At 43.0% G+C, this 72,089-nt stretch overlaps 2 protein-coding genes and 2 non-coding genes across 4 annotated transcripts in view; all 4 read right to left on the bottom strand.

Annotated features, from left to right (window-relative positions):
• vma22 (vacuolar ATPase assembly factor VMA22) overlaps positions 1–7,662 on the bottom strand; it is a 12,614-nt gene extending 4,952 nt beyond the window's left edge. The window contains 3 exon segments of the mRNA NM_001146671.1: positions 3,858–3,958; positions 6,945–7,048; positions 7,337–7,662. Of these exon segments, the coding sequence (NP_001140143.1) occupies positions 3,858–3,958; positions 6,945–7,048; positions 7,337–7,453 (322 nt within the window). The 5' untranslated portion in view covers positions 7,454–7,662.
• A 5,274-nt stretch (positions 7,663–12,936) lies between these two features.
• On the bottom strand, positions 12,937–13,008 carry trnae-uuc (transfer RNA glutamic acid (anticodon UUC)). Its single transcript has one exon. It is a non-coding gene; the product is annotated as a tRNA-Glu (tRNA).
• A 1,133-nt stretch (positions 13,009–14,141) lies between these two features.
• On the bottom strand, positions 14,142–14,215 carry trnan-guu (transfer RNA asparagine (anticodon GUU)). The gene has a single exon. It is a non-coding gene; the product is annotated as a tRNA-Asn (tRNA).
• Positions 14,216–30,430: 16,215 nt separating this feature from the next.
• On the bottom strand, positions 30,431–46,003 carry fkbpl (FKBP prolyl isomerase like). Its single transcript, XM_014183200.3, has 4 exons — positions 45,902–46,003; positions 39,235–39,626; positions 38,664–39,115; positions 30,431–34,327 (listed from the first exon to the last, which is right to left on the bottom strand). The coding sequence occupies exons 2-4, from the start codon at positions 39,622–39,624 to the stop codon at positions 34,108–34,110; spliced, it is 1,062 nt and encodes a 353-aa protein (XP_014038675.1). The 5' UTR covers positions 39,625–39,626; positions 45,902–46,003; the 3' UTR covers positions 30,431–34,107.
• Positions 46,004–72,089: the final 26,086 nt, after the last annotated feature.

Here is a 72,089-nt window from a genome sequence, read left to right as displayed (position 1 = left end):
ATGGGGTGCAATCATTTCACATATGGTGTCCAGGGCACAGCTGGGAGCTGAGAGGGGTCTATAACAGGCGGCAACGGTGAGAGACTTATTTCTGGAGAGATACATTTTTTAAATTAGAACTCGAACTGTTTGGGCATAGACCTGGAAAGTATGACAGAACTTTGCAGCCTATCTCTGCAGTAGATTGCAACGCCTCCCTCTTTGGCAGTTCTATCTTTACGGAAAATGTTGTAGTTGGGGATGGAAATCTCCAAATTTTTGGTGGCCTTCCTTAGCCAGGATTCAGATACGGCAAGGACATCAGGATTGGCGGAGTGTGCTAAAGCAGTGAGTAAAACAAACTTAGGGAGGAGGCTTCTGATGTTAACATGCATGAAACCAAGGCGTTTACGGTTACAGAAGTCAACAAATGAGAGTGCCTGGGGAAATGCTGGGCCTTTCAAGGGTGATCTGGCAAAGAAGGCAGCAACAATCAATACATTACATAATTAAAACATACCCAATACAACAACATGATCCAGCCTAAAAAAAAGCATTTCCATTCCTCCGTAACAGTCTCCCATCAATATTTTAAATGCATTCAGTGGCACTAACAAGTATCCATAAGTTAACGATTCCAAGACATAACTCCAAATAATTCAATATAAACTGATTTCTCAGTGCCATACTAAGTAATGCTACATTCAGAAAGAATTCAGACCCCTCCACATTTTGTTACGTTACAGCTTAATTAGAAAAACGTATATATTATTTTATCCCCCTCATCAATCTACACACAATACCCCATAATGAAAAAGCAAAGAAATATCAAATTTACATAAGTATTCAGACCCTTTACTCAGTACTTTGTTGAAGCACCTTTGGCAGCGATTACAGCCTCGAGTTTCTTGGGTATGACTCTACAAGCTTGGCACACCTGTATTCGGGGAATTTCTCCCATTCTTCTCTGCAGATCCTCTCAAGCTCTGCCCGATCGAACATCTCTGGAGACCTGAAAATAGATGTTCAGCGACACTCCCCATCCAACCTGACAGAGCTTGAGAGGATCTGCAGAGAACAATGGGAGAAACTCACCAAATACAGGTGTGCTAAGCCTGTAGCATCATACCCAAGAAGACTGGCGCCCGGAGAGGATGGCTGACGTTTTACATGCTCCTATCCAACTGTGCTATTTTGCTAGGTTTTTTTGCGTTGTTTGTAACTTATTTTTTTTACTTGTTTTGTACATAATGTTACTGTCTCTTATGACCGAAAATAACTTCTGGACATCAGAACAGCGATTACTCACCTCAAACTGGAAGAAGCTTTTTCCTTTAACGAGTCAGATGAGAAGGATATACTGCTTTTCCGGGAACAGGCCCAAATCCCTGTCATTTGCGTGAAGAAAAGACGGAGAAAACGGGGGCGGAGGTCAGGCTGCCTTCAGAGAATTTGTAGGCGAGCGAGTAAACTCCCATTGCCTTCCGTTCTATTGGCCAACATGCAATCATTAGGGTCTGTCATTATGATCAAGATTAAACTACCAACGGGACATTATAAACTGTAATATCTTATGTTTCACTGAGACGTGGCTGAACGACGACATGGATAATATAGAGCTATCTACCAAGAGAGTTCTCATCTTATTCGTAGCCGTCTATTTACCACCACAGACCGATGCTGGCACTAAGACCGCACTCAAACAACTCTATGACGCCAATAAGCAAACAAGAAAATGCTCATCCAGAAGCGGCGCTCCTAGTGACCGGGGACTTTAATGCAGGCAAACTTAAATCCGTTTTACCTCATTTCTACCAGCATGTCACATGGGGCGGCAGCGTAGCCTAGTGGTTAGAGCGTTGGACTAGTAACCGAAAGGTTGCAAGATCGAATCCCCGAGCTGACAAGGTACAAATCTGTCGTTCTGCCCCTGAACAAGGCTGTTAACCCACTGTTCCTAGGCCGTCATTGAAAATAAGAATTTGTTCTTAACTGACTTCCCTAGTTAAATAAAGGTTAAATAAATAATAAATCTGACCATAATTCTATCCTCCTGATTCCTGCTTACAAGCAAAAACTAAAAGCAGGAAGTACCAGTGACTCGCTCAATACGGAAGTGGTCAGATGACGCGGATGCTATGCTACAGGACTGTTTTGCTGCACAGACTGGAATATGTTCTGGGATTCATCCAATGGCATTGAGGAGTGTACCACCTCAGTCATCAGCTTCATCAATAAGTGCATTGACGACGTAGTCCCCACAGTGACCGTATGTACATATCCCAACCAGAAGCCATGGATTACAGGCAACATCCGCATCGAGCTAAAGGCTGCCGGAAAACTAATCCGGACATTTATAAGAAATCCCGCTTTGCCTTCAGACGAACCATCAAACAAGAAAAGCGTCAAAACAGGATTAAGATTTAATCATACTACACCGGCTCTGACGCTCGTCGGATGTGGCAGGGCTTGAAAACTATTACAGACTACAAAGGGAAGCACAGCCGCAAGCTGCCCAGTGACACGAGCCTACCAGATGAGCTAAATGCCTTTTATACTCGCTTCGAGGCAAGCAACACTGAAGCATGCACGAGAGCACCAGCTGTTGTGGACGACTGTGCGGTAGCCGATGTGAGCGAGACATTTAAACAGGTCAAAATTCACAAATCCGCGGGACCAGACGGATTACCAGGACGTGTACTCAAAGCATGCGTGGACCCACTGGCAAGTGTCTTCACTGACATTTTCAACCTCTCCCTGACCGAGTGTGTAATACCTACATGTTTCAAGCATGTGAGCAAGACAAAGGAGCTGATCGTGGACTACAGGTAAAGGTGGGCCGAACAGGCCCCCATTAACATTGACGGGGCTGTAGTGGAGCGGGTCGAGAGTTTCAAGTTCCTTGGTGTCCACGTCACCAACGAACTATCATGGTCCAAACACACCAAGACAGTCGTGAAGAGGGCACAACAAAACCTTTTCCCCCTCAGGAGACTGAAAAGATTTGGCATGGGTCCCCAGATCCTCAAAAAGTTCTACAGCTGCACCATCGAGAGCATCCTGACCGGTTGCATCACCGCCTGATATGGCAACTGCTCGGCATCTGACCGTAAGGCGCTACAGAGGGTAGTGCGAACGGCCCAGTACATCACTGGGGCCAAGCTTCCTGCCATCCAGGACCTATATAATAGGCGGTGTCAGAGGAAAGGCCAAAAAATTGTCAGACTCCAGTCACCCAAGTCATAGACTGTTTTCTCTGCTACCACACGGCAAGCAGTACCGGAGCACCAATTCTATGACCAGAAGGCTCCTTAACAGCTTCTACCCCCAAGCCATAAGACTGCTGAATAGTTAATCAAATGGCCACCGAACTATTTACATTGACACCCCTCCTTGACATTTACAGTGACACACTGCTGCTACTCGCTGTTTATTATCTATGGATAGTCACTTCACCCCTACCTACATGTACAAATTACCTCGACTAACCTGTACCCCCCCCCACATTGACTCGGTACCGGTACCCCCTGTATATAGCCTCGTTATTGTTATTTTATTGTGTTACTTTTTATAATTTTTGACATTTGTTTATTTGGTAAATATTTTCTTAACTCTTCAAAAACTGCGCTGTTGGTTAAGGGCTTGTAAGTAAGCATTTCACGGTAAGGTCTACACTTGTTGTATTCGGCGCATGTGACAAATAAAGTTTGATTAGACTCGAGGCTGTAAATCGCTGCCAAAGGTGCTTCAACAAAGTACTGAGGTCTGTTAGAAGGTCTGAATACTTTCCGAATGCAGTCTATTAACCTATCCCTTTTAAAGGCCTGCAGTTGACATATGGAAAAGACAGCCTACACTAGTCAGTGGTGCTCCATTACCCTCCTTGTCTTTAGGTCCAATGTCCTCCACCTGTCTCTCTTCAGGAGACTTCAGCGTCCTTCTCTGTGTCTGGAACTCGGCCTCACCACTCTCCAGAGTCCTATGACACACTAGCATCATTATTATCCCAGATATACCCTCTACCACACAGTACACAGAGTTGATAAACAGACATGCCTTGGAAGTTTGAGTTCACTGAATGGTGAGAACTGACAGCCTAAATAAAGTTGTATTGTATAGATGTAGCTAAGTTATAGTCAGGGATGCAAACTAGTGAGGGCCCAAAAAGGTGGCACTTTTTGTTTTGCATGCGAAAAATCCCTGCTAGGGGGAAATGTAGGTTTCAACTAATTAAACAACAAAGAATATGATCTACATGATCAGTCTCTGTGTAAAATAAAGTGATTCATGTGAATCTAACTCACAGCTAAAAAATGTAAAGAAAGCAATCCAATGTTATTTGTTACCTAAACTTTACTGCAAATGACACTCAAGGCTTGAGAAAAAACAATACCCTAATATTGCAGTTAACCATGACAGCCTTTATAATAGAAGGCTTGTTACCATCACAGCCTTGATAATAGAACGCTTGTTACCATGACAGCCTTGATAATAGAACGCTTGTTACCATGACAGCCTTTATAATAGAACGCTTGTTACCATGACAGCCTTTAGAACGCTTGTGACCACACACATATAAATATTGAATTTAGGGGAAAAAACATCTTAAGGTAGAATGAAACAAACAGGCATTCTATTTTTGCTCTATTATAGTGGCCACTATAGTAGACACCGATCAAGTGCACAAGGCTACATGTGTGCAAAAATAACGTTAACTGAGTAAAACATTTAATAATCCCCCCTCACTCACACACAAGTGTTACTGTCAATTTCAACACAATGAAAGCAATATCTTTGGGCTACACTACACATTATTACATTGTACATTTTCTGCACTGTGGACATCTGTTCTACAACGTGCCAGCAGAGCATGATACCCTTTGTTGGCATAATTGATCTCAATCCCATTGAGGTCCCAGACGTGCTCAATGGGATTGAGATCCGTGCTCTTCGCTGGACATGGCAGAACACTGAAATTCCTGTCATGCAGGAAATCACACACAGAACGAGCAGTATGGCTGTTGGCATTGTCATGCTGGAGGGTCATGTCAGGATGAGCCTGCAGGAAGGGTAAACACGAATCCGAACATCAACCCTGGTGAGACAAAACCACGACTCGTCAGTGAAGAGCACTTTTTGCCAGTCCTGTCTGGTTCAGCGACGTTGTTGCCAGTGATGTCTGGTGAGGACCTGCCTTACAACAGGCCTACATGCCCTCAGTCCAGCCTCTCTCAGCCTATTGCGGACAGTCTGAGCACTGATGGAGGGATTCTGTGTTCCTGGTGTAATTCGGGTAGTTGTTGTTGCCATCCTGTACCTGTCCCGCAGGTGTGATGTTCGGATGTACCGATCCTGTGCAGGTGTTGTTACACGTGGTCTGCCACTGCGAGGACGATCAGCTGTCCGTCCTGTCTCCCTGTAGCGCTGTCTTAGGTGTCTCACAGTACGGACATTGCAATTTATTGCTCTTGCCACATCTGCAGTCCTTGTGCCTCCTTGCAGCATGCCTAAGGCACGTTCACGCAGATGAACAGGGACCCTGGGCATCTTTTTTGTTGTTGTGTTTTTCAGAGTCAGTAGAAAGGCCTCTTTAGCATCCTAAGTTTTCATAACTGTGACCTAATTGCCTACCATCTGTAAGCTGTTAGTGTCTTAATGACCATTCCACAGGTGCATGTCCATTAATTGTTTATAGTTCATTGTACAAGCATGGGAAACAGTGTTTAAACCCTTTACAATGAAGATCTGTGAAGTTATTTGGATTTTTACTAATTATCTTTGAAAGACAGGGTCCTGAAAAAGGGATGTTTATTTTTTTGCTGAGTTTAGTTAACATTTCACACAGATTGCTAGGGTCCATTAAACAACTAACGCGTTAATACTTGAGGAACGGCAAGGAATCGTATACCGGTTAAAACTATAGCGAATTGGTTAGGTTACTAACGTTAGCTCATCTGATGTTGTAACGTTAGCTAGCTAGCTTTCTGACTTTATTAGCCAGCTCATTTTCAAACAATAAACTAAATGATTTGTTCAGCTAAGTTGGCTAATGTTGCTCAACATTACTCTTGTAAGCTGACAGATAATTTGATCCAGCTACTATAGCAAGATACTAAACAATGCTAACAATACTTTTCCCACCACACTTCCTCCCTCACCTCAAACTTTCCAAATGGAGTTCGCTTCATCACCTTCTCACCCCGTTCGTGGTCAGGCTTCTCACCTACCTCTTCGTTATCATTCAGGGACGTGCTGCTGTAACTAGCAAATTGGTTCTCTTCTCTCTTCAGTCGGGTGCTGCATTCTGTTGTTATGTGAATGACTGGCTGAGCCTTGGATACAGCAGCCAGTACCGCTCCAAACGCGGATCACTCGTTCCCTTACAGCCAGTACCGCTCCAAACGCGGATCACTCGTTCCCTTACAGCCAGTAGTGATCCAAACGCGGATCACTCGTTCCCTTACAGCCAGTACCACTCCAAACGCGGATCACTCGTTCCCTTACAGCCAGTACCGCTCCAAACGCGGATCACTTGTTCCCTTACAGCCAGTACCGCTCCAAACGCAGATCACTCGTTCCCTTACAGCCAGTACCGCTCCAAACGCGGATCACTCGTTCCCTTACAGCCAGTACCGCTCCAAACGCAGATCACTCGTTCCCTTAGAGCCAGTACCGCTCCAAACGCGGATCACTCGTTCCCTTACAGCCAGTACCGCTCCAAACGCAGATCACTCGTTCCTTTACAGCCAGTACCGCTCCAAACACGGATCACTCGTTCGCTTACAGCCAGTAGTGATCCAAATCCCACCCCCAAACGTTTCTCATCAGATCTACACGAATCACGTAGGTCACACATTTTGGAATCAAAACGGAGAATTTCGCTGAAAGGTGACTAGTTTTCATCCCTGGTTATAGATGGTTTATAAGGTTAATACAGTCTTTGGCTAAGCGCATCTCCTTCGTACCTGGTGTGGACTCGGACCAGAGGTTCCATCTCACTCCCATACTGCAGAGCAGACACCTGCTTGTTGCCCATCGAATACCTCGCTTTGGACATGGAGAACCATCCCTGTATCACAAGCAGACAGACAGAGAGCGAGAGACAGCGACAGAGACAGAGACAGAGACAGAGAGCGAGAGAGAGAGAGAGAGAGAGAGAGAGAGAGAGAGACACACACACACACACACACACACACACACACACACACACACACACACACACACACACACACACACACACACACACACACACACACACACACACACACACACAATGTAAAGCCACAATATAAAGCCCCTGATCAAGACATCAAAGACAGTCTAGCCCTTGATACATCATGTCATTTCCATCCTATACCTGTTCTATTAAAGAGTTGAGTCTCTCTCGTTTCTCCTCCAGCAGCTCCAGTTGGTCCATAAAGACAAGCAGCTTTTTATCCAACAAGACACACTCTTCTTTCTCTGACAGACCCATCTCTCAATCTGTTTCTGTTTCTCTCTCTCTCTCTCCTACCGTCTCACAGTTCGACGAGCAGAGATCCCGGTGACTATCCCAACTTAGATAAAACACGATTAAATAGTGGTATTCTTATAAACTAGGCGTTTGTATCACGGTTTGTTTGAAAGAGACAGTCGGAAAGCGATTGTTTACGAGGCTTCAAATACCATTTCCGTTTTCTGGTCATGTGAGGGGATCACAAGCAGCACAGATGATGACGTCACGTCCGTATGGCGTTGAATAAACCTTCAAAATAAAAGCCCGCATTTCAAAACATTGCAATGTGGATAACTCATTCAAAATGTTGATTATATATATATATATATATATATAGTTAAATAAAGGTACAAAGTTAAAGGTAAAAAAAATAATATGTATATATATATATATTTTTTTTTTTTTTGTGTACCTTTATTTAACTAGGCAAGTCAGTTAAGAACACATTCTTATTTACAATGACGGCCTACCCCGGCCAAACCCGGACGACGCTGGGACAATTGTGCGCCGCCCGATGGGACTCCCAATCACGGCTGTTATGATAAAGCCTGGATATGAGACAGGTAGTAAAGGAGGGAGACAGATTTTCTGCTGAGTTGGGCCTCTCTTCCTCTTTGACTTCACCAACGTAGTGGAGCCGAAACCAAATATATATATATATATATAACTTATTTATTTAAATTTGTATTTATTTATTTAAACCCATACTTTTTTAACAAACGTTAATCAAATAAAACCACCAACAGTTTGCTCATTGCTCTTGCTCTAAAATGGCAAATCTGCGCAAATGTGCATGTGACAATTTAATGTCAACAAGGAAACAGTCGGTGGTTGTATTCAATGTTTATTGAAAAAGTATGGATTCAGCAAACAAAGAAAGGCAACCGACTACAGAGGACAAACATAGGTACAAAGTCGGCGTTTCATAATACATTTATGTAGTATTGACCTTGGGCGAATTGATGTAGTCGGAGCTAGATTCCACAAATCCTGGTCTCTGCAATTCTGTGAACTGTCTTGTGCAAGTTTTAAATTGACACAATACCTGTTAGCAAAGGTGCAAGCTAGAGATGCCGTTCAGAAGCTTGCAGGGATTTGCAGTTTTGCATGATGTCTACTTTGATGCTAATTAGTGTAACAGTGTAGGTTCCGTCCCTCTCTTCGCCCCAACCTGGGCTCGAACCAGGGACCCTTGCACACATCAACTACTGACACCCACGAAAATTAGCGCGCACCACCGCTAACTAACTAGCCATTTCACATCGGTTACATTAGCATTTTAGAATCTTGGAGTAAATAGAGCAGAACATATTGATAAAAGTCAACTTGTCCGAGAGAGATTTACATGATTATCAAAACGTCACTCCAGGGTAAGCCTACACAAAAAATAGCCCTTATTTTAAGTGTTTCTACAATCCCCTATGGGGAAAATGAAGGGTCGACAAACGATTGAACCATTTCCCTGTTTGACCGCTAGGTTTTATGGGTGTTATAACATCTCCAATGTGGGGCTCTATTGGTGAAGTTCATCAGAAACTTTCTTCACCGTGAAGTGGAGTTTAGTCCGCTAACTTGTAAGCGATGTCATAGAAACACATCATGAGGTATACTGGTAGTCCTTCTATATAACAGCCTGGTCTCATAGACTAGACGTAACATAGTAAATGTAAATCCGGCTCACTCAAATTGGTATGATATGTTACGTTTTGTCAATCCGGATCACTCAAATTGGTATGATATGTTACGTTTGGTATGGTTATATCAGACAGAAGATTACTTACGGCAAAAATCTAGGTAGGCTTGTTGGTCTGGGTGGATGGGTAGCTGTATAACGCGAACGTCTAGCAACCCGAAAGTCATCAAGGACAACTTTAGCTCATTGCTACTTTGCAACTACTTACCATGTTAGCTTACCCTAACCTTAACCATTTAACCTAACTCCTTTTATTTTTATTTAACCTTTATTTAACTAGGCAAGTCGTTTTACCTAACTCCTAACCTTAACCCTAACCTTCACCCCTAACCCCTAGCCTAGCTAACGCTAGCAACCTAGCTAACATTAGTGTTAGCCACCTAGATAACTTTGTAAAACATCATGCGAATTGTAATTATATGAAATGGATGATGTACATCCACAAATTAATACATACCATACGAATCGTAACATACTTTTGGTAATGTAGTGTATGTGGACACCTGCTCGTCTAACATCTCATTCCAAAATCATGGCCATTAATATGGAGTTGGTCCCCGCTTCGCTGCTATAACAGCTGCCACTCTTCTGGGAAGGCTTTCCACTAGATGTTGGAACATTGCTGCTATAACAGCCTCCACTCTTCTGGGAAGGCTTTCCACTAGATGTTGGAACATTGCTGCTATAACAGCCTCCACTCTTCTGGGAAGGCTTTCCACTAGATGTTGGAACATTGCTGCTATAACAGCCTCCACTCTTCTGGGAAGGCTTTCCACTAGATGTTGGAACATTGCTGCTATAACAGCCTCCACTCTTCTGGGAAGGCTTTCCACTAGATGTTGGAACATTGCTGCTATAACAGCCTCCACTCTTCTGGGAAGGCTTTCCACTAGATGTTGGAACATTGCTGCGGGGACTTGCTTCCATTCAGCCACAAGAGCATTAGTGAGGGCACTGATGTTGGGCGATTAGTCCTGGCTCGGAGTCTGCGTTCCAATTCATCCCAAAGGTGTTCGATGCTGTTGAGGTCAGGGCTCTGTGCAGGCCAGTCAAGTTCTACCCACACCGATCTCGACAACCCATTTCTGTATGGACCTCGCTATGTGCACGGGGGCATTGTCATTCTGAAACAGGAAAGGGCCTTCCCCAAACTGTCACCACAAAGTTGGTTGCATAGAATCATCTAGAATGTCATTGTATACTGTAGCATTAAGATTTCCCTTCACTGGAACTAAGGGGCCTGAACCATGAAAAACAGCCCAGACCATTATTCTTCCTCCACCTAACTGTAGAGTTGGCACAATGTATTGGGGCAGGTAGCGTTCTCCTGGCATCTGCCAAACCCAGATTCCAGAGGCAGTTTGGAACTCGGTAGTGAGTGTTGTAAACGAGGATAGATGATTTTACGTGCTACACGCTTCAGCACTTGGAGATAACATTCTGTGAGCTTGTGTGGCCTACCACTTCACAGCTGAGCCGTTGTTGCTCCTAGACGTTTCCACTTCACAATAACAGCTGACAGGCTCTAGCGGGGCAGAACGTTTATGAACAAACTTGTTGGAAAGGTGGCATCCTATGAGGGTGCCACATTGAAAGTCACTGAACTCTTCAGTACGGGCCATCCTATTGCCAATGTTTGTCTATGGAGATTGCTTGGCTGTGTGTTCGATTTTATACACCTATCAGCAACGGGTGTGGCTGAAATAGCCGAATCCACAAATTTGAATGGGTATCCACAAACATTTGCCCATAAAATGTATCATACTAATTGGAGTGTCCTGGATTGACATTTTCTATGTATACTCAGTGTATATCATACTGTATACTTAGTGTATAGCATCAGTGTATACTCAGTGTACAGTATATTATCAGTGTATACTCAGTGTATACTCAGTGTACTGTACATCATCAGTGTACTGTATATCATCAGTGTATACTCAGTGTATATCATCAGTGTATATCATCAGTGTATATCATCAGTGTATACTCAGTGTATATCATCAGTGTATACTCAGTGTATATCATCAGTGTATACTCAGTGTATATCATCAGTGTATACTCAGTGTATATCATCAGTGTATATCTCTTTCACAAGGTTGGTGTAATAACATGTTAACTACTTAAGACATTGGCTTGAATCTAGATTGTGCATTTAGATTTCAAGAAAGGTTAAGAACTAAGGAAACCTTTTTCACTTCTCTCATTAGCTTTATTCGAGACCATCAAAACCAAACCTTGTATCATAAATAGCATTCAAAACCATAGTGCCCACAAAGCTTATCTCTAAGTGAAGGACCCTGGGACTAAAAACCTCCCTCTGCAACTGGATCCTGGACTTCCTGACGGGCCGCCCCCAGGTGGTAAGGGTAGGCAACACCACATTTGCCACGCCGATCTTCAACACTGGGGCCCATCAGGGGGGAAAGCTCAGTCCCCTCCTGTACTCCCTGTTCACTCATGACTGCACGGCCAAACACGACTCCAACACCATCATTAAGTTTGCTGATGACACAACAGGCCTGATCACCAACAATGATGAGACAGCCTATAGGGAGGAGATCAGAGACCTGGCTATGTGGTATCAGGACAACAACCTCTCCCTCAATGTGAGCAAGACAAAGGAGCTGATCGTGGACTACAGGAAAAGGAGGTCCGAACAGGCCCCCATTAACATCGACGGAGCTGTAGTGGAGCGGGTCGAGAGTTTACATTTCCTTGGTGTCTACATCACCAACAAACTAACATGGTCCAAACACACCAAGACAGTCGTGAAGCGGACACAACAACACCTTTCCCCACTCAGGAGACTGAAAAGATTTGGCATGGGTCCTCAGATCCTCAAAAAGTTCTACAGCTGCACTATTGAGAGCATCCTGACTGGTTGTATTACCGCCTGGTAAGGCAACTGCTCGGCCTCCGACCGTAAGGCGCTACAGAGGGTAGTGCGTACGGTACAGTACGAACTACCATCTGTAGGGGTGGCAGGTAGCCCCGAGCTGACAAGGTAAAAATCTTTCATTCTGCCTCTGAACAAGGCAGTTAACCCACTGTTCCTAGAATTTGTTCTTAACTGACTTGCCTAGTTAAATAAAGGTAAAAACAATGTTTTTCAATAAGACTGCTGAACAATTAATCAAATGGCCACCCGGACTATTTACATTGACCCCCCCTTTTGTTTTTACACAGCTGCTACTCGCTTTTATTATCTGTGCATAGTCACTTTAACCCTACCTACATGTACAAATGACGTCGACTAACCTGTACCCCATTGACTAGTCTCGTTATTTTATTGTGTTACTTTTTATATTTTTTTACTTTAGTTTATTTAGTAAATATTTTTCTTGAACTGCATTGTTGGTTACGTGTTTGTAAAAAAGCATTTCACGGTAAGATCTAAACCTGTAGTATTCGGCGTATGCGACAAATACAATTTGAAATATCGACTGATTACTATTTGTGGATCATTCACCCTCTTGAAAACGGCCATTGACTTCTCAAATCCCAAACCCGGTCTGTATGGTCTTTTTCCAAAGCGTTCCCTAAATCTCGCGATGTTGCGCCTCTTGGTTTGGAAACTATGATAATATCCTGCTGGTAGGAGTACGGTAATTCATCGTGACCCACGTCAGCTGATGATAGCTAACCAATTGGATTTTTTATATGGTTTTGCTGGATAGAAATGGACACTTTTTCATAAAATATATGAAATATTTCCATAAAATTCTAAATATCATAGTGCGAAAACAATAGATTGATGGAAAAAACGATGTTCCCATACCGGGAGTCGAACCCGGGCCGCCTGGGTGAAAACCAGGAATCCTAACCGCTAGACCATATGGGACTAGTGACAGTACTATTATAGAAGCATTTATGTAGGGTTTTTATAGCTTGCTTGGCAACATAATAATTACTCCTAGCTCTGTTTATTAATTCATCAATCAATAAGATGTATTTATAAAGCCCTTTTTACACCAGCAGTTGTCACAAAGTGCTTATACAGAAACCCAGCCTAACACCCCAAAGAGGCTGCTGCCCTATATACAGAGACATGGAATCAATGACCACTTTAATAATGTTAACACACTGCTTTACTCATCTCATATGTATATACTGTATTTAGTCAATGCCACGCCGACATTGCTCATCCTAATATGTATATGTGCTATATGCTAAATATGTGTATGTGACCAATAAAATGTTATTTGAACATCCCGTTCCATTGACGTCATCATTGGACTCAGAACAACCCATTTCACTGTTTCTCTAGGAACAACTGCAATTTTGAGTGAAAACAAAAGTAATAATCTAAAACCAGGAAAAATAAACAGAGAAAATATAATTTGGGAAAATATAAAAATGATTTTGGAGAGAAAAAAAACAAATTTTATAGGGTATATTGACAGAAAACATAGTGTACTACTTAATCAGGTACACTAAGGACCCGGGAAGAGTTGCAGGGGAGAAGAGAAGAATGTGCCTATTTGAAAGCTAGAAAAAAATGACATGTTTAATTTTTTAAAGGTAGCGCTCATGCTAGAAAAAGTTGGAGACCCCTGGACTAGACTAGTGCATTCAGAAAGTATTCAGACCCCCGGACTAGACTAGTGCATTCAGAAAGTATTCAGACCCCTGGACTAGACTATAGTGCATTCAGAAAGTATTCAGACCCGTTGACTTTTTTCACGATTATTTTTTGCGAATGAATTTTTTTTGCAAATAGAAAACACAAATACCTTATTTACATAAGTATACAGACCATTTGCTCTGATACTTGAAATTGAGCTTCCACTGTATATACTGAGTATACAAAAGATTAACATTAACTGCTAGGTAAAGTCCACCCTTATCTCCGCTCACTGGTCATCATAGTGTCACATTGATCTAGAACTGGTACATTTTGGACTATTTTCCAAAATGTGGATTTTAATATTATTGTAGCATAGCTACACGCTCAAAATTTAAAAAGGCAACAATCGTCCCTGGGTGGGCTCGAACCACCAACCTTTAGATTAACAGTCTAACGCGCTAACCAATTGCGCCACAGAGACTTGATGCTTTAATACACAGGAAAGCATAAGACTGTAATGAAAGGGGGGTATTGGTCTGATGTTTCTATTGCTGTTTAACAGGCCGATAGCGAAATTCGGTGGCTGAATAATGCTACTGCAACTCTGTAGACTACAAAATGTTTCAAGAACCAGTTGATCTGGGTAGAAGAAACATATTTTTTTGCAGTTTAGCTGGCTTCATGTTTTACCTTGCCATGAAATCCAAATACAGATCATGATTCATGGCTAGGAAAAACTAGAATCTTCTTAGGAGCATCGTTAAATCACCGAGCTGTTTCCCAAACCATCGTTTGTAAAGTTGTACTTGAAAACGCTCGTTATTTACCGATTGCCTCAGACCACCCGTGGAACGGCCAAGTGCGTCGTTAGGCTGCAGTTACACGACGCAATTTGCACGTAATTGATGTTGCTTGCACCTGAGTTGCTTCTGGCAACTTTTTTCAGTGAGAATCACTATATTCCGGCATAGTGGACTTGTCATATACTCATAAAACCCGGTAATTGTTCCAATCGTTTTTTACCAATTCATTTTTGCATCTGGGATTTTAGAACTACTTCATATTTTTATTTATTTATTTTATTTAACCTTTATTTAACTAGGCAAGTCAGTTGAGAACACATTCTTATTTAGAATGACGGCCTACTAAAAAACCTTCTGCCGGGACAAGGATTAAAGAGAATAAAATAAAAATATAGGACAAAACACACATTATGACAAGAGAGACAACACAACACTACATAAAGAGAAGACCTAAGACAACAACACAGCATGGTAGCACACAGTTTCCGGTCACAACTTCTAGACTTGTTTACTTGCTGCTGTGCGGTTTGTTGCTGACCTTACTTTGCTACCTGCCAATTTTACTTTTTTCGTCATGGTTCGTCAGGACCTCCACCAGCCGAAGCTAAGTAGGAACATTAACATGCCTTCTAATTGCAGTCGCTGTAATCATACTATACTGGAGAACGATCGCCTTATGGCGAGGATAGTTGTGCTGCAAGCCCAGCTTCAGATGCAATCATTAGGCAAGGGTCATTTCAGTGTAGGAAAGGATGAAACAGCGTCTGTGCCACCAGTAAGTACAGATAGTAGTTTAAATCCACTCGCACAGTCCCCGCAATCGGACAATTTCCCCATGGCTTCTGGAAGGAAATGCTGTATGAATCGGTGTTGCTTATTCAGCCGACAGAAACTTTCAACCGGTTCTCCCCGTTAAGCAGCGAGTCAGAGGCCGAGCCTTCTCTGGTCTCTGCTCCTCCCGTTACGGGGTCAGAGACGCCGAAGCCTCACACCGTTAGCTCTGACAAATTGAAAACCCTAGTCATTGGTGACTCCATTACCCGCAGTATTAGACTTAAAACAAATCATCCAGCGATCATACACTGTTTACCAGGGGGCAGGGCTACCGACGTTAAGGCTAATCTGAAGATGGTGCTGGCTAAAGCTAAAACTGGCGAGTATAGAGATATTGTTATCCACGTCGGTACTAACGATGTTAGGATGAAACAGTCAGAGGTCACCAAGCGCAACATAGCTTCAGCGTGTAAATCAGCTAGAAAGATGTGTCGGCATCGATTAATTGTCTCTGGCCCCCTCCCAGTTAGGGGGAGGGATGAGCTCTACAGCAGAGTCTCACAACTCAATCGCAGGTTGAAAACTGTTTTCTGCCCCTCCCAAAATATATAATTTGTATATAATTGGCCCTCTTCCTGGGACTCACCCACAAACAGGACCAAGCCTGGCCTGCTGAGGAGTGACGGACTCCATCCTAGCTGAGGGGTGCTCTCATCTTATCTATGAACATAGACAGGGCTCTAACTCCCCTAGCTCCACAATGAAATAGGGTGCAGGCCAGGCTGCAGGCTGTTAGCCAGCCTGCCAGCTTAGTGGTGTCTGCCACTAGTACAGTCAGTGTAGTCAGCTCAGCTATCCCCCCATTGAGACCGTGTCTGTGCCTCGATCTAGGTTGGGCAAAGCTAAACATGGCGGTGTTCGCCTTAGCAATCTCACTAGAAGAAAGACCTCCTCCATTCCTGCCATTACTGAAAGAGATTGTGATATCTCACATCTCAAAATAGGGCTACTTAATGTTAGATCCCTCACTTCCAAGGCAGTTATAGTCAATGAACTAATCACTGATCATAATCTTGATGTGATTGGCCTGACTGAAACATGGCTTAAGCCTGATGAATTTACTGTGTTAAATGAGGCCTCACCCCCTGGTTACACTAGTGACCATATCCCCCGTGCATCCCGCAAAGGCGGAGGTGTTGCTAACATTTATGATAGCAAATTTCAATTCACCAAAATAATACTGAGGTTTTGTCTTTTGAGCTTCTAGTCATGAAATCTATGCAGCCTACTCAATCACTTTTTATAGCTACTGTTTACAGGCCTCCTGGGCCATATATAGCGTTCCTCACGGAGTTCCCTGAATTCCTATCGGACCTTGTAGTCATGGCAGATAATATTCAAATTTTTGGTGACTTTATAATATTCACATGGAAAAGTCCACAGACCCACTCCAAAAGGCTTTCAGAGCCATCATCGACTCAGTGGGTTTTGTCCAACATGTCTCTGGAACTACTCACTGCCACAGTCATACTCTGGACCTAGTTTTGTCCCGTGGAATAAATGTTGTGGATCTTAATGTTTTTTCTCATAATCCTGGACTATCGGACCACCATTTTATTACGTTTGCAATCGCAACAAGTAATCTGCTCAGACCCCAACCAAGGATCATCAAAAGCCGTGCTGTAAATTCTCGGACAACCCAAAGATTCCTAGATGCCCTTCCAGACTCCCTCTGCCTACCCAAGGACATCAGAGTACAAACATCAGTTAACCACCTAACTGAGGAACTCAATTTAACCTTGGGCAATACCCTAGATGCAGTTGCACCTCTAAACTAAAAACATTATTCATAAGAAACTAGCTCCCTGGTATACAGAAAATACCTGAGCTCTGAAGCAAGCTTCCAGAAAATTGGAACGGAAATGGCGCTACACCAAACTGGAAGTCTTCCGACTAGCTTGGAAAGACAGTACCGTGCAGTATCGAAGAGCCCTAACTGCTGCTCGATCATCCTATTTTTCCAACTTAATTGAGGAAAATAAGAACAATCCAACGTTTATTTTTGATACTGTCGCAAAGCTAACTAAAAAGCAGGATTCCCCAAGAGAGGATGGCTTTCACTTCAGCAATGAAAAATTCATGAACTTCTTTGAGGAAAAGATCATGATCATTACAAAGCAAATTACAGACTCCTCTTTAAATCTGCATATTCCTCCAAAGCTCAGTTGTCCTGAGTCTGCACAACTCTGCCAGGACCTAGGATCAAGGGAGACACTTAAGTTTTTTAATACTACATCTCTTGACACATTAATAAAAATAATCATGGCCTCTAAACCTTCAAGCTGCATACTGGACCCTATTCCAACTAAACTACTGAAAGAGCTGCTTCCTGTGCTTGGCCTTCCTATGTTGAACATAATAAACGGCTCTCTATCCACCAGATGTGTACCAAACTCACTAAAAGTGGCAGTAATAAAGCCTCTCTTGAAAAAGCCAAACCTTGATCCAGAAAATATAAAAAACTATTGTCCTATATCGAATCTCCCATTCCTCTCAATTTTTAAAAAGCTGTTGCGCAGCAACTCACTGCCTTCCTGAAGTCAAACAATGTATACGAAATGCTTCAGTCTGGTTTTAGACCCCGTCATAGCACTGAGACTGCACTTGTGAAGGTGGTAAATTACCTTTTAATGGCGTCAGACCGAGGCTCTGCATCTGTCCTCGTGCTCCTAGACCTTAGTGCTGCTTTTGACACCATCGATCACCACACTCTTTTGGACAGATTGGAAACCCAAATTGGTCTACACGAACAAATTCTGGCCTGGTTTAGATCTTATCTGTCAGATAGATATCAGTTTGTCTCTGTGGATGGTTTGTCCGCTGACAAATCAACTGTACATTTCGGTGTTCCTCAAGGCTCCATGTGAGAGATGCAGACTCGGTCTCAACCTTTAAGTCTTCATTGAAGACTCATCTCTTCAGTAGGTCCTATGATTGAGTGTAGTCTGGCCCAGGAGTGTGAAGGTGAACGGAAAGGCACTGGAGCAACGAACCGCCCTTGCTGTCTCTGCCTGGCCGGTTCCCCTCTCTCCACTGGGATTATCTGCCGCAAACCCTATTACAGGGGCTGAGTCACTGGCTTACTGGTGCTCTTCCATGCCGTCCCTAGGAGGGGTGCGTCACTTGAGTGGGTTGAGTCACTGACGTGCTCTTCCTGTCCGGGTTGGCGCCCCCCTTGGCTTGAGCTGTGGGGGAGATCTTCGTGGGCTATACTCGGCCTTGTCTCAGGATGGTAAGTTGGTGGTTGGAGATATCCCTCTAGTGGTGTTGGGGCTGTGCTTTGGCAAAGTGGGTGGGGTTATATCCTGCCTGTTTGGCCCTGTCCGGGGGTATCATCGGATGGGGCCACAGTGTCTCCCGACCCCTCCTGTCTCAGCCGCCAGTATTTATGCTGCAATAGTTTGTTTCGAGGGGCTAGGGCCAGTCTGTTATATCTGGTGTATTTCTCCTGTCTTATCTGGTGTCCTGTCCTAATTAAAGTATTCTCTCTCTCTGCCTGCGGCTATGGAACCCTGACCTGTTCACCGGACGTGCAACCTATCCCAGACCTGCTGTTTTCAACTCTCTGGAGACAGCAGGAGCGGTAGAGATACTCTGAATGGTCGGCTATGAAAAGCCAACTGACATTTACTCCTGAGGTGCTGACCTGTTGCACCCTCGACAACCACTGTGATTATTATTATTTGACCATGCTGGTCATCTATGAACATTTGAACATCTTGGCCATGTTCTGTTATAATCTCCACCCGGCACAGCCAGAAGAGGACTGGCTCCCCTCATAGCCTGGTTCCTCTCTAGGTTTCTTCCTAGGTTCTGGCCTTTCTAGGGAGTTTTCCTAGCCACCGTGCTTCTACACCTGCATTGCTTGATGTTCTGGGTTTCTGTACAGCACTTCGTGACAGCTGATGTAAGAAGGGCTTTATAAATACATTTGATTGATTGATAGCAACACAACATGGCAGCAACACGGCATGGTAGCAACACATGGTAGCAGCACAAAACATGGTACAAACATTATTGGGCACAGACAACAGCACAAAGGGCAAGAAGGTAGAGACAACAATATATCACGCAAAGCAGTAAGTGTCCATGATTGAGTCTTTTGAATGAAGAGACTGAGATAAAACTGTCCAGTTTGAGTGTTTGTTGCAGCTCGTTCCAGTCGCTAGCAGCAGCGAACTGAAAAGACGAGCGACCCAGGGATGTGTGTGCGTTGGGGACCTTTAACAGAATGTGACTGGCAGAACGGGTGTTGTATGTGGAGGATAAGTGCTGCAGTAAATATCTCAGATAAGGGGGAGTGAGGCCTAAGAGGGTTTTATAAATAAGCATCAACCAGTGGGTCTTGCGACGGGTATTCAGAGGTCTGTGTTTTGTGTAGGCTGACCCCGGCGTGACGTTTTCATTGCCTCTCTCAGACAAGGTGACTTTTATCAATATATTCACCTATAAAAAATCTTATTAGCAATAGAGAAGACCTCAGCAAGACTACAAATTCCTGCAGGAAGCTCCTGCACACTCAGGTCTATAGCCAACACTGTCAGCTACAATTCACCAGCGCGATTAGCACTTTATGAGAGCTTAAAAAGAGGATCAGCTTTCTATGGGCTAGGCCTACTATATTTATTTCTCAACTTTCCTAATGTTAAGCATTCACTATTGAAGTGCATAGATGGCGTATATTTTTTCCACTGCCCCTGATAATGGTCCATTCTAAATCAAAACAAATTTCACACATATTATTTAGTATATGTAAAGACAAGATTAAATCATGAATAGTCTGATGGGTGACAATATTACTACTGTGATTTCAATGTGAAATAATCTACAGCGGATCTACCTATTGTGAATTATATATTATCACTTGTGAATGATGCCCAGCATAAGAAACAATGCCTTTTTTTGCTACTTTTTTTAATCATAGTCGCACACCTAATGTCAAATCAATCCACTTTTATTGGTCCATACACATATTTAGCAGATTTTATGGGTCCATACACATATTTAACAGATGTTATGGGTCCATACACATATTTAACAGATGTTATGGGTCCATACACATATTTAACAGATGTTATGGGTCCATACACATATTTAGCAGATTTTATGGGTCCATACACATATTTAGCAGATTTTATGGGTCCATACACATATTTAACAGATTTTATGGGTCCATACACATATTTAACAGATTTTATGGGTCCATACACATATTGTGCAGGTGTAGCGAAATGCTTGTGTTTCTAGCTCCAGCAGTGCAGTAGTATCTAACAATTCACAAAAATCTAAAGTAAAAGAATGGAGTTAAGAAATATATAAATATTAGGACGAGCAACATCAGAGTGCCATTGACTAAAATACAGTAGAATAGAATACAGTATGTACATATGAGATGAGTAAAGCAATATGTAAACATTATTAAAGTGGCCAGTGATTCCATGTCTATGTATAGAGGGCAGCAGCCTCTAAGGTGCAGGGTTGAGTAACTGGGTGGCAGCCGGCTAGTGATGGCTATTTAATACTGATGGCCTTTAGATAGAAGCTATTTAACACTGATGGCCTTGAGATAGAAGCTATTTAACACTGATGGCCTTGAGATAGAAGCTATTTCTCAGTCTCTCGGTCCCAGGTTTGATGCACCTGTACTGACCTCACCTTCTGGATGATAGAGGGGTGAACAGGCCGTGGCTCGGGTGGTTGTTGTTGTGGATGATAGAGGGGTGAACAGGCCGTGGCTCGGGTGGTGATGATGCACCTGTACTGACCTCGCCTTCTGGATGATAGAGGGGTGAACAGGCAGTGGCTCGGGTGGTTGTTGTCCTGGATGATAGAGGGGTGAACAGGCCGTGGCTCGGGTGGTTGTTGTCCTGGATGATAGAGGGGTGAACAGGCCGTGGCTCGGGTGGTTGTTGTCCTGGATGATAGAGGGGTGAACAGGCTGTGGCTCGGGTGGTTGTTGTCTTGGATGATAGAGGGGTGAACAGGCAGTGGCTCGGGTGGTTGATGTTCTTGGTGTTCCTGTGACATCGGGTGCTGTAGGTGTCCTGGAGGGCAATCAAATCAAATTGTATTGGTCACATACACATGGTTAGCAGATGTTATTGCGAGTGTAGTGAAATGCTTGTGCTTCTAGTTCCGACAGTGCAGTAATATCTAACAAGTAATCTAACAATTCCCCAACAACTACCTAATACAAACAAATCTAAAAGGGTGAATGAGAATATGTACATATAAATATAATAAAAAGGGGTTAGGAGGTGCAGCTCAGTTTCCACCTCTTTTTGTGGGAAGTGTGCACAAAGCCTGTCTACCGATGGCAGCCTCTCTCGATAGCAAGGCTATGCTCACTGAGTCTATGCATAGTCAAAGCTTTTCTTAAGTTTGGGTCAGTCACAGTGGTCAGGTATTCTGCCACTGTGTACTCTCTGTTTAGGGCCAAATAGCATTCCAATTCCCTGTTTTAGGTTGATTCTTTCCAGTGTGTCAAATAGTTATCTTTTTGCTTTCTCATCATTTGGTTGGGTCTAATTGTGTTGCTGTCCTGGGGAACCAGAACTAGCTGGCTGAGGGGACTCTTCTCCAGGTTAATCTCTCTGTAGGTGAGGGCTCTATGGGGTCTAATTGTGTTGATGTCCTGGGGAACCAGAACCAGCTGGCTGAGGGGACTCTTCTCCAGGTTAATCTCTCTGTAGGTGAAGGCTTTGTGGGGTCTAATTGTGTTGATGTCCTGGGGAACCAGAACCAGCTGGCTGAGGGGACTCTTCTCCAGGTTAATCTCTCTGTAGGTGAAGGCTCTATGGGGTCTAATTGTGTTGCTCTCCTGGGGAACCAGCTGGCTGAGGGGACTCCTCTCCAGGTTAATCTCTCTGTAGCTGAACGCGTTGTGGGGTCTAATTGTGTTGATGTCCTGGGGAACCAGCTGGCTGATGGGACTCTTCTCCAGGTTAATCTCTCTGTAGGTGAACGCGTTGTGGGGTCTAATTGTGTTGATGTCCTGGGGAACCAGAACCAGCTGTCTGATGGGACTCTTCTCCAGGTTAATCTCTCTGTAGGTGAAGGCTTTGTGGGGTCTAATTGTGTTGATGTCCTGGGGAACCAGAACCAGCTGGCTGAGGGGACTCTTCTCCAGGTTAATCTCTCTGTAGGTGAGGGCTCTATGGGGTCTAATTGTGTTGATGTCCTGGGGAACCAGCTGGCTGAGGGGACTCTTCTCCAGGTTCATTTCTCTGTAGGTGAAGGCTTTGTGGAGGAATGTGTGGGCATCGCTTCCTTTAACAGCTCTTTTCTGGGTGTTGATAACTAGCAGGTATAGTCCTAGTTCTGCTCTGCATCCATTGGTTGGTGTTTTGAGTTGTACAAAAAGTATATTTTTGCAGAATTCTGCATGCAGTCGCAATTGGTTGTTTGTCCTATTTTGGGAGTTCTTGGTTGGTGAGTGGACCACAGACCTGACAACCATAGAGGGAAATGGGTTCTGTAACTGATTTAAGTTTTTTAGCCAGATCCTAATTGAGATAGTTTTATGTTCCTTTTGATTGCGTAGAAGGCCCTTCTTGCCTTGTCTCTTAGATTGAAATCTAATTTTATTTGTCACATTTGCCGAATACAACAGGTGTAGACCTTACAGAGAAATGCTTACTTACAAGCCCTTAACCAACAATGCAGTTTTAAGAAAATACAAAAAAAATGAAGAGAAGAATAACAAATAATTAAAGAGCAACAGTAAATAACAATAGTGGGACTATATACAGGGGGTACCGGTTGTGGTGGCTAATTTCCGCATTACCAAATGAGGAGTTACAAACACACCAGTCCGAGTTAAACTACATCTTTAATACTTAAGATACTTTTGCAAAAGTTCTTGACCCCACTAATGCATTCTCTCGAATGAACCAGGAAGGTGATTACAGAATTGCAACAGGGATCTTTTATAGCAACGATACCCCCTTCAACGTACATTGACAAACCACAGATACTTAGTAACAGTTCACAAAGGTTAAGTTTTGTATGACAGATATCAATAAAACACATCAGACAGTAACTGCTATGTCAACAGGATTAATGGTATAGCCCAGTATCTGGTCTCCTTAGAACCGTCCCTCCCTGGTACGGTATTGAACAGAACTATTTCATCCAATGGCATATATCAATTGTCAACTCTAGATACTCCCATCTCAAGCAAACCCCCTCTTGACCCTACTCCTGGACAGGCTCACTGGGGGAGTGAGCCTCTAGACCATATATTATCACAGGATAAGTGTGAGATCTAAGAGAGGACATACAAGGGTCCATTTACTGCCATAATCCTCCCCACAATAAAGAAAAGGAGGGAGTGACTTGCTCACAGACATTGTGGAGACAAGTCATTGGTTCCCCATTCATCACGCCATCCCTTCACATGGTTTAAGAAATAGGTAAAGACACATTCCCATGATGACAAGTCTGACCCCTCCCCTCTCTGGGCCCCAAGTGTCTGAGCCCCAGCTAAGGTAGACGTGCAACTGAAAAGACACCAGAGTCCAATGGACACTTTCTAATGACAAGTACCTCAAATAAGCATATTATACTAATAAAACATCTTAATTATCTATGTTACCCAACTAATTCTGATTCGTCCACGACACGGTACAGAGTCGATGTGGAGGCTATATACAGGGGTACCGGTACAGAGTCAATGTGGAGGCTATATACAGGGGGTACCGGTACAGAGTCAATGTGGAGGCTATATACAGGGTGTTATGTTACAGAGTCAATGTGGAGGCTATATACAGGGGGGTACCAGTACAGAGTCAATGTCAATGTGCGGGGGCACCAGTTAGTCGAGGTAATTGAGGTAATATGTACATGTAGGTAGAATTATTAAAGTGACTAGTTAAGAGTAGCAGCAGCGTTCCGGGGAGGGGCAATGCAAATAGTCTGGGTAGCCATTTGATTAGCTGTTCAGGAGTCTTATGGCTTGGCGGTAGAAGCTATTTAGGAGCCTTTTGGACCTAGACTTGGCGCTCCGGTACTGCTTGCTTTGCGGTAGCTGAGTGAACAGTCTATGACTAGGGTGGCTGGAGTCTTTTTAGGGCCTTCTTCTGACACCGCCTGGTATAGAGGTCCTGGATGGCAGGAAGCTTGGCCCCGGTGATGTACTGTACCGTACGCACTACCCTCTGTAGTGCCTTGCGGTCGGAGGCCGAGCAGTTGCCATACCAGGCCGTGATGCAACCAGTCAGGATGCTCTCGATGGTGCAGCTGTAAAACCTTTTGAGGATCTGAGGACCCATGCCAAATCTTCTTAGGGGGAATAGGTTTTGTCGTGCCCTCTTCACTACTGTGTAGTTGTGCTTGGACCATGTAAGTTTGTTGGTGATGTGGACGCCAAGGAACTTGAAGCTCTCAACCTGCTCCACTACAGCCCCGTCGATGAGAATGGGGGTGAATGTTCATAGCTTTGTAGAAGTTACCTGTGGTGTTGATGTTTAGGCCGAGGTAGGTATTATTATTTGCGTGCTCTAGGGCAACGGTGTCTAGATAGCATTTGTAGTCCTGGCAACTGGACCTTTTTTGGAGCACATCTTTCTGAGGGTAACCCTAACCTACCCTAACCCTTACCCTAACCCTTAACCTAACCCTATTCTAAAATGGATTCAATAAAACATTTTCCTCATCAATCTACACACAATACCCCATAATGACAAAGCGAAAACAGGTTTTTAGAAATGTTTGCAAATGTATTAAAAATAAGTATTCAGACCTTTTGCTATGAGACTCTAAATTGAGCTCAGGTGCATCCTGTTTCCATTGATCATCCTTGATGTTTCTACAACTTGATTGGAGTCCACTTGTGGTAAATTCAATTGATTGGACATGATTTGGAAAGGCACACACCTGTCTATATAATGTCCCACAGTTGATAGTGCATGTCAGAGCAAAAACCAGCCATGAGGTCGAAGGAATTGTCCGTAGAGCACCAAGACAGGATTATGTCGAGGCACAGATCTGGGGAAGGGCACCAAAAGATTTCTGTAGCATTGAAGGTTTACAAGAACACAGTGACCTCCATCATTCTTAAATGGAAGAAGTTTGGAACCACCAAGACTTTTCCTAGAGCTGGGCGCCCGGCCAAACTGAGCAAATGGGGGAGAAGGGCCTTGGTCAGGGAGGTGACCAAGAATCCGATAGTCACTCTGACAGAGCTCTAGAGTTCCTCTGTGGAGATGGGAGAATCTTCTAGAAGGACAACCATCTCTGCAGCACTCCACCAATCAGGTCTTTATGGTAGAGTGGCCAGACGTAAGCCACTCCTCAGTAAAAGGCACATGACAGCCCGCTTGGAGTTTGCCAAAAGGCACCTAAAGGACTCTCTGACCATGAGAAACAAGATTCTCTGGTCTGATGAAACCAAGATTGAACTCTTTGGCCTGAATGCCAAGCGTCACATCTGGAGGAAACCTGGCACCATCCCTAAGGTGAAACATGGTGGTGGCAGAATCATGCTGTTTTGATGTTTTTCAGCGGCAGGGACTGGGAGACTAGTCAGGATTGATGGAAAGATGAACAGAGCAAAGTACAGAGAGATCCTTGATGAAAACCTTTTCCAGAGCACTCGCTGCCAAAGGTGCTTCAACAAAGTACTGAGTAAAGGGTCTGAATACTTATGTAAATGTGATATCAGTTTTTATTTGTAATAAATGTGCAAAAATTTTTTTACCTGTTTTTGCTTTTTCATTATTGGGTATTGTGTGTAGATTGAGGGGCATTTTGTTTTTGTGAATAAGGCTGTAATGGAACAAAATGTGGAAAAAGTCAAAGGTTCTGAATACTTTCCAAAAGCACTATATATTAGGATGCGTAGTATACATTACAGTATACAAAGTATGATAAGTGTAGTAGACAGTGAGATGTGTAGTATACATAACAGTATATACACAAGATGTGTAGTATACATTAGGCAGTATATATTAGATGTAGTATACATTAGGCAGTATATATTAGATGTAGTATACATTAGGCAGTATATTTACATTTACATTTTAGTCATTTAGCAGACGCTCTTATCCAGAGCGACTTACAGTAGTGAATGCATACATTTCATACATTTTTTTTTTCTGTGCTGGCCCCACTGGGGAATCGAACCCACAACCCTGGTGTTGCAAACACCATGCTCTACCAACTGAGCTACAGGGAAGGCTATATACAAGATGTATATACAAGATGTGTATGCGTGCCTGTGTTTCTTCACAGTCCTGCTGTTCAATAACGTGTATTTGTTTTGTTTTTTAAATGTAGTTTTACTGCTTGCATTAGTTACCTGATGTGGAATAGAGTTCCATGTAGTCATGGCTCTATGTAGTACTGTGTGCCTCCCATAGTCTGTTCTGGACTTGGGGACTGAAGAGAACTCTGGTGGCATGTCTTGTGGGGTATGCATGGGTGTCTTGTGGGGTATGCATGGGTGGACTGTGAAGAGACCTCTGGTGGCATGTCTTGTGGGGTATGTATGGGTGTCTGAGCTGTGTGCCAGTAGTTTAGACAGACCTCTGGTGGCATGTCTTGTGTGGTATGGATGGGTGTCCGAGCTGTGTGCCAGTAGTTTAAACAGACCTCTGGTGGCATGTCTTGTGGGGTATGCATGGGTGTCTGAGCTGTGTGCTATCTTTACTGATTTATGCAACATTAGTAAAGCTGAGTCTCATTAACAAAGGGTCTGAATACTTATGTAAATACGGTTTTTTATTTGTAATACATTTGCAAAATTGTCACTATGGGATATTGTGTGTCGATTAAATATTTTTTCCCTCAATTTTAGAATAGGGCTGTAATGTAAAAAGTCAAGGGGTCTGAATACGTGTGTGTGTGTGTGTGTGTGTGTACACACACACACCTGGGCATAAGTTTTAGAACACCTACTCATTCAAGGGTTTATTTTTTACTATATTGTAGAATAATAGTGAAGACAAACTATGAAATAACACATGTGGAAAGTGGTGTAAAATACTTTAAAGTACTGCTTAAGTAATTTGGGGTATCTATACTTCACTATTTATATTTTTGCCAACTTTTACTTCACCACATTCCTAATGAAAATGTACTTTTTACTCCATACATTTTCCCTGACACCCAAAAGTACTCGTTACATTTTGACAGGAAAATTCACACACTTATCAAGAGAACATCCCTGGTCATCCCTACTGCCTCTGATCTGGAGGACTCACTAAACAGAGAACATCCCTGGTCATCCCTACTGCCTCTGATCTGGAGGACTCACTAAACAGATGCTTCTTTTCTAAATGATGTCTGAGTGTTGGGAGGCTGGCTATCAGTCAAAATAAAAATAATATTGTCCCGTCTGGTTTGCTTAATATAAGGAATTTGAAATGGTTCATACTTTTACTTTTGATATTTAAGTACATTTTAGCAATTCCATTTACTTTTGATACTAAAGTATATTTAAAACCAAATACTTTTAGACACTTACTCATAGTATTTTACTGGGTGACTCACCTTTTAATAGAAAATGAGTCAAGTATCTTTACTTTTACTCAAGTATGACAATTGACTACTTTTTCCACCATTGTATATGGAATCATGTAGTAACCAAAAAAATAAAGTTAAATAATTCTACATGTATTTTATATTTGACATTCTCCAAATAGCTACCCTTTGCCTTGATGGCAGCTTTGCACTCTCTTGGCATTCTCTCAACCAGCTTCTTGCATTTCAATTAACAGGTGTGCCTTCTTAAAAGTACATTTGTGGAATTTCTTTCCTTAATGTGTTTGAGCCAATCAGTTGTGACAAGGCAGGGGTGGTATACAGAAGATAGCCCTACTTGGTCCATCTTATGGCAAGAACAGCTCAAATAAGCAAAGAGAAACAATAGTTTACTCATTCCTTTAAGACATGAAGGTCAGTCAATACAGAACATTTCAAGAACTTAGAAAGTTTCTTCAAGTGCAGTCACAAAAACCACGAAGCACTATGATGAAACTGGCTGCTTATCTGCTGCAGAGGATAAGTTCATTAGAGTTACCAGCCTCAGAAATTGGAGTCCAAATAAATCCTTCAGAGTTCAAGTAACAGACATCTAAACATCAACTGTTCAGAGGAGTCTGTGTGAATCAGGCCTTCATGGTCCAATTGCTGCAAAGAAACCACTACTAAAGGACACCAATAAGAAGAGACTTGCTTAGGCCAAGAAACACGAGCAATGGACATTAGACCAGCGTAAATTTGTCCTTTGGTTTGGAGTCCAAATTTGAACGGATGATCTCCGCATGTGTGATCTCCGCATGTGTGGTTCCCACCGTGAAGCATGGAGGAGGAGGTGGTGCTTTGCTGGTGACACTGATTAACTTTGAATTCAAGGCACACTTAACCAGCATGGCTACCACAGTATTCTGCAGTGATACGCCATCCCATCTGGTTTGCGCTTAGTGGCACTATCATTTGTTTTTCAACAGGACAATGACCCAACACACCTCCAGGCTGTGTAAGGGCTATTTGACCAAGAAGGAGAGTGATGGAGTGCTGCATCAGATGACCTGGCCTCCACAATCACCCGACCTCAACCCAATTGAGATGGTTTGGGATGAGTTGGACCGCAGAGTGAAGGAAAAGCAGCATATGTGGGAACTCCTTCAAGACTGTTGGAAAAGCATTCCAGGTGAAGCTGGTTGAGAAAATGCCAAGAGTGTGCAAAGCTGTCATCAAGGCAAAGGGTGGCTATTTGAAGAATCTGAAATATAAAATCTATTTTGATTTGTTTAACACTTTTTTGGATTCCATATGTGTTATTTCATGGTTGATGTTTTCACTATTATTCTACAATGTCCCCTCAAAAAATTAACAAAAACCCTTAAATGAGTAAGTGTGTCCAAACCTTTGACTGGTACTGTAAGAATTCAGACCCTTTGCTATGAGACTTCAAACTGAGCTCAGGTGCATCCTGTTTCCATTGATCATGCTTGAGATGTTTCTACAACTTGATTTGAGTCCACCTGTGGTAAATTCAATTGATTGGACATGATTTGGAAAGGCACACTCCTGTCTATATATGGTCCCACAGTTGACAGTGCATGTCAGAGCAAAAACCAAGCCATGAGTTCAAAATAATTGTCCGTAGAGCACAGACAGGATTGTGTCGAGGCACAGATCTGGGTAAGGGTCCCAACATTTCTGCAGCATTGAAGGTCAAGAACACAGTGGCCTCCATCATTCTTAAAAATGGAAGAAGTTTGTAACCACCAAGACTCTTCCTAGAGCTGGCCACCCGGCCAAACTGAGCAATCGGGGTCGTCACTGACAGAGCTCCAGAGTTCCTCTCTGGAGATGGGAGAATCTTCCAGAAGGACAACCATCTCTGCAGCACTCCACCAATCAGGCCTGTATGATAGAGTGGCAAGACAGAAGCCTGTCCTCAGTAAAAGGCACATGACAGTCCGCTTGTAGTTTGCCAAAAGGCACCTAAAGGACTCTGACCATGAGAAACAAGATTATCTGGTCTGATGAAACCAAGATTGAACTCATTGGCCTGAATGCCAAGCCTCAAGTCTGGAGGAAACTGGGCACCATTCCGAAGGTGAGGCATGGTGGTGTCAGCATCATGCTGTGGGGATGTTTTTCAGCAGCAGGGACTGGGAGACTAGTCAGGATCAAGGGAAAGATGAACTGAGCAAAGTACAGAGATCCTAGATGAAAGCACTCAGGACTTCAGACTGGGGCGAAGGTTCACCTTCCAACAGGACAATGACCTTAAACACACAGCCAAGACAACAAAGGAGTGGCTTCGGGACAAGTCTCTGAATGTCCTTGAGTGGCCCAGCCAGAGCCTGGAACTTCAATCCGACTGAACGTCTCTGGAGAGACCTGAAAATAGCTGTGTAGCGATACTCCCCATTCAACCTGACAGAGATTGAGAGGATTTGCAGAGAAGAATGGGAGAAATTCCCAAATACAGCTGCTACAAGCTTGGCACGTCATACCCAAGAAGACTCGAGGCTGTAATCGTTGCCAAAGGTGCTTCAACAAAATACTGAGTAAAGGGTCTGAATACTTATGTAAATGTGATATTTCAGTTTATTTTATATACATTTGCCCCCCCCCCAAAAAAAAAACGTTTTTGATTTGTCATTATGGGGTATCGTGTTGAGGGGGAAAAAATGTAATACATTTTAGAATAAGGCTGTAGTGTAATTTGGAAAAAGTTGAGGGGTCTGAATACTTTCCGCATGCACTGTTTCTACACGTACGGTCACAAGACACAGGCCTCCTTATTGTCCCTAGAATTTCAAAGCTGGAGGGAGGGTTTTCTCCTACAAAGCTACATTTTTATGGAATGGTCTGCCTATCCATGTCAGAGACTGTCCGGTCTTGCGCCCCTCTGGCTCGTCCAGTGGAGATCATCGTGGGCTATACTTGGCCTTGTCTGTGGGTGAACGGTTGATCTCCGCATGTGTATTTCCCACCGTGAAACGTGGAGGTGGTGTTATTGTTTGGGGGTGCTTTGCTGGTGACAGTGTGATTTATTTAGAATTCAAGGCACACTTAACCAGCATGGCTACCACAGCATTCTGCAGCGATACACCATCCCATCTGGTTTGGGCTGAGTGGGACTGTCATTTGTTTTTCAACAGGACAATGACCAAAAACACCTCCAGGCTGTGTGAGGGCTATTTTACCATTGTGGCCTCCACAATCCCCCGACCTCAACCAAATTGAGATGGTTTGGAATGAGTAGGACCACAGAGTGAAGGAAAAGCAGCCAACAAGTGCTCAGCATATGTGTGAACTCCAAGACTGTTGGAATAGCATTCCAGGTGAAGCTGGTTGAGAGAATGCCAAGAGTGTGCAAAGCTGTCATCAAGGCAAAGGGTAGCCATTTGATTTGTTTAACACGTTTTTGCTTACTATATGATTCCATGTGTTATTTCATAGCTTCACTATTAATTCTACAATGTAGAAAATAGTAAAAATAAAAATCCTTGAATGAGTAGGCGTTCTAAAACTTTTGACCGGTAGTGTGTGTGTATGTACATTTGAAGTCGGAAGTTTACATACACTTAGGTTGGAGTCATTAAAACTCGCTTTTCAACAACTCCACAAATGTCTTGTTAACAAACTATAGTTTTGGCAAGTCGGTTAGGCCATCTACTTTGTGCATGACACAAGTCATTTTTCCAACAATTGTTTAGATATAGATTATTTCACTTATAATTCACTGTATCACAATTCCAGTGGGTCAGAAGTTTACATACACTAAGTTGACTGTGCCTTTAAACAGCTTGGAAAATTCCAGAAAATGATGTCATGGCTTTAGAAGCTTCTGATAGGCTAACTAACATAATTTGAGTCAATTGGAGGTGTTCCTGTGGATGTATTTCAAGGCCTACCTTCAAACTCTGTGCCTCTTTGCTTGACATCATGGGAAAATCAAAAGAAATCAGCCAAGACCCCAGAAAACAAATTGTAGACAAGTCTGGTTCATCCTTGGGAGCAATTTCCAAACGCCTGAAGGTACCACGTTCATCTGTACAAACAACAGTACGCAAGTATAAACACCATGGGACCACGCAACAGTCATACCGCTCAGGAAGGAGACGCGCTCTGTCTCCTAGAGATTAACGTACTCTGGTGCGAAAAGTGAAAATCAATCCCAGAACAACAGCGAAGGACCTTGTGAAGATGCTGGAGGAAACAGGTACAAAAAGTATCTATATCCACAGTAAAACGAGTCCTATATCGACATAACCTGAAAGGCCGCTCAGCAAGGAAGAAGCCACTGCTCCAAAACTGCCATAAAAAGCCAGACTACGGTTTGCAACTGCACATAGGGACAAAGATCGTAATTTTTGGAGAAATGTCCTCTGGTCTAATGAAACAAAAATATAACTGTTTGGCCATAATGACCACTTATGTTTGGAGGAAACAGGGGGATGCTTGCAAGCCGAAGAACACCATCCCAATCGTGAAGCATGGGGGTGGCAGCATCATGTTGTGGGGGTGCTTTGCTGCAGGAGGGACTGGTGCACTTCACAAAATGGATGGCATCATGAGGTAGGAAAATTATGTGGATATATTGAAGCAACATCAAGACATCAGTCAGGAAGTTAAAGCATGGTCGCAAAGGGGTCTTCCAAATGTACAATGACCCCAAGCATACTTCCAAAGTTGTGGCAAAATGGCTTAAAGACAACAAAGTCAAGGTATTGGAGTGGCCATCACAAAGCCCTGACCTCAATCCTATAGAAAATTTGTGGGCAGAACTGAAAAAGTGTATGCGAGCAAGGAGGCCTACAAACCTGACTCAGTTACACCAGCTCTGTCAGGAGGAATGGGCCAAAATTCACCCAACTTATTGTGGGAAGTTTGTGGAAGGCTACCTGAAACATTTGACCCAAGTTAAACAATTTAAAGGCAATGCTACCAAAAACTAATTGAGTGTATAAACTTCTGACCCACTGGGAATGTGATGAAAGAAATAAAAGCTGAAATAAATCATTCTCTACTATTATTCTGACATTTCACATTCTTAAAATAGTGGTGATCCTAACTGACCTAAAACAGGGAATGTTTACTAGGATTAAATGTCAGGAATTGTGAAAAACTGAGTTTAAATGTATTTAGCTAAGGTGTATATAAACTTCTGACTTCAACTGTATGCATGTAGATACACACAGATATCTCCTCCTAAGATGTCCAATCTTTTTTCCCCGCATCATTGGCCTGGGCTATTGTTTGTTTGATGTCAAGACCAGACTGATTTGTTAGAGTAGCCACTCATTTGTGTTGTATTAAAAGACTCAGCTGTCTGTCATGTAAATGATGTAGAATTGCATTTTTAAAAAAGGCCAATTTTCTGGGGGGGACCCTGCTAATAAACGTTCCCCATGTGTGGAAATCTATTTAAAAAAAACTAAGCCCCGGGGCCTATGATTTCTTAATCCGGCCCTGCATGTGTTAAGGCCACACAGGCTGCGTTTACACAGGCAGCCCAATTCTGGTATTTTTTTCACTAATTGATATTTTTCCACTAAACAGATCAGCTCTGAAAAGAGATCTAATGTGAGAAGATCTGATTAATCAAAAGTCTGATGTGATTAAACACAGCCAGAGGGACACAGATAATCTGAGCTATCCAAAAAGATAACTAATTTGTTTAAATTCCCCAAAACCTGAAAGTTACCAAAATTCTGGTAGTTTACTGGTAAACTTTGAACATTTCCAGTAATATACCCTCCCTTTACAACTCTAATCCTGCCCCAGCGTTTCTAACTGGGGTGCCCTGACACTACACAGCCGATTCAAATAACCAACTCATCGTCAAGCTTTGATATTTTAATTACTAATGTATTGCTAGGGCAAAAACCTAAATGTGTGGCTCTTGGCGTCCCCAGGACCGAGTTTGTGAAAAGAAGTCCTACCCATAATTCCAGCTAATTTCTATACCACTTCTTAGATGTATTTTCTAGAACAGCTCCAGGGTCTTAACAGTTCGAGAAAAAAAAATAGAAAAAATGACTGACACTTAAATCCCATAATCCAGTGCCCATATTTACACAGACATCCCAAATCTGATATTCATTTTATTGGGATTATTGGGCTACTTATATGAACACAGCCTAAGACTATTTGTGGATATGAAAAAATAGTCTGCTAATTGTCACCCTCTCCTTCTTGCCTCCATCCCCTGAACATTTGACTCAGTCCCTGTCCCAGTTGGCTATCAGTCCTCTCTCGCTCTCCCTCTTCAGCTGAACATCTTGCCGAGTCTCTGTCCCAGTCTGCTATTCGTCTCTCGCTCCCTCCTCCCCACCTCTCTCAGTCCTCTCAGGGCGGAGGGAGAGTCAGGCTGGAGCTCCTGTAGTTTCCTGAAGGCCCTGTCGGCCTCCTCCAGCTCCCCTGCCTCCAGGTTGGCCTGCCCAAGGCGGTACCAGGCCTTCAGCCCTTGGGGCTCCAGCAGCGTGGATCTGGCGGGAAAAAAATAGTTACATATTGGGATATTATGACATATCTCAATATTATTTTTGCATTAGTCAGCTGTGCCTGCCCAAAACTAGTATTTTTTTCCTTGTTCATTTTCTTTTGAAATAGGGAACCAATATGTTTTTCCATGACTGATCAAAACAAATTTTGTCATGCTCCCTCGTCTCTCTGCAGCAGACATGGCGAACAATACGTTGGGAATGTCGAATCGTAATAAACAAATCACAGTATCAAATCGCAAAATATAGAGAATCGTTACGATTGTGAGCATATGTGACCGACCGGCTCGATTTTGTCTTATGTATCAACATTTTAAATTGTGTTTTTTTTTTTACATTGGATAAAAGTAGAGACTCAGAGCTAGAAAACAGTATATCATTATGTACACTACAGTTGAGGGAAAGTAATTCTGCTTTGAAAGTGAATAAACTTGTAACCCCACTTTTGAGAAAATGGCCCTTGAACCTTTGGGTACATGTACTGGAGAGCTCTTCTTTGTCTCCACCCATTCAGCATTGTTCACACCCTCTTAAGCCTTAGCCCCACCCATCTCTTTAAGGATTCACATGCATGAGATCAGCAGCCTGGTGGTCCAAAATAGCATAACTGGTGTATTTTAACACCAATAAATCCATCTGTTTATGTCAATCTAGCAAACCAGGCACCTAAAAGCAACTTTCTAAACAATGTTTTGGTTAGTTTCTAGCTTGTTAGCTAGATAGCTAACGTTAAGTTAGCTGGCTAGCCAGTTTAAATAATGACCACATCATAACTGACAATGTCTTAACTTTAGCTAATTTGTATTCATTATTACAGAAACAAACTCACAACAAGATCATTATTTACAAGTTAATGGCGAGCCAATTACAGGAAATAGCTTACAGTTGTGAGTGTGACAAAATAAAAGTAGGGCATTCTACTGGAGAATTTTAGAACTTGGTAAACTGTCTTGTTGGCCTAATGTTATATTCTAATTTGACTTTGGTGCAGGTCATGTTGTTCTTCACATTACCGTCTCTGGTAAATACAAACTATATCAAATCAAAAATGTATTCGTCACATGCACAGAAGGTGTGAACGGTACAGTAAAATGGTACCTTACATAGTGGAGTCTTTTGTTTAGACATGTAGCTAGATAGCTAAACAATGACCCATAATCCTAATTTATAACATTACTACTCTGCATGTAGCTAACAAACTAGATTCAATGTTAGCTAGCAATGCAAATGGCTGTGAGATATGAATATTACTACACAGATCATTCACGTAACGTTAGCTAGCGAGCCAGCCAACTAACAGTACGCTTAACTTGAAATGAAAACGTCTTTCTGACAAAATGTAGCTAGCTAGAATCTCTTACCCGAATACATGGATGAACACTTCTCCCTCTCTGTCATGGATGCCATGGTTGCCCTTAGTTTGAAGATGTATAAAACACCGGTCTCCGAATTACAACAGCCTTCTATGTGTGTTCTCTTTTCAACTCCCTCCGCATATTTGCATTCAAACGAATTTTCTCCATCTCCTTAGCTATCATACTGTGCTTCCCCCGGCATTCGACCCATTTCAAAAAACTCGGTCCTCCAGAAAGTGGAAAGCAACACTTTTGCAGTTATTCATGTTAGCTTCAAAAAGCCACGTTAGAAAGGATTACCTACACATACCGACCATCTCATTATAGACAGGAGGTGCTACATGGTAGACCAATCAGAACTCATCTCTCGGCTTGTCCATCCCATCCATTATCTCGGCCAATCATGGCTAGCGGGAAGGTTCCTGCCTTTTTCCATGGCTAAACCAACTACGCTCGTAATTTAACCATTTTATTCATATTTACAGATGGAATACACGTTTGTTATTAATAAGGCACATGAAAGTTCACATATTGCAGAAGGCATTTCTGACAAAACACACATTTTGATCAAAAATAAATATTTACGTTCAAATGCCTCTACTGTGAAGTAGTGACGCGACATAGGCCTAGTTTCCTGAAACGAGTCACATACAAATGAGCAAATTAGTGAACTAGGCCTTTTTTTACTCCTGTATGAGCGAAGAGAACTACTCCTCAGCACCTCCACCCCCCCTTCAACTGCCCTCCAACCCAAAAACATCTTCCAGCGACCATGATTGTGACAATCCCAATACATATTGTGTCAGCACCCAAGTATCATGATATCGTATCGTGAGGTCCAGTGGTTAATTTGAGACGGATCCTGCAGGAACAGGATGCAGCACCTCTCAGATTTGACTGTTTGTTCCGGCACCTATTTTCCCAGATCCGGTATCTCTCGCGGCATGATTTATTAATTGTTTCACTGTTCTCACTGTAGACATTCTAATAAAAGTGTTCAGCATTATATCAAGTTGCCTCCTCGTTATTTCTTCCGCCCCCCAGAAAGACCATCAAGTAAAAGCACGGTGAACCTTCTGTGTAATCATCCTATCCTGCCACACTGATTCCAGACCTGCTCTCTTATTTGTATATAGAGGTTATGGGGAGGGCCGGTGGGGTAAGTAACTGATCTTGACACAGATCTTGGTAGTGGTGGTCAGCTAGTGAAGAGGTCCCTACGTAATTACGTCATAGCCTAGGCTAGTCGTCTCCCTACTGAGTGAATCGTGAGAAAGCCCTTTAAAAAAATATATAATAATAAATAATAATAATAATAATAATTCGATAAGAAAAGACAAATCGAGTTTGATGACATTTCTCAAACTCTAAAATCCAGAGAGATAGTGAATCGAACCCAGAACGAGCCAGAGAACTGTCAGCGCCGGAGGAGAGTGAGGTGCAAACTGTTCCTGATAGCGATACCTTAGCTAGCAGCGCTGCTATTAATCCCGCCAGCTCAGCTACCTTCACTAGCTAGTAGACCTACTAGCGAGTCAGACTCAGCAGGAGAGGGAGATGGGGGGGGGGGGGTGCAGTTTGCCGTTCAAGAACAAGCAAACGTATAACCCCTGGCTTGTCATGCAGAATTCAAAGTTGGGCTGTACAACATGCAAAAAAGTAGGGAGCTTGGGTCTAGAAACAACTGGAGGGATTAAACTAGCAAAATAGTGGGTGGATGTACAGTAAATTAACATCCTATGTCTCAGACGTAAAGAAACAACAAATAGCCCTCAGAAAAAAGGTTTTTGAACAGGCGCATTTGTAGACAAGGCTAGAGAGGACACCCAGGTTATAGTTCACAGTCAAAATGAAAAAAAAAATTGGCTGTAGTGTCTGTCTTTCAGAACAGCCTGAGAAGGAGACTAAACGTCACAGGCCCGCTCATGGCTTTGAGCAAGAAGTTGACTCTCAAGAGTTAAATGGATTTGACATGGGGAGAGTCGTTGTGGGAGGTTTTGAAAACTAAGGTATTACATTTTTCTTCCTTTACAAACTTGTTCTGTACTGTTCAAGGTAATCTGAATATGTGCTTCATATTATCACATAGGCAGGAGGCCTATATATTCTCATGTGTGTTCTGCTGTATCCTACAATGATTTATTTGATTTGAAGTTTTATTCTGATATTTGTTCTACAGCTACACTGACGTCTTGAAAATGATATGAAATGCAGGTCTTGTAAGCCCCACAGCTGAGTATGTGCGTATATGGCAGGTGTTCTGCAGTGTCGTCTAAAAATGTTGCTGTACACTGATGTCTAGAAAATTAGGCTCTAAGAAATGTGGACTTGTGTAACTGCCCCGCAGCTATACTCAAGTATGTGGGCAGTGAAATGGGCAGAGTGCTGTGTGTTTCACCACCATAGATAGTAGGCTACTTGGAGAGTGCTGTCCATTTCACCACCATAGATAGTAGGCTACTTGGAGAGTGCTGTCCATTTCACCACCATAGATAGTAGGCTACTTGGAGAGTGCTGTGTGTTTCACCTCCATAGATAGTAGGCTACTTGGAGAGTGCTGTGTGTTTCACCACCATAGATAGTAGGCTACTTGGAGAGTGCTGTGTTTTTCACCACCATAGATAGTAGGCTACTTGGAGAGTGCTGTGTGTTTCACCACCATAGATAGTAGGCTACTTGGAGAGTGCTGTCCGTTTCACCTCCATAGATAGTAGGCTACTTGGAGAGTGCTGTGTATTTCACCTCCATAGATAGTAGCCTACTTGGAGAGTGCTGTGTGTTTCACCTCCATAGATAGTAGGCTACTTGGCTGTTTACTCTGTCTGCCGCTACGTTGTGTTAGACACTTTTCTTCTCAATGTGTTTGGGACGGTACCTCAGAGCCCCCCCACGCTCACTATGTGTTCTGGGAATTCCAGATTTACAAAAGAAGTACTGGTGAGGTCCCTGGCATTTCCTAGCCTTACCTGGAGGCACAGCCCCTGGCCCGGGACCACTGGCCTAGTTTCAGCTGACACAGGGATAGGTTGGAGTAGAGAGAGGCCTTGGTGGAACGGTACTGACGATCTGTAGGGCCCTCTAGGCTATCTTTCTTCTCCGTCTCCTCATCCTCCTCCTCTATCGGAGTCATCTCCTCCCTTTCTAGCCGGGTGTGTAGTTTTAGGGTGATGAGGAGTTTGATGGCTCGGCTGTAGCTGTCTGCCGCCCCCCACATGTCCCCCGCCCTGAACCTGTCCCCTCCCCTCTGCTTGTGTGACATCACCCAGCCCCACTTCTCTCCAGCTGACAGCTGCCAGGACTCATGGCCAGGAGAGAAGGACTGGAGCTCTACTGTTATACACAGGGACTGGTCAGGGCCTGCCCTCTTCTGCTCCTCTTCTCCTTCCCGGAGTCGGTCTGTTAGTGGGGTCAGCATTACCTGGGGACACGAGGGTCAAAGAGGTGAAAGGTTAAGACCAGCTTTATGAAGAGTGAATGGGTAACAGCCAGTACATTCTGATTCAGTGTGATGCTATTGATGTGTGAGCCTCTCCTTACCTCACACTTGTCTCCAGCTCTCATCCCCTCCACACACCCCTCTGTGATGTCACACTGCCCCTCCCCCAGCCTCAGAATGATCCAATCACCAAGTGGGACTTGCAGCATGGTACCCTGGGAGCGCTGTAGGGGTGGGACCTGGGCATCTGAAAGGACTGCGATTGGCAGGTCAGGTTTGAGTGACAGCTCCGGGACATTTGTAGGTTCCCCTTGGAGTTGAACTCTGACCCGACACAGAGAGCCAATCCCGGGGTAGACGTCTCCAGAGGGGTCAGCTGGCTCCGCCCCTCGTTTCCTCCTCTGACAAACCTCCCACAAGCCCCTGGGGCACACAGACACCCAGGAAGTGACCTTATCGCCTTCTGTCTCTGCTGACTGGGAGGTCTTCATCACTTGAGGAGAGAGGGAGAGTTAGAGGGGGAGAATAGGAGGAGGAGAGAAGACAGGAAGAAGAGGAGGAGGAGAGAAGACAAGGAGAGGAGGAAGAGAAGAAGCAGAGATGGAGAGGAGATATTCCCGTAGCATGGTAACCAACAACATAATATAGTAACCTAAACAACATGGAATGAGTGTCCAAGCGTCTTTTTTATAAACTTTTATAAACTAGCTAACTATCTGGATGGCTGCCTACTAGGGCTGTGACGGTCATGGAAGTTTGGTAATGGTTATTTGTCAGGCAAATGCCTTGTTATAACCGTTCAAATAGCAAAATTAAGGCATGCTAAGAGCTGGGACGATAAACGAAAAATGACGACCCCGACATTTCCTTCCTCTTACCGAAGCATTTTGAGTATGTAGGTCATTTCCTGTGATTTTGCGACAACGTTCCTGTAGATTTTTATAAAACAATCATTTGGTCAACAGTAAGCCTATCCATGATGTTTTTTATAGAATTTTAAAACATACAATCTACCTGCACCCAAGCCGCTCAACATTTACATTCAGTCATCTAGCAGACTCCCATCCAGAGACCCACAGGAGCAACCAGTGTCAAGAAAACGCCAAGGGTGTGCAAAGCTGTCATCAAGGCAAAGGGTGTCTACTTTCAAGAATCTCAAATATAAAATATTATTTCATTTGTTTAACACATTTGGTTACTACATGATTCCATATGCGTTATTTCATAGTTTTGATGTCTTCACTATTATTCTACAATGTAGAAAATAGAAAAAATAAAAACCCTGCAATGAGTAGGTGTGTCAACTTTTGACTGGTACTGTACGTTGTACTGGAAAAATTCAGTTATAAATTATTGTCCTAGTTAAGAACAAATTGTCCTCCAGTAGACTAATTCAATCTCCAATATCCCTGTCCAAGAGGAAATTCTGGAAGAGTTATGTGAAGGACAATTACATCATTTGACCTCATTTGGTCTCCTATCAATACTTTAACCTTTGATGCAAGAGAGAAAGAGACAAGAAAGTACTCAAGATGACTAGCTTGATTAAGTCTCCATGTACAGTGCATTTGAAAAGTTCAGACCCCTTGACTTTTTCCACATTTTGTAACGTTACATACTTATTCTCTTATTCTAAAAACAACAACAAAATCCTCAATCTACACACCATACCCAATAATGACAATTCGAAAAACAGTTTATAATTTTGCACATTTATATATATTTAAAAAAAACGGAAATATCACATTTAGTATTCAGACCCTTTACTCAGTACTTTGTTGAAGCACCTTTGGCAGTGATTACAGCCTCGAGTCTTCTTGGGTATGACTGTACAAGCTTGGCACACCTGTATTTGGGGAATTTCTCCCATTCTTCTCTGCAGATCCTCTCAAGCTCTGTCAGGTTGGATGGGGAGCGTCGCTGCACAGCTAGTTTCAGGTCTCTCCAGAGATGCTCAATAGGGTTCAAGTCTGGGCTCTGGCTGGGCCACTCAAGGACATTCAGAGACTTGTCCCAAAGCCACTCCTGCGTTGTCTTGGCTGTGTGCTTAGGGTCATTGTCCTGTTGGAAGGTGAACCATCGCCCCAGTCTGAAGTCCTGAGTGCTCTGGAGCAGGTTTTCATCAAAGATCTCTCTGTACTTTGCTCCGTTTATCTTTCCCTCGATCCTGACTAGTCTCCTAGTCCCTGCTGCTGAAAAACACCAAAACAGCATGATGCTGCCACCACGCTTCCCTGTAGGGATGGTGCCAGGTTTCCTCCAGACGTGACGCTTGGCATTCAGGTCAAAGAGTTCAATCTTGGTTTCATCAGACCAAAGAATCTTGTTTCTCATGGTCTGAGAGTCCTTTAGGTGCCTTTTGGCAAACTCCAAGCGGGCTGTCATGTGCCTTTTACTGAGGAGCGGCTTCTGTCTGGTCAACCTACCATACAGGCCTGATTGGTTGAGTCTGCAGAGATGGTTGTCCTTCTGGAAGGTTCTCCCATCTCCACAGAGGAACTCTAGAGCTCTGTCAGAGTGACCATCGGGTTCTTGGTCAACTCTCTGACCAAGGCCCTTCTCCCCCGATTGCTCAGTTTGGCCGGGCGGCCAGCTCTAGGAAGAATGTTGGTGGTTCTAAACCTCTTCCATTTAAGAATGATGGAGGCCACAATTCTTTCGATCTCATGGCTTGGTTTTTGCTCTGACATGCACTGTCAACTGTGGGACCTTATATAGACAGGTGTGTGCCTTTCCAAATCATGTCCAATCAATTGAATTTATCACAGGTGGACCCCAATCAATTTGTAGAAACATCTCAAGGATGATCAATGGAAATAGGATGCAGCTGAGCTCAATTTTGAGTTTCATAGCAAAGGGTATTTATTTATTTATTTACATTTGCTAAAAACCTGTTTTCACTTTGTTATTATCGGGTATCGTGTGTATATTGATGAGGACTTTTATTTATTTAATCCATTTTAGAGTAAAGCTGTAACCAGTTGTGTAAAGTACTTCAAAAAGTTTTACTTTCTATATTTTTGACAACTTTAACTTCACTTCATCCCTAAAGCAAATGATGTACTTTTTACTCCATAAATGTTCCCTGACACCCAAAAGTACTAATTATATTTTGAATGCTTAACAGAACAGGAAAATTGTCTAATTGACACACTTAAAGAGAACATCCCTGGTCATCCCTACTGGCTGACCTGGCGTACTCACTAAACACATGCTTCGTTTGTAAATGGTTGTCTGAGTGTTGGAGCGTGCCCCTGGCTATCCGTATATGAAAAAAATATTTAAAAAATGTGTCCATCTGCTTTGCTTAATATAAGGAATTTGAAAATATGTTTTTATTTAACTAGGCAAGTCAGAACAAATTATTATTTAGAATGACAGCCTACCGGGCAACAGTGGGTTAACTGCCTTGTTCAGGGGCAGAACGACAGATTTTAACCTTGTCAGCTCAGGGATTCGATCCAGCAACCTTCAGTTGAAATGGTTCATACTTTTACTTTTGATATTTAAGTACATTTTAGCAATTGCATTTACTTTTGATACTTCAGTATATTTAAAACCAAATACTTTCAAAGTATTACTCATGTAGTATTTTACTGGGTGACTCACTTTTACTTTGAGTCATTTTCTTTTAAAGTATCTTTACTTTTACTCAAGTATGACAATTGGGTACTTTTTCCACCACTGCATTTAGTTTAGTTATATTGTTGGCTGTCATGAGAGAAATTCATCCATCTAGCTGGCTAACAAGGTAAGCTGATCCACGCCCGGCTCTGACTTAGAATATGTGGACAACTACAAATACCTGGGTGTCTGGTTAGACTGGAAACTCTCCTTCCAGACTCACATTAAACATCTCCAATCCAAAATTAAATCTAGAATCGGCTTCCTATATCGCAACAAAGCATTCTTCACTCATGCTGCCAAACATAACCTCGTAAAACTGACCATCCTACCGATCCTCGACTTCGGTGATATCATCTATAAAATAGCCTCCAATACCCTACTCAACAAACTGGATGCAGTCTATCACAGTGCCATCCGTTTTGTCACCAAAGCCCCATACACTACCCACCACTGCGACCTGTACGCTCTCGTTGGCTGGCCCTCGCTTCATACTCGTCGCCAAACCCACTGGCTACAGGTCATCTACAAGACCCTGCTAGGTAAAGTCCCCCCTTATCTCAGCTCACTGGTCACCATAGCAGCACCCACCAATAGCACGGGCTCCAGCAGGTATTTCTCACTGGTCACCCCCAAAGCCAATTCCGCCTTTGGTCGTCTTTCCTTCCAGTTCTCTGCTGCCAATAACTGGAACGAACTGCAAAAATCTCTGAAGCTGGAGACTCATATCTCCCTCACTAGCTTTAAGCGTCAGCTGTCAGAGCAGCTCACAGATCACTGCACCTGTACATAGATGGGCTGTTTACAGATGGGCTATCTACCTACCTCATCCCCATACTGTATTTATTTATTTATTTATCTTGCTCCTTTGCACCCCAGAATCTCTACTTGCACATTGATCTTCTGCACAGCTACCATTCCAGTGTTTAATTGCTATATTGTAATTACTTCGCCACCATGGCCTATTAATTGCCTTAACTTACCTCATTTGCACTCACTGTATATAGACTTTTTGTTTTCTTTTGTTCTACTGTATTATTGACTGTATGTTTTGTTTATTCCATGTGTAACTCTGTGTTGTTGTATGTGTCGAACTGCTTTGCTTCATCTTGGCCAGGTCGCAGTTGTAAATGAGAACTTGTTCTCAACTAGCCTACCTGGTTAAATAAAGGTGAAATAAATAAAATAAATCTTGCTCTACCTTCACATCAAGCTCTGTGCAGGGCCGGTCCTGGCTCTTTTGAGTGAGAGAAAAAAAATGGCCCCCGCCAACACTAGAATGACTTTGAATATTCATATTTCCCAGGTGATGAAGTGGGGCAATGAATGAAAGGTGAAAAGACGTCTACGTTTGGGCCAGATCAAGGCCGGGTCAGACTGGACAAAATCTGAACCAAACATAAAGGTCTATGATTGGATCAGATTTGGTCCGGACCTAACCGATAAATAAACCTCTGTGGACATGGGAATCAACGCCGCAACAAAAAAAGATGTACAGACAGGAGCAAATAGGACTTACTGGGGTGTAGCCTACCATGACTGCTGCAATGGAAGTTTAGAAATGCCCATCCATGTGGTAGGCCCACCATTTGTAAAAACAGGCCATTGCATTGGTTTGATTAGTCCGGATTCCTGTTTATTTAACTAGGCAAGTCAGTTAAGAACAAATTCTTATTTACAATGACGGCCTACCCCGGCCAAACCCTAACGACGCTGGGCCAATTGTGGACCGCCCTATGGGTTTCCCAATCACAGCCGGTAGGGATACAGCCTGGAATCGAACCAGGGCCTGTAGTGACGCCTCTAGCACTGAGATGCAGTGCCTTAGACCGCTGCTGCCACTCAGGAGTAATGTGACTAATCAATTTGGCTATTTAAAAGCTACGAATATCAGCTACCCAAATTTATCAGGAGGAGTTATCCTAAGCCTATTTGCAATGTGTTTACACAGCGGGAAATGCAGAAGTATTTTATTTGACGGATACGAACTCGAAACCACTGATCATGACAATTTTGCCCACAGGGAAAAAAACTCCTGGACATTAGTTGTGAGTCGCCTGATGTCCATTCCATATTTTCCATTTTACTTTGACCCGTTAGGATGTTGTTTGTTAACATGTCAAAACATTTTTAGATTAGGCTATTTGATCAGAGAAACCTACAGAAGTTTGCATCTCATTACAGTGCCATACATGACATCTCCAGCCTGTAGGCTACAGAAAAGGCCAGATACTTTTACACCATATGCTATATCTGCAACAGCACCCTGCCCTTAAAACAAAAGACTGCAGCCTTCAAACTGCAGTCAACTGTGGTATTTTGGACGCAGTAATTGCATAATAACTGCAGTTACATTGCACAATTACGGCAGTAAAAAAGAAAGAGGTATTATGGTCACAGTATTTTCAGTTATACTGCACTCTGACTAATCTTTTTTTCGTATGGGTGGAAATGCGCGCTGGGAATGAACAAGATTAATACCCACATTGACTTTTTGGTAGCAACAACTCAATGTGTGTGTATAATGTTCAATTTTTTTGGTTGGTTGAAGAAACGTGTTATTTTGTGCTAACTAGGTAGCCGTTATGGCTTGCTGCAGCTCCGGGGACTTCCTGGTAGAACCTGGTTGCGGGTGCATGCAGAACGAGCCCATCGTCTGGAGACCGGAGAAGGACGTTCCTCAGCTACCGGCAAGATAATGTGATGTGTAGCCAGATAACCCTCTTTCACTAGCCTGTTAGCTTTAGCCAGGATTCATGCAATCCGGGGTCCTTGGGACGTCCCTAACACATTGAAGCTTACATTTAAAATGGGTAGGGGTTAAACTGAGGAGTTAGGGTAGGATTTGGGGTAGGGATTAAGGGGAGGATTTAGGGTTAGGGTTAAGGGGAGGATTTAGGGTTAGGGTTAAGGGGAGAATTTAGGGTTAGGGTTAAGGGGAGAATTTGGGGTTAAGGGGAGGATTTGGGGTAGGAACGTCCCAGGGACTCCAGATAGCACGAACCCTTTAGCCAGTTAACTAGCTAGCTAGCTGTAAAGCGTTAATGAACAATGCGAAAGTAAAAACATGTGCATAAAGTAAAAACGCATGTAAAACATACTACATTGCATGGGAAGATGAACAGCTATCTAATTTATTCCTACCTGCAGACACACGGTATTTCGGCTGCGACTTCAACGAATCAAAACAATACAACTTCTTCTTCGATCAGGTTTAACGGCGTTTGGCGTCTAATAAATGTTGCATTGCCGCCACCTCCTGTACGAACAAATATTGCAGTTAGAGTGCAGTATGCTGCAAATACTGCATTCAAAATACGTTTTTTTTACTGCAGTAATTTTGCAGTATAACTGCAGTTATTCTGCAAATATTGCATCCAAAATACAGTTACTCCAGTTTTACTGCAGTTTCAAAACGGCAACCTTTTTTTGTAAGGGCTGCTAGACTGGAATATAACTTCCTTACACTTTGATTGAAAATAAATACAAATAATAATGAATAAATCAACAAATACCCTACCATCTAACCCTTCACTAAAAACCCACCACCCTACTCCATTATTTAAATACCCTACCATCTACCATCTAACCCTACACTCATTACCAACCTACCACCCTACTCCACTATTTAAATACCCTACCATCTACCCCTACACTCATTACCAACCTACCACCCTACTACACTATTTAAATACCCTACCATCTACCATCTAACCCTACACTCATTACCAACCTACCACCCACCACCCTACTACACTATTTAAATACCCTACCACTACCATCTAACCCTACACTCATTACCATCTACCATCTAACCCTACACTCATTACCATCTACCACCCTACTACACTATTTAAATACCCTTCCATCTACCATCTAACCCTACACTCATTACCAACCTACCACCCACCACCCTACTACACTATTTAAATACCCTACCATCTACCATCTAACCCTACACTCATTACCAACCTACCACCCTACTACACTATTTAAATACCCTACCATCTACCATCTAACCCTACACTCATTACCAACCTACCACCCTGCTCCACTATTTAAATACCCTACCATCTAACCCTACACTCATTACCAACCTACCACCCTGCTCCACTATTGTTATATATGTTATAAATCCAATCTTACTGAAACATATATCACTTGTTGGTTTATCCCTCTGTTCTGGTACAGATCTACTACTACACCACTCCTCTCAGGATCCACTCCTCTCTGTTCTGGTACAGATCTACTACTACACCACTCCTCTCAGGATCCCTCCCTCTGTTCTGGTACAGATCTAGTACTATACCACTCCTCTCAGGATCCCTTCTTCTAACCATAGACTAGTCTACAGCCTGTGTTACTAACAATAGACTAGTCTACAGTCTGTATTACTAACCATAGACTAGTCTACAGTCTGTATTACCAACCATAGACAACTCTACAGTCTGTATTACTAACAATAGACTAGTCTACAGTCTGTATTACTAACAATAGACTAGTCTACAGTCTGTATTACTAACAATAGACTAGTCTACAGTCTGTATTACTAACCTGTCATAAGCGTCGTAAGGGACAGACCAAGGCGCAGCGGGTATAGTGCTCTTCTTTATTTATTTATTTAGAGAGAACACTCAAACAAAATAAACAAACAACCAAACAGTTCCATAAGGCACACAGGCTATACAGAAAACAACCACCCACAAACCCAAAGGAAAAAAGGGCTGCCTAAGTATGGCTTCCAATCAGAGACAACAAAAGACACCTGCCTCTGATTGGAAACCATACTTAGGCAGCCCTTCCTTTGGGTTTGTGGGTGGTTGTTTTCTGTATAGCCTGTGTGCCTTACGGAACTGTTTGGTTGTTTGTTTATTTTGTTGCAGTGGGCAGCTGCAACAGGGTGGCGCACAATTGGCCCAGCGTCGTCCAGGTTTAGCCGGTGTACGCCGCAATTGTAAATAAGAATTTATTCTTAACTGACTTGCCTAGTTAAATAAAGGTTAAATACTTACAAAAAAATTGTCTGTTCTGGACTTGGGGACTGTGAATAGACCTCTGGTGGCATGTCTTGTAGGGTATGCATGGGTATCCGAGCTGTATTCCAATAGTTCAAACAGACAGCTCGGTGCACTCAACATGTCAATACCTCTCATAAATACAAGTAGTGATGAAATCAATCTCTCCTCCACTTTCAGCCAGGAGAGATTGACATGCATATTATTAATATTAGCTCTCTGTGTCCATCCAAGGTCCAGCCGTGCTGCCCTGTTCTGAGACAATTGCAAAGTCCTTTTTTTGTGGCACCTGACCACATGACTGAACAGTAGTCCAGGTGCGACAAAACTAGGGCCTGTAGGACCTGCCTTGTTGATAGTGTTGTTAAGAAGGTAGAAACTAGGGCCTGTAGGACCTGCCTTGTTGATAGTGTTGTTAAGAAGGTAGAAACTAGGGCCTGTAGGACCTGCCTTGTTGATAGTGTTGTTAAGAAGGTAGAAACTAGGGCATGTAGGACCTGCCTTGTTGATAGTGTTGTTTAGAAGGTAGAAACTAGGGCCTGTAGGACCTGCCTTGTTGATAGTGTTGTTAAGATGGTAGAAACTAGGGCCTGTAGGACCTGCCTTGTTGATAGTGTTGATGATTAGTTATTTGAGAAGGAGACAAGTCAAGACGCTGGACCGGGTGATTCAGTTTATAGTAAGGCAGTTTATTATGAGACAAAGATATTTGGCAAAGTGTGCACGGACTCCTTCGTTTAGCTCATAGGGAACTAGCAGAAGAGAGCCCCGAAACATAGTATACATCCAATTTATACAATGAAATAACAGTGTGTTGACGTTGAGTCTAGTAGGTCCGCTCTCCTGACTGGTCGATGAGTGGAGGGACGGTCCACTCTCCAGGTGGTGTCGACTTCCCATTGGCCCTTGGCAGTGTCCTTTGTCCTCGGAGTCCAACACACCTAAGTGTGTGTGTGTGTGTGTGTGTGTGTGTATTTCTGGTAATTCGTGTCTGGGTGCTTGCGATATTCATGGAATGTTGTTCTTTACACCAGTGGTCAGTTCGTGTGGCTAGGGCTTAAGTCAGCCATCTGTCTCTGGGTGTGGTCGTGATTGGTATCAGTTGGTCGCTCAATATGTCTCTGGAATTTTGTTGTGTGCTGTTGTGAAACATGTTGTGCAAATGCCCTCCTTATATATCATTAGGTAAAACGTTAGATTATCTTTATTACAAATCCCCCTCTTCACGTCTGCAAGACGTGACAAAAAAGAACAATCTGCGGCACAGCGGGAGTGAAAACAAACAAACGGAAGTCAGAGACAAATTTTGTGAGTCCCCCTCTTCACGTCTCACCTCAGCAGATAGCTTGTCAAGTCTCAATAGGGATTAAAATCATATCATTTCCATTACAATCCACCCGTTTTGCTAGATATTTCACATACATTATAACACATCTATTTTGATTGGATTCAGAAATTTCACACAAATTCAAACTAATTCATGCATCCCAATAGATGGTCTCATCTAACATGTGCTCCTCATATTTGAATGAATCCTCCACCTTGCTCGGCGGTAGGTACTTGTCATCTCATTGATCTGAACTTTGACTCGGTCCGTAGCTCACCATCTGCTCCGTTATCATCTCTCTAGAGTTCTGGTGATTAAACCTCTTGCACACGGGACCAAACAACAACCACACAACCCAATCACACTCATACAGGTGAAAGCAGCCCATAATACAGTTCTTGCAACACTTTTCCATTTCCCAAACATGATCTGTGTTATCAAAAATGTACGTACAGCAATGAACCTAATCATTCTACCTACACCATCCTCTTTGCCCGTAACCTATCGAGAGTCAGTCTATTTTACCAGGTCATGAGGGAGGTGGCGGATAATTGGTCAGAGAACCTCTTTACTGCATCCCCTGTTTCATTCATGAATCTCTGTTGATTAAAAGATGTCATTAATTCAATCCACATTATTATTTATTGTCAACTACCAAAATAATGTAGTGTTAAAGCCTTCACATATTTGATTCATAGCTTTGTATTCATCTGGAACTTCCCTGAGGATGCCAATAGCATCCATCTTGTAAAGCTACTCCCATCCTGGTCAAAACTCCTCCTGTGCCTACTTTAGCCTCCTATAACTGGCCTCTGATGACTAACTCGAACTGGTTAGACCAATAACCCCAGGGCGCAATTCCTAACCACCCTTTGTGGTAATTTCTGTCGTATGCGTCCTTTGCTGGTACTAGCCCACCCTTCATCAGTTATAGGTGCTATGAGGTTACACATTTTCTCCTGTGCTTTCAAACCTAAGTCAGTCATATTAACAATTACCTTTCCAGCCATTAAAATCATCTTAATTCTCGGTGCCATTTTTGTATCTATAACACTGGTATTCATCCGGAATTTAGGTGAACCGAGGTGGGTTGGCTGAGTACTTCAATCTGGCCAACCCATATTCCTGTACAGTTGTCTGCTTCCCCAGGAAATTGTTTAATGTTTACCTTAAATTCTACATCTTGATCTTCTTTGATTCCTTATTCTGTACGTCACTCATCAGTGTATTATATAGTTTATCTTTTACTTCTTCTCCATGACAACGGTAACCTATGTTTAGTACCAGTAGGTGGTGGATCTGAATATATCAGAAAGATTAGACTATGATGCAGCTCAGAGTTTCTACTCTTCCCAAAAACCGTCAACCCTCTCCTGCCCTTAGTCTCTCTGCTTGGTACCACCCCATACTCACACCTCTAGGAGCACACACAGTGATGAACGGTCGGGATAGGGAATCTTCGTTAAGGAGGTAACCCCCGGACCCTGTTGGTATCGGTTCTTCTCCTAACTCTGTGTGTGATCAGCAGTGGTCATATGTGTACATACCTCCTTGCAGTGGATAACGTGGACCCAAGTGACTCTCTCAGCTTTTCTAATGGCAAAGGCAATGGTTTAACAGCACCTGGTATGGGCCTTCCCCACGGGGCTGCTTCCCGTCTTTTCTCCTCAGGGACTGGATCCACACCCAGTCTCCTGGTTGGATTGAGTGAATCACCTTCTCCTGTAATTCACCTGTTGAACACAAAATCTTGGACATACGGGTTTGGTTAACAAACAGTCTTCTCATGTGCTCTGCTAGTATATCTTTAACTTCTATGTCTACCTGTTCTGGTATCTCTATTCTCCCTAACTCTGGCATTCTATAAGCTCTACCTGATTAGCTAAACTGTCATCCATCATCACTAGGGATCAACACTAGGGATTATATCTTGTCCTAATATTCTAGCTACCATAATCATGTCCACCAAGTAAGTTGGGAACACTTCTACCCATTTGCTATACTTATCTGTTATTGTTAAACACCCCTTCTTCCCCTTAATTCTGAATAGTTCAATAAGTCCATTTCCAAATGTTGGAATGGACATTCTACAAAAAATGTTTTTGTTCTAGTAGCATCCTATCCTGTTCTATCGCCTGCTCTACCATACTCCCCCTATTTATACATGGCTCAAGCCATGTATCAATTTTGCTGCATTTCTTAACAATGTCTTTTGTAAGGTTAGTAAATTATCCTTATGTCAGCCCTTCTCTTGTAGGATTGCCCCCTTTCATATACCACATGTACAATTCTCCCTGGGGCATTCATCCTTAGCTACCCTGTGCATTTCTCTATCAAGTGTGCTATCTTCTTTAAGATTGAACAACTTCTTTCAACTAAATTATCATATCTTTTCCTAGCGAATTTTACCAAACATAACTTAAAATCATAACTATAATACATGCCTATGGAGCCGATAGTCTGTCCATGTATTAATATCCTAACTAAATGAACCTAACATCTTCTATTCTTATGTCTTTTCTGTCTCTCCAGTGTTATTTCTGTCCTCACCTGTTTATAATTTAACTATGCTGGTCTCCACTCACTAACCGTTATCTAATTCTTCTATGTTACTTTTATCTTCTCTTCCTTGTTTATGCTCTCCTCCTTCTACTTCCAACCCATCAAGGTCTCAGCAGTGCAGGGGAGTACTAAATGTCTCATGGTCTTATTACATAGCTACTTACATTTATCTCGATACCCTCAATAATCCTGGATTCCCTACAGATGTCATATATTCCTGTCCTGTTGGCTTAAGTCTACCATTATTAACCTGTTTTATCAACAAAATATAATATTACTATTATATTAATTCCACAGTCTTGTTGTGTTAAATCTCTTCCACTAAATACAACCACAGCTGACTTCCTAAGGGAAAATAAACTTATCTAGATAATGTAAAAAGTACCCCTACTTATCAAACGATATTCACGTAACATAATCAGATCAAAATGACTAATCTGAACTACTCCCCAAAGAAAAATTATTGTACCCTTTTCGTCATTTTGTCTTCTCATTGGTTCAAATTATCAATTGTGTCTAAGAACTTTAACTCCATCATAATTATCAGTTCTCCTAGTTCTCCTAGTTTCCTTAAAGTTAGTATCCCAAATGACCTTAAATTCACCATCCAATGGCTTTTCATTGCGGCTGATCAGACCACAAAAGGAAAAGTCACCAGTGGGGTCAAAAAAGTCATAACCCCTTTTCAGAACCGTTTTTTCTTTCTTACTACATTAGACAAATGAAAGCTAATAACCTTATCTAGATTTCGTATCTCAAGTTCCCAGAACATTCCCTATCAAAAGAATTTCACGTGTTTAATTAAAACTCAGAAAATAAAACTTTAAAATGCCATGTGTGTCTACCCCTTTAAGATATCCTGTCCCTAGGAATTTTTCCCCAAAGAGCTAAGCGCTCCATATTCCATAAAATAACCACTTGGTCAGCATTTCCTCATACTACACCGATTCAGAAACCCAAAAGTTAACTACAAACAAAACCTAAAAATGCTTATACTTCCATTGTACTCCCCCCAATCATTAGTTTTAAACTTAATTGAACATGCGCTACCCTTGGATACAATACTGTACTTCAATCTATGAAACCCCATATTTTAACGTACTATTTAACCAATTTGACCCAAGATTGCTTAAAACCCTAAAACCCTTTCAGTTTGTCTGCAAACCGGCCCATTCTGTTTGCTAGGAATACCCTGCCATTATACACAACTGTGTTTAATGTGCACCTTCCCAGTTAATTATAAAATTAACTCCACCTGTAATTCACCTTAATGACTTGATATTTTTCCTTGCAATGTTCAATTCACTGGTGTTACTAAACAATCAATACCACGAATCAATAACCAGAATTTATCACAAAACAAAACGCTTCTTTCCCGCCAAACATAGCCCAGCGATTACCTCTTTTCAAACAGCGTTCTGCCTTTCCTCTATCACAAGATTAAAACCAATATTCCAACTGTATCTCTCTTTCGGCTTCACACTTATGAAATGTCTATGTCCTTATATGTACCATGTAAATCGCCATACTTATAAAAATAACATCATTCAACTCTTTCTCTGTATGCCATTTCCAGCAACAGAGAACGTATTATATCAAAATTCTCTCGCTATTATTTTCTAATTAGTTAGCCTTTCAATTTAAACTAATCAAGCTATCAAAACGTTACATTTATATCTTAAACAAACGCTAGCAACCGTATCTCTCCAGGCAAAACATATCTTCTTACATTTTAGTCCCATGGTGCATGGGCTGGGATCCGAACCCGGGCCTCCCGCGTGGCAGGCGTGAAAACTAAACTATTCGAATGCATACTCGGGTTCAGTGTCTTCCACCTGAAGCAAAGGAAACATTAGGCCCCTATCAGCCTGACCAGGGTCAATAGCGGTGGTGATCAGCGTAGTAGTGTACACTCACAAAAATAACAAACAGGGGAGCTGATATCCCCAGCCTCTCCCAGGGAGGGATGTACCCCGACCCTGGGCGTGGTGCCTTAGGTCGTGGAAACGGAAGCCATTGTCCCATTTTCCCCAACTAAGGTTTCAGTGGTTGGAATCGAATTTATGTAGGGCGCGCAAATCGGCCTTGGTTTCAGTCAAAGTTCTGGAAGGGGTTGGGGCTGGAGTGCAATGTGTAAGGTGGTGCCAAGGTGCTCCTGATTTACCTTTGACCTGGACAGAGTGTGAAGTAACTTCCTTCACTTCGTACAGCCCAGTCCACCTGGGTTCCAGCCACTTTCTCTTGTGGACCTTGACCCTCACCCAGTCCCCAACTTTTACCTTCAGTGGTGGCGAGTCTCCCAACAGCTCCCCCTCTTTGACCTTGCGGATCTGTGTGGAGAGAGCTGCAGAAAGTTCCGTCAGTTTTCTCACATACAGACATTACAATTTGTTGTACATCAAGGGCGGGCATATGACCTCCCTCCCTTGGTGGACCAGGCATATTCAAACCTGCACATACCTTAGCTATTTAGCCTTAAGGGTTTGAGTGGCGCGTTCCACGAGGCCCTGAGATTGGGGCCTGCACACCTACCCAAATTTGTGTACAATCCCGAATCTCTCCTCCACCTGTCTCAGGTGCTTGTTACTGATTTGCAGCCACTTTATGACTGACTTGGCCTCCTCTCGTGCCTTTGGTATTGCTCTGGTACTACTGTTACCCACCCAACAAACCTGTCTTTCACTCCCACCAGGTACCCCCTTTCCACTTGCCACGTTATCTGGGCCCCTGACGGTGTCTTCCTTTTCTCTGGTTTTTTTTCCTTCCTTCTTAAACATGTGGTTCCTGTTTCTGTCCTTTTCACTTTCTATTCCCTTCTCAACTGCTTCCTTCAAACCTTCCTCCATCACTACCTTATTGCTTTATAATGTTCCTTTCCCCCCGCTCTATCCTGTATCTTCTGATCTAAATATTCGCTAAATTTAAGTTTGGTTGGTGGAATGGTTGCCATTTTATTACCCACACTAATGTCCCTCTATCTTTGTATACTTAGCCCGTCGTTGGTCAAAACCATCGATGTATTCACGGTGCTGACACAGACTTATCTCTGGTGCCCCACCCTCGTAGACAAAGTTCCGAAAATTATAATATAATTTAATGAACTGTCTATATTACAGTAGCAGAATAACAACCACTTCAACCTTTATTAAGACAGTTCGTTAATTGTATTGTTGAAATAACCCAGGACAATACCAACAGCACGGCGGCTTACCACAATTCACTCAGTAATTCTTAAAAATTATACAAATGAAATTAAATTGATTAAAAGGAGACCTGTGAAACGCTCAATCAACACTACAATATTCCAAATTATCCGACTGTATATTGGCGCTCCTAACTGATGACTACTTCAGTTGTCCCAATCTCACGGATATTTCCAGGTTAAATTTTCTATGCACCCGACTGTGTATTGACGCTCCGGACTGAGAGTCACTTCAGTCCGCCCAATTTCACGGAATACACTATTCCAATGTATCTGACTGTATATTAATGTCTCCAACTAAACGCCACTTCAGCCGGACAGAAACTCACAGATACGTTTTACCAATCCCAGTTTACTAACTCTACTTGAGTAGTTATACCGATCCCAGTTTACTGACGCTACTCGGTTCTAATCGTGATCAATCCCAGTTTTACTGATGCGCCTAGTCGAGCGCCATTTCGACTAGTCCCAGTGTACCGATGCAACTTGACCTAACAACTAATTATCCGACTATATATTGGTGCTCCTAACTGATGACCACTTCAGTTAGCCCCAATCTCACGGATATCTCTGGGTTAATTTATATGCACCCAACTATGTATTGATGCTCCGGACTGAGAGTCACTTCAGTCCGTCCCAATCTCACGGAATGCAATATCCCATGTACCCGACTATGTATTAATGTCCAAACCAAACGCCACTTTGGTTGGACAGAAACTCACGGATACATTTTTAGGCCTATAACAGCAAATATCCTTGTACTCAGCCTTAACGTTTGTTTATACAATTTTATACAATATTAACAGTAATTCATACTCACGCCCAGTACTACTGATCAAATTTTGGATAAAGACTATAATACAATATGCAGATTTTGTTTTAACAGGCTCTGCTTACCTTTTTTTTAATCGAGCTCGTTGATCAGTTTCCCGGGGCAAGCAGAATCGCCGATGACTCCTGCGGACAGGTCACCCGTCCTTACAAGATTGTCCTGGACTTGTCTCTTCTCACATCAACCATTAATGGACCGAATTCAGGAGTTTGAAACCATCCTCTGCTACCAATTCTGTTGATGATTAGTTATTTGAGAAGGAGACAAGTCAAGACGCTGGACCGGGTGATTCAGTTTATAGTAAGGCAGTTTATTATGAGACAAAGATATTTGGCAAAGTGTGCACGGACTCCTTCGTTTAGCTCATAGGGAACTAGCAGAAGAGAGCCCCGAAACATAGTATACATCCAATTTATACAATGAAATAACAGTGTGTTGACGTTGAGTCTAGTAGGTCCGCTCTCCTGACTGGTCGATGAGTGGAGGGACGGTCCACTCTCCAGGTGGTGTCGACTTCCCATTGGCCCTTGGCAGTGTCCTTTGTCCTCGGAGTCCAACACACCTAAGTGTGTGTGTGTGTGTGTGTGTGTGTGTGTATTTCTGGTAATTCGTGTCTGGGTGCTTGCGATATTCATGGAATGTTGTTCTTTACACCAGTGGTCAGTTCGTGTGGCTAGGGCTTAAGTCAGCCATCTGTCTCTGGGTGTGGTCGTGATTGGTATCAGTTGGTCGCTCAATATGTCTCTGGAATTTTGTTGTGTGCTGTTGTGAAACATGTTGTGCAAATGCCCTCCTTATATATCATTAGGTAAAACGTTAGATTATCTTTATTACAAATCCCCCTCTTCACGTCTGCAAGACGTGACAAAAAAGAACAATCTGCGGCACAGCGGGAGTGAAAACAAACAAACGGAAGTCAGAGACAAATTTTGTGAGTCCCCCTCTTCACGTCTCACCTCAGCAGATAGCTTGTCAAGTCTCAATAGGGATTAAAATCATATCATTTCCATTACAATCCACCCGTTTTGCTAGATATTTCACATACATTATAACACATCTATTTTGATTGGATTCAGAAATTTCACACAAATTCAAACTAATTCATGCATCCCAATAGATGGTCTCATCTAACATGTGCTCCTCATATTTGAATGAATCCTCCACCTTGCTCGGCGGTAGGTACTTGTCATCTCATTGATCTGAACTTTGACTCGGTCCGTAGCTCACCATCTGCTCCGTTATCATCTCTCTAGAGTTCTGGTGATTAAACCTCTTGCACACGGGACCAAACAACAACCACACAACCCAATCACACTCATACAGGTGAAAGCAGCCCATAATACAGTTCTTGCAACACTTTTCCATTTCCCAAACATGATCTGTGTTATCAAAAATGTACGTACAGCAATGAACCTAATCATTCTACCTACACCATCCTCTTTGCCCGTAACCTATCGAGAGTCAGTCTATTTTACCAGGTCATGAGGGAGGTGGCGGATAATTGGTCAGAGAACCTCTTTACTGCATCCCCTGTTTCATTCATGAATCTCTGTTGATTAAAAGATGTCATTAATTCAATCCACATTATTATTTATTGTCAACTACCAAAATAATGTAGTGTTAAAGCCTTCACATATTTGATTCATAGCTTTGTATTCATCTGGAACTTCCCTGAGGATGCCAATAGCATCCATCTTGTAAAGCTACTCCCATCCTGGTCAAAACTCCTCCTGTGCCTACTTTAGCCTCCTATAACTGGCCTCTGATGACTAACTCGAACTGGTTAGACCAATAACCCCAGGGCGCAATTCCTAACCACCCTTTGTGGTAATTTCTGTCGTATGCGTCCTTTGCTGGTACTAGCCCACCCTTCATCAGTTATAGGTGCTATGAGGTTACACATTTTCTCCTGTGCTTTCAAACCTAAGTCAGTCATATTAACAATTACCTTTCCAGCCATTAAAATCATCTTAATTCTCGGTGCCATTTTTGTATCTATAACACTGGTATTCATCCGGAATTTAGGTGAACCGAGGTGGGTTGGCTGAGTACTTCAATCTGGCCAACCCATATTCCTGTACAGTTGTCTGCTTCCCCAGGAAATTGTTTAATGTTTACCTTAAATTCTACATCTTGATCTTCTTTGATTCCTTATTCTGTACGTCACTCATCAGTGTATTATATAGTTTATCTTTTACTTCTTCTCCATGACAACGGTAACCTATGTTTAGTACCAGTAGGTGGTGGATCTGAATATATCAGAAAGATTAGACTATGATGCAGCTCAGAGTTTCTACTCTTCCCAAAAACCGTCAACCCTCTCCTGCCCTTAGTCTCTCTGCTTGGTACCACCCCATACTCACACCTCTAGGAGCACACACAGTGATGAACGGTCGGGATAGGGAATCTTCGTTAAGGAGGTAACCCCCGGACCCTGTTGGTATCGGTTCTTCTCCTAACTCTGTGTGTGATCAGCAGTGGTCATATGTGTACATACCTCCTTGCAGTGGATAACGTGGACCCAAGTGACTCTCTCAGCTTTTCTAATGGCAAAGGCAATGGTTTAACAGCACCTGGTATGGGCCTTCCCCACGGGGCTGCTTCCCGTCTTTTCTCCTCAGGGACTGGATCCACACCCAGTCTCCTGGTTGGATTGAGTGAATCACCTTCTCCTGTAATTCACCTGTTGAACACAAAATCTTGGACATACGGGTTTGGTTAACAAACAGTCTTCTCATGTGCTCTGCTAGTATATCTTTAACTTCTATGTCTACCTGTTCTGGTATCTCTATTCTCCCTAACTCTGGCATTCTATAAGCTCTACCTGATTAGCTAAACTGTCATCCATCATCACTAGGGATCAACACTAGGGATTATATCTTGTCCTAATATTCTAGCTACCATAATCATGTCCACCAAGTAAGTTGGGAACACTTCTACCCATTTGCTATACTTATCTGTTATTGTTAAACACCCCTTCTTCCCCTTAATTCTGAATAGTTCAATAAGTCCATTTCCAAATGTTGGAATGGACATTCTACAAAAAATGTTTTTGTTCTAGTAGCATCCTATCCTGTTCTATCGCCTGCTCTACCATACTCCCCCTATTTATACATGGCTCAAGCCATGTATCAATTTTGCTGCATTTCTTAACAATGTCTTTTGTAAGGTTAGTAAATTATCCTTATGTCAGCCCTTCTCTTGTAGGATTGCCCCCTTTCATATACCACATGTACAATTCTCCCTGGGGCATTCATCCTTAGCTACCCTGTGCATTTCTCTATCAAGTGTGCTATCTTCTTTAAGATTGAACAACTTCTTTCAACTAAATTATCATATCTTTTCCTAGCGAATTTTACCAAACATAACTTAAAATCATAACTATAATACATGCCTATGGAGCCGATAGTCTGTCCATGTATTAATATCCTAACTAAATGAACCTAACATCTTCTATTCTTATGTCTTTTCTGTCTCTCCAGTGTTATTTCTGTCCTCACCTGTTTATAATTTAACTATGCTGGTCTCCACTCACTAACCGTTATCTAATTCTTCTATGTTACTTTTATCTTCTCTTCCTTGTTTATGCTCTCCTCCTTCTACTTCCAACCCATCAAGGTCTCAGCAGTGCAGGGGAGTACTAAATGTCTCATGGTCTTATTACATAGCTACTTACATTTATCTCGATACCCTCAATAATCCTGGATTCCCTACAGATGTCATATATTCCTGTCCTGTTGGCTTAAGTCTACCATTATTAACCTGTTTTATCAACAAAATATAATATTACTATTATATTAATTCCACAGTCTTGTTGTGTTAAATCTCTTCCACTAAATACAACCACAGCTGACTTCCTAAGGGAAAATAAACTTATCTAGATAATGTAAAAAGTACCCCTACTTATCAAACGATATTCACGTAACATAATCAGATCAAAATGACTAATCTGAACTACTCCCCAAAGAAAAATTATTGTACCCTTTTCGTCATTTTGTCTTCTCATTGGTTCAAATTATCAATTGTGTCTAAGAACTTTAACTCCATCATAATTATCAGTTCTCCTAGTTCTCCTAGTTTCCTTAAAGTTAGTATCCCAAATGACCTTAAATTCACCATCCAATGGCTTTTCATTGCGGCTGATCAGACCACAAAAGGAAAAGTCACCAGTGGGGTCAAAAAAGTCATAACCCCTTTTCAGAACCGTTTTTTCTTTCTTACTACATTAGACAAATGAAAGCTAATAACCTTATCTAGATTTCGTATCTCAAGTTCCCAGAACATTCCCTATCAAAAGAATTTCACGTGTTTAATTAAAACTCAGAAAATAAAACTTTAAAATGCCATGTGTGTCTACCCCTTTAAGATATCCTGTCCCTAGGAATTTTTCCCCAAAGAGCTAAGCGCTCCATATTCCATAAAATAACCACTTGGTCAGCATTTCCTCATACTACACCGATTCAGAAACCCAAAAGTTAACTACAAACAAAACCTAAAAATGCTTATACTTCCATTGTACTCCCCCCAATCATTAGTTTTAAACTTAATTGAACATGCGCTACCCTTGGATACAATACTGTACTTCAATCTATGAAACCCCATATTTTAACGTACTATTTAACCAATTTGACCCAAGATTGCTTAAAACCCTAAAACCCTTTCAGTTTGTCTGCAAACCGGCCCATTCTGTTTGCTAGGAATACCCTGCCATTATACACAACTGTGTTTAATGTGCACCTTCCCAGTTAATTATAAAATTAACTCCACCTGTAATTCACCTTAATGACTTGATATTTTTCCTTGCAATGTTCAATTCACTGGTGTTACTAAACAATCAATACCACGAATCAATAACCAGAATTTATCACAAAACAAAACGCTTCTTTCCCGCCAAACATAGCCCAGCGATTACCTCTTTTCAAACAGCGTTCTGCCTTTCCTCTATCACAAGATTAAAACCAATATTCCAACTGTATCTCTCTTTCGGCTTCACACTTATGAAATGTCTATGTCCTTATATGTACCATGTAAATCGCCATACTTATAAAAATAACATCATTCAACTCTTTCTCTGTATGCCATTTCCAGCAACAGAGAACGTATTATATCAAAATTCTCTCGCTATTATTTTCTAATTAGTTAGCCTTTCAATTTAAACTAATCAAGCTATCAAAACGTTACATTTATATCTTAAACAAACGCTAGCAACCGTATCTCTCCAGGCAAAACATATCTTCTTACATTTTAGTCCCATGGTGCATGGGCTGGGATCCGAACCCGGGCCTCCCGCGTGGCAGGCGTGAAAACTAAACTATTCGAATGCATACTCGGGTTCAGTGTCTTCCACCTGAAGCAAAGGAAACATTAGGCCCCTATCAGCCTGACCAGGGTCAATAGCGGTGGTGATCAGCGTAGTAGTGTACACTCACAAAAATAACAAACAGGGGAGCTGATATCCCCAGCCTCTCCCAGGGAGGGATGTACCCCGACCCTGGGCGTGGTGCCTTAGGTCGTGGAAACGGAAGCCATTGTCCCATTTTCCCCAACTAAGGTTTCAGTGGTTGGAATCGAATTTATGTAGGGCGCGCAAATCGGCCTTGGTTTCAGTCAAAGTTCTGGAAGGGGTTGGGGCTGGAGTGCAATGTGTAAGGTGGTGCCAAGGTGCTCCTGATTTACCTTTGACCTGGACAGAGTGTGAAGTAACTTCCTTCACTTCGTACAGCCCAGTCCACCTGGGTTCCAGCCACTTTCTCTTGTGGACCTTGACCCTCACCCAGTCCCCAACTTTTACCTTCAGTGGTGGCGAGTCTCCCAACAGCTCCCCCTCTTTGACCTTGCGGATCTGTGTGGAGAGAGCTGCAGAAAGTTCCGTCAGTTTTCTCACATACAGACATTACAATTTGTTGTACATCAAGGGCGGGCATATGACCTCCCTCCCTTGGTGGACCAGGCATATTCAAACCTGCACATACCTTAGCTATTTAGCCTTAAGGGTTTGAGTGGCGCGTTCCACGAGGCCCTGAGATTGGGGCCTGCACACCTACCCAAATTTGTGTACAATCCCGAATCTCTCCTCCACCTGTCTCAGGTGCTTGTTACTGATTTGCAGCCACTTTATGACTGACTTGGCCTCCTCTCGTGCCTTTGGTATTGCTCTGGTACTACTGTTACCCACCCAACAAACCTGTCTTTCACTCCCACCAGGTACCCCCTTTCCACTTGCCACGTTATCTGGGCCCCTGACGGTGTCTTCCTTTTCTCTGGTTTTTTTTCCTTCCTTCTTAAACATGTGGTTCCTGTTTCTGTCCTTTTCACTTTCTATTCCCTTCTCAACTGCTTCCTTCAAACCTTCCTCCATCACTACCTTATTGCTTTATAATGTTCCTTTCCCCCCGCTCTATCCTGTATCTTCTGATCTAAATATTCGCTAAATTTAAGTTTGGTTGGTGGAATGGTTGCCATTTTATTACCCACACTAATGTCCCTCTATCTTTGTATACTTAGCCCGTCGTTGGTCAAAACCATCGATGTATTCACGGTGCTGACACAGACTTATCTCTGGTGCCCCACCCTCGTAGACAAAGTTCCGAAAATTATAATATAATTTAATGAACTGTCTATATTACAGTAGCAGAATAACAACCACTTCAACCTTTATTAAGACAGTTCGTTAATTGTATTGTTGAAATAACCCAGGACAATACCAACAGCACGGCGGCTTACCACAATTCACTCAGTAATTCTTAAAAATTATACAAATGAAATTAAATTGATTAAAAGGAGACCTGTGAAACGCTCAATCAACACTACAATATTCCAAATTATCCGACTGTATATTGGCGCTCCTAACTGATGACTACTTCAGTTGTCCCAATCTCACGGATATTTCCAGGTTAAATTTTCTATGCACCCGACTGTGTATTGACGCTCCGGACTGAGAGTCACTTCAGTCCGCCCAATTTCACGGAATGCACTATTCCAATGTATCTGACTGTATATTAATGTCTCCAACTAAACGCCACTTCAGCCGGACAGAAACTCACAGATACGTTTTACCAATCCCAGTTTACTAACTCTACTTGAGTAGTTATACCGATCCCAGTTTACTGACGCTACTCGGTTCTAATCGTGATCAATCCCAGTTTTACTGATGCGCCTAGTCGAGCGCCATTTCGACTAGTCCCAGTGTACCGATGCAACTTGACCTAACAACTAATTATCCGACTATATATTGGTGCTCCTAACTGATGACCACTTCAGTTAGCCCCAATCTCACGGATATCTCTGGGTTAATTTATATGCACCCAACTATGTATTGATGCTCCGGACTGAGAGTCACTTCAGTCCGTCCCAATCTCACGGAATGCAATATCCCATGTACCCGACTATGTATTAATGTCCAAACCAAACGCCACTTTGGTTGGACAGAAACTCACGGATACATTTTTAGGCCTATAACAGCAAATATCCTTGTACTCAGCCTTAACGTTTGTTTATACAATTTTATACAATATTAACAGTAATTCATACTCACGCCCAGTACTACTGATCAAATTTTGGATAAAGACTATAATACAATATGCAGATTTTGTTTTAACAGGCTCTGCTTACCTTTTTTTTAATCGAGCTCGTTGATCAGTTTCCCGGGGCAAGCAGAATCGCCGATGACTCCTGCGGACAGGTCACCCGTCCTTACAAGATTGTCCTGGACTTGTCTCTTCTCACATCAACCATTAATGGACCGAATTCAGGAGTTTGAAACCATCCTCTGCTACCAATTCTGTTGATGATTAGTTATTTGAGAAGGAGACAAGTCAAGACGCTGGACCGGGTGATTCAGTTTATAGTAAGGCAGTTTATTATGAGACAAAGATATTTGGCAAAGCGTGCACGGACTCCTTCGTTTAGCTCATAGGGAACTAGCAGAAGAGAGCCCCGAAACATAGTATACATCCAATTTATACAATGAAATAACAGTGTGTTGACGTTGAGTCTAGTAGGTCCGCTCTCCTGACTGGTCGATGAGTGGAGGGACGGTCCACTCTCCAGGTGGTGTCGACTTCCCATTGGCCCTTGGCAGTGTCCTTTGTCCTCGGAGTCCAACACACCTAAGTGTGTGTGTGTGTGTGTGTGTGTATTTCTGGTAATTCGTGTCTGGGTGCTTGCGATATTCATGGAATGTTGTTCTTTACACCAGTGGTCAGTTCGTGTGGCTAGGGCTTAAGTCAGCCATCTGTCTCTGGGTGTGGTCGTGATTGGTATCAGTTGGTCGCTCAATATGTCTCTGGAATTTTGTTGTGTGCTGTTGTGAAACATGTTGTGCAAATGCCCTCCTTATATATCATTAGGTAAAACGTTAAGAAGGCAGAAACTAGGGCCTGTAGGACCTGCCTTGTTGATAGTGTTGTTAAGAAGGCAGAAACTAGGGCCTGTAGGACCTGCCTTGTTGATAGTGATGTTAAGAAGGCAGAAACTAGGGCCTGTAGGACCTGCCTTGTTAATAGTGTTGTTTAGAAGGCAGAGCAGTGCTTTATTATGGATAGACTTCTCCCCATCTTAGCAACTGTTGTATCAATATGTTTTGACCAGGACAGTTTACAGTAAGATACTAACCATGGACTAGTCTACAGCCTCCACGATACAACAATATTACAATGTATGCGTATGCGTATGCGTGTGTCTGTACCAGATCCATCGGATGTAGTGATCACAATATAGTAGCCATAGCTAGGAAAACCAAAGTTCCAAAGGCTGGGCCTAATATAGTGTATAAGAGGTCATACAAGGTCATACAATTACTTCCAAGATGGCGTAGCAGTGGGATGTCTGTTTTGATTGTCTTGTCCGATCCCTTGTATATATAATTTTTCTTCGTATAAATCAAATCAAATCAAATCAAATTTATTTATATAGCCCTTCGTACATCAGCTGATATCTCAAAGTGCTGTACAGAAACCCAGCCTAAAACCCCAAACAGCAAGCAATGCATGTGAAAGAAGCACGGTGGCTAGGAAAAACTCCCTAGGAAAAACTCCCTAGAAAGGCCAAAAACCTAGGAAGAAACCTAGAGAGGAACCAGGCTATGAGGGGTGGCCAGTCCTCTTCTGGCTGTGCAGGGTGGATATTATAACAGAACATGGTCAAGATGTTAAAATGTTCATAAATGACCAGCATGGTCAAATAATAATAATCATAGTAGTTGTCGAGGGTGCAGCAAGCACGTCCGGTGAACAGGTCACGGTTCCATAGCCGCAGGCAGAACAGTTGAAACTGGAGCAGCAGCATGGCCAGGTGGACTGGGGACAGCAAGGAGTCATCATGCCAGGTAGTCCTGAGGCATGGTCCTAGGGCTCAGGTCCTCCGAGAGAAAGAAAGAAAGAGAGAATTAGAGAGAGCATATTTAAATTCACACAGGACACCGGATAAGACAAGAGAAATACTCCAGATGTAACAGACTGACCCTAGCCCCCCGACACATAAACTACTGCAGCATAAATACTGAAGGCTGAGACAGGAGGGATCAGAAGACACTGTGGCCCCATCTGATGATACCCCCGGACAGGGCCAAACAGGCAGGATATAACCCCACCCACTTTGCCAAAGCACAGCCCCCAAATCAAAGGTTATTTGTCACGTGCGCTGAATACAACAGGTGTAGACCTTACAGTGAAATGCTTAATTACAGGCTCTAACCAATAGTGCAAAAAAGGTATTAGGTGAACAATAGCTAGGTAAAGAAATAAAACAACAGTAAAAAGACAGGCTATATACAGTAGAGAGGCTATATACAGTAGAGAGGCTACATACAGACAGACACCAGTTAGTCAGGCTGATTGAGGTAGTATGTACATGTAGATATGGTTAAAGTGCCTATGCATATATGATGAACAGAGAGCAGCAGTAGCGTAAAAGAGGGGTTGGCGGGTGGTGGGACACAATGCAGATAGCCCGGTTAGCCAATGTGTGGGAGCACTGGTTGGTCGGCCCAATTGAGGTAGTATGTACATGAATGTATAGTTAAAGTGACTATGCATATATGATAAACGTGTTCTCGCATACCCCTAGAGCATCGAGCCAGCGGGGTGGTGGCACTGGAGTCCTCATCTCTCCCAAGTGGACATTCTCTCTTTCTCCCCTGACCCATCTGTATATCTCCTCATTTGAATTCCATGCTGTCACAGTTACCAGCCCTTTCAAGCTTAACATCCTTATCATTTATCGCCCTCCAGGTTCCCTTGGAGAGTTCATCAATGAGCTTGACGCCTTGATAAGTTCCTTTCCTGAGGATGGCTCACCTCTCACAGTTCTGGGTGACTTTAACCTCCCCACGTCTACCTTTGACTCATTCCTCTCTGCCTCCTTCTTTCCACTCCTCTCCTCTTTTGACCTCACCCTCTCACCTTCCCCCCCTACTCACAAGGCAGGCAATACGCTTGACCTCATCTTTACTAGATGCTGTTCTTCCACTAATCTCATTGCAACTCCCCTCCAAATCTCCGACCACTACCTTGTATCCTTTTCCCTCTTGCTCTCCTCCAACACTTCTCACTCTGCCCCTACTCGGATGGTATTGCGCCGTCCCAACCTTCGCTCTCTCTCTCCCGCTACTCTCTCCTCTTCCATCCTATCATCTCTTCCCTCTGCTCAAACCTTCTCCAACCTATCTCCTGATTCTGCCTCCTCAACCCTCCTCTCCTCCCTTTCTGCATCCTTTGATTTTCTCTGTCCCCTATCCTCCAGGCCGGCTCGGTCCTCCCCTCCTGCTCCGTGGCTCGACGACTCACTACAAGCTCACAGAACAAGGGCTCCGGGCAGCCGAGCGGAAATGGAGGAAAACTCGCCTCCCTGCGGACCTGGCATCCTTTCACTCACTCCTCTCTACATTCTCCTCTTCTGTCTCTGCTGCTAAAGCCACTTTCTACCACTCTAAATTCCAAGCATCTGCCTCTAACCCTAGGAAGCTCTTTGCTACCTTCTCCTCCCTCCTGAATCCTCCTCCCCCTCCCCCCCCCTCCTCCCTCTCTGCGGATGACTTCGTCAACCATTTTGAAAAGAAGGTTGACGATATCCGATCCTCGTTTGCTAAGTCAAACGACACCGCTGGTCCTGCTCACACTGCCCTACCCTGTGCTTTGACCTCTTTCTCCCCTCTCTCTCCAGATGAAATCTCGCGTCTTGTGACGGCCGGCCGCCCAACAACCTGCCCACTTGACCCTATCCCCTCCTCTCTTCTCCAGACCATTTCCGGAGACCTTCTCCCCTTCCTCACCTCGCTCATCAACTCATCCTTGACCGCTGGCCGTGTCCCTTCCGTCTTCAAGAGAGCGAGAGTTGCACCCCTTCTGAAAAAACCTACACTCGATCCCTCCGATGTCAACAACTACAGACCAGTATCCCTTCTTTCTTTTCTCTCCAAAACTCTTGAACGTGCCGTCCTTGGCCAGCTCTCCTGCTATCTCTCTCAGAATGACCTTCTTGATCCTAATCAGTCAGGTTTCAAGACTGGGCATTCAACTGAGACTGCTCTTCTCTGTGTCACGGAGGCTCTCCGCACTGCTAAAGCTAACTCTCTCTCCTCTGCTCTCATCCTTCTAGACCTATCTGCTGCCTTTTGATACTGTGAACCATCAGATCCTCCTCTCCACCCTCTCCGAGTTGGGCATCTGCGGCGCGGCCCACGCTTGGATTGCGTCCTACCTGACAGGTCGCTCCTACCAGGTGGCGTGGCGAGAATCTGTCTCCGCACCATGCGCTCTCACCACTGGTGTCCCCCAGGGCTCGTTCTAGGCCCTCTCCTATTCTCGCTATACACCAAGTCACTTGGCTCTGTCATATCCTCACATGGTCTCTCCTATCATTGCTATGCAGACGACACACAATTAATCTTCTCCTTTCCCCCTTCTGATAACCAGTCGGCGAATCGCATCTCTGCATGTCTGTCAGACATATCAGTGTGGATGACGGATCACCAGCTCAAGCTGAACCTCGGCAAGACGGAGCTGCTCTTCCTCCCGGGGAAGGACTGCCCGTTCCATGATCTCGCCATCACGGTTGACAACTCCCTTGTGTCCTCCTCCCAGAGTGCTAAGAACCTTGGCGTGATCCTGGACAACACCCTGTCGTTCTCCACTAACATCAAGGCGGTGACCCGATCCTGTAGGTTCATGCTCTACAACATTCGCAGAGTACGACCCTGCCTCACACAGGAAGCGGCGCAGGTCCTAATCCAGGCACTTGTCATCTCCCGTCTGGATTACTGCAACTCGCTGTTGGCTGGGCTCCCTGCCTGTGCCATTAAACCCCTACAACTCATCCAGAACGCCGCAGCCCGTCTGGTGTTCAACCTTCCCAAGTTTTCTCACGTCACCCCGCTCCTCCGCTCTCTCCACTGGCTTCCAGTTGAAGCTCGCATCCGCTACAAGACCATGGTGATTGCCTACGGAGCTGTGAAGGGAACGGCACCTCCATACCTTCAGGCTCTGATCAGGCCCTACACCCAAACAAGGGCACTGCGTTCATCCACCACTGGCCTGCTGGCCCCCCTACCTCTGAGGAAGCACAGTTCCCGCTCAGCCCAGTCAAAACTGTTCGCTGCTCTGACACCCCAATGGTGGAACAAGCTCCCTCACGACGCCAGGACAGCGGAGTCAATCACCACCTTCCGGAGACACCTGAAACCCCACCTCTTTAAGGAATACCTAGGATAGGATAAAGTAATCCTTCTAACCCCCCCCCCCCCCCCTTAAAAGATTTAGATGCACTATTGTAAAGTGGTTGTTCCACTGGATATCATAAGGTGAATGCACCATTTTGTAAGTCGCTCTGGATAAGAGCGTCTGCTAAATGACTTAAATGTAATGTAAATGTAATAAACAGAGAGTAGCAGCAGCGTAAAAAAGAGGGGTTGGGGGGGGGCACACAATGCAAATAGTCCGGGTAGCCATTTGATTACCTGTTCAGGAGTCTTATAACTTGGGGGTAAAAACTGTTGAGAAGCCTTTTTGTCCTAGACTTGGAACTCCATATATATTTGTAATAATTTTAATCTCATTTTCCATCTATGGACTGAACATACTCTCCTGCAACCCGCCTCACCCAATGTGGTACGGATCTGCTATTTTTATACTTTAGAACTGGAACCCCCTTCAGAAGCTAGCCAGCTAACTAGCTACTAACAAGTAGTCAGTTAGCTACTGCTAGCGGTCATCACCGTTAACTCGGACATCTTCCAGCCTCAGCCCGGTCAACTCCTGCCAGCCTGCACAGCACAATAGTTATCCTGGAGCTAGCCTCGAGCTAGGCCCATCTCCTTGCTAGCCGAAGAAATCCAACAGATAATTCCTGGGCTTCAATACCTCTTCTGCCAATTGGCCTGGACCCTTTGCTGCCAACACGGAGCCCCGCCGAACCATCACGACTGGTCTGCCGACGTGACCGTCCAAGGGGGTTTCAACAGGCTCTCCCATTGCAACGTCCCCCTGAGGCCCATCTGCTAGCCTGCTGCTAGCCCTGGCCTGCTAGCTGTCTGAATCGCCATGCCTCCAGCTCGCCTAGCTACTCACTGGACCCTATGATCACTCGGCTACACATGCCTCTCCCTAATGTCAATATGCCTTGTCTATTGCTGTTTTGGTTAGTAATTTTTGTCTTATTTCACTGTAGATAGTTCAGTGTGTCAAATTGGATCGCCTGTTGTCCGGACCTCTGGCAGTCTCTATTGGGGTGCCACAGGGTTCAAATCTCGGGCCGACTCTTTTCTCTGTATATATCAACGATGTCGCTTTTGCTGCTGGTGATTCTCTGATCCACCTCTATGCAGACAACACTATTCTGTATACATCTGGCCCTTCTTTGGACACTATGTTAACTAACCTCACAACGAGCTTCAATGCCATACAACTCTCCTTCCGTGGCCTCCAACTGCTCTTAAAACGCTAGTAAAACCAAATGCATGCTTTTCAACCGTTCGCTACCCGCAGCCTCCCGCCCGACTAGCATCACTACTCTGGACGGTTCTGACTTAGAATACAAATACCTAGGTGTCTGGCTAGACTGTAAACTCTCCTTCCAGACTCACATTAAACATCTCCAATCCAAAATTAAATCTAGAATCGGCTTCCTATTTCGCAACAAATCCTCCTTCACTCACGCCGCCAAACATACCCTCGTAAAACTGACCATCCTACCGATCCTCGACTTCGGTGATGTCATTTACAAAATAGCTTCCAATACTCTACTCAGCAAACTGGATGTGGTCTATCACAGTGCCATCCATTTTATCACCAAAGCCCTATATACTACCCACCACTGCGACCTGTATGCTCTAGTCGGCTGGCCCTCGCTACATATTCGTCGCCAGACCCACTGCCTCCAGGTCATCTATAAGTCTTTGCTAGATAAAGCCCCACCTTATCTCAGCTCACTGATCACCATAGCAACACCCACCCGTAGCACGCGCTCCAGCAGGTGTATTGCACTGGTCATCCCCAAAGCCAACACTTCTTTTGGTCGCCTTTCAATCCAGTTCTCTGCTGCCAATGACTGGAACGAATTGCATAAATCTCTAAAGCTGGATTCTTATATCTCCCTCACTAACATTAAGCATCAGCTGTCAGAGCAGCTAACCGATCACTGTACCTGTACACAGGCAATCTGTACACAGCCAATCTGTAAATAGCACACCCATCTACCTCATCCCCATTTTATTACTTACCCTCTTGATATTTTGCACCACAGTATCTCCTTGCACATCATCATCTGCCAATCTATCACTCCAGTATTAATGCTAAATTGTAATTATTTTCACCTCTATGGCCTATTTATTGCCTACCTCCATACTCTTCTACATTTGCACACACTGTACATAGATTTTTCTATTATTATTTTATTTTGTGTTATTGACTGTATGTTTGTTTATGTGTAACTCTGTGTTGTTGTTTTTGTCGCACTTCTTTGCTTTATCTTGGTCAGGTCGCAGTTGTAAATGAGAACTTGTTCTCAACTGGCCTGCCTGGTTAAATAAAGGTGAAATTGTCACGGTTGTTGTAAGGATCAGACCAAAACGCAGCGGGAATATGTATACTCATCTTCTTTTTATTTTAAAGAAGGAGAAACAAATAAATACATATACAAAAAAATAACAAACCGAAACAGTCCTGTCATGTGCACAAACACTAAACAAGGAACAACTACCCACAAAATCCCACAGAAAAACACCCCTCTTAAATAGGACCTTCAATTAGAAGCAACTAGGAGCAGCTGCTTCCAATTGAAGGTCAACCCCATTAACTAAACATAGAACTAGACATACTAGATAAACATAGAAATATACTAACATAGAACATAGCCCAACAAACCCCGAAACACTCTAAACAAACACCCCTCTTAATAAAGAACATAGCCCAACAAACCCCGAAACATTCTAAACAAACACCCCCTGCCACGTCCTGACCAAACTACAATAACAAATAACCCCTTTACTGGTCAAGACGTGACAGAAAAAAATAAAAAATAAAAAAACATTTTGTAGTGATTCCTATGTTATTGATGTAAAACATATTTGTTGGTCTGTTGTGCGTAATGAGGAGCAAACAGACGCTGCACTTGACACATTTGTGGAATTGCTTATCCCAGTTATTAATAAGCACGCCCCCATTAAGAAAATGACTGTAAAAACGGTTAAATCCCCATGGATTGATGAGGAATTGAAAAATGGTATGGTTGAGAGGGATGAGGCAAATGGAAAGGCAAATAAGTCTGGCTGCACAACCGATTGGCAAACGTACTGCAAATTGAGAACTCATGTGACTAAATTGAATCAAAAGAAGAAGAAACTACTCTATGAAAAAAAGATAAATGACATAAAAAATGATAGTAAAAAGCTTTGGAGCACCTTGAATGAAATTTTGGGCATGAAGTCTAACTCAGTGCTGTCATTCATTGAATCAGATGGCTCATTCATCACAAAATCAACCGATATTGCCAACTACTTTAATGATTTTTTAAATGGCCAGATTAGCAAGCGTATGCATAACATACTAGCAACAAACGCTGACACTACACATCCAAGGATATCTGACCAAATTATGAAAGACAACCATTGTAATTTTGAATTCCATAAAGTGAGTGTGGAAAGAGGTGAAAAAAGTATTGTTGTCGATCAACAATGACAAGCAACTGCGGTCTGACAATCTGGATAGAAAATTACCAGTGGTGTAAAGTACTTAAGTAAAAATACTTTAAAGTACTACTTAAGTTGTTTTTTGGGGTATCTGTACTTTACTTTACTATTTATATTTTTGAGTAGAGCCAGTGTGTTTATGTATGCAGATGACTCAACACTATACACTACTACAGCAACTGAAATGACTGCAACAATGACTGCAACACTTAAC

Source organism: Salmo salar, chromosome 13 (assembly GCF_965601325.2).
Source record: "Salmo salar chromosome 13, fSalSal1, whole genome shotgun sequence".
NCBI classification, from domain to species: Eukaryota; Metazoa; Chordata; class Actinopteri; order Salmoniformes; family Salmonidae; genus Salmo; species Salmo salar.
The sequence above is the reverse complement of the archived record's forward strand: the minus strand, read 5'-3'. Positions and strand labels throughout refer to the sequence as shown.

Excerpts from the sequence above, each read along its gene's own strand:
- fkbpl (XM_014183200.3), bottom strand. The coding sequence starts at position 39,624 with ATGAAGACCTCCCAGTCAGCAGAGACAGAAGGCGATAAGGTCACTTCC. Across the intron at positions 39,116-39,234 it reads GAGCTGGAGACAAGTGTGAG|GTAATGCTGACCCCACTAAC; the intron begins GTAAGGAGAGGC and ends TCGTGTCCCCAG. Across the intron at positions 34,328-38,663 it reads GCCAGGGGCTGTGCCTCCAG|ATCCACGCTGCTGGAGCCCC; the intron begins GTAAGGCTAGGA and ends TTTTCCCGCCAG.